Source organism: Panicum virgatum, chromosome 4N, assembly GCF_016808335.1.
Source record: "Panicum virgatum strain AP13 chromosome 4N, P.virgatum_v5, whole genome shotgun sequence".
NCBI lineage: Eukaryota > Viridiplantae > Streptophyta > Magnoliopsida > Poales > Poaceae > Panicum > Panicum virgatum.
In genome coordinates, this window is record NC_053148.1 from 20,730,311 (window position 1) to 20,802,399 (window position 72,089).

General features: G+C 45.7%; 1 protein-coding gene and 2 pseudogenes across 1 annotated transcript; all 3 read left to right on the forward strand.

Annotated features, from left to right (window-relative positions):
* Positions 1 to 14,219: 14,219 nt before the first annotated feature.
* LOC120669224 lies at positions 14,220 to 15,461 on the forward strand (annotated as a pseudogene).
* An 8,042-nt stretch (positions 15,462 to 23,503) lies between these two features.
* Positions 23,504 to 25,144, forward strand: LOC120669225 (tyrosine N-monooxygenase-like). Its single transcript, XM_039949010.1, has one exon. The coding sequence runs from the start codon at positions 23,504 to 23,506 to the stop codon at positions 25,142 to 25,144; it is 1,641 nt and encodes a 546-aa protein (XP_039804944.1).
* A 14,185-nt stretch (positions 25,145 to 39,329) lies between these two features.
* Positions 39,330 to 53,986, forward strand: LOC120669226 (annotated as a pseudogene).
* Positions 53,987 to 72,089: the final 18,103 nt, after the last annotated feature.

Genomic DNA, 72,089 nt, shown 5'->3' on the forward strand with positions numbered 1-72,089 from the left:
TGGCCATAAGTATTTGCCTAGTAAGTCTCAACCCCCACTACCAGACTTGGCCTCTTTGCTAAGTGCCCAGAACACTCGGCAAATGCCCAATTGCACTTGGAAAAATGTTTGCTGAGTGCTACACTCGGCAAAGTGTATTCGGCGAAAAAAATGACGGCTCTTTGCAAACGAAGTTTGAATGTTTACCGAGTGCCGGCGCCGAAGCGAATGTTTGCCGAGTACTAGCACCAATACACTTGGCAAATTGGCTCCCTGGGGACCTAGGAAACACCGTTTTGCCGAGTGCTATTGCAATTGCATTCGGCAAACTTGTCAAAAAACAATTGCATGTTTTCTCTCGTTTATGGTACCATTTAATCATCAAATATTAATGTACAGCACAAATACATTACAGGCATTTATTGTAACACATATATAGCACAAATACGATACCGAAATCACAAATATCACTAGGTACGCATGACAAGTCCACAAATTCAACAAGTAGTTCAACACCGATACAAATACGACAAGTAGTTCAACACCGATACAAATACGACAAGTCCGACAAGTCACATAATAACATGTCTAACCAACCAGTTTTCAATACCGCTACAAGTCCGACAAGTCACCGATCAGATCCGGATCTGGATCCAAAAGCTAGCCACTGCCCCGTTGGCCAGTGCTCGTCCGAGGGCTCATTCGATGCCGCCCCCGATTGATTATGCAAATAGGAGAAGATACAAGATTATATTTCCAAGTCAATATTTATTGTATACGCATGCAAGAAAAAAAATTCATACTCACAGGAGTGACTCCAGGTCCCGGAGAAAAATAAGCGATCAGTTGAAAGCTCATCTGTGGCATTGGCGGTCGATAGTTTATCGACGCGCCAAGACCTTGCATCCAAGAAACCATGCTCTGGATCCTCATCTCCTGCTCCTCCCTCAGCTTCTGCTCCAGCTCCAACCTCGCCTCGATCTCCAGTCTCCTCCTCCTCTCTTCCTCCAACTGAGCCTCCAGCTGGGCCTACAAGATTTGAACCCCAATGTTACAATGCGAAGCAAAGGTGCCTAAAAAGCATAGACCGACAACTGAAATAGAACTAACCTGTTTTTCGTGCACACTGGCCACTAAAGTCTCAGGCCGTGGGCGTATGGGCAGGGTCGAGTTGGTAGTCCATGCCCGATGCTGCGAGAGGTTGGGCGTACTCACCGTGTCAACTAAGCTGTTGGCCATCCAGTACCGGTCGTGCTTCTTCCCGCCTCCCGCCCTCATGATGGCTTCTCCAGAAAGTGGCAAGGTGGCCGAATCCCAAGTCTCCCCGTGGAGCACCCTTCCCATCTCCGTGTACCCAGTGATGCGGGTGTGGACGCTGGGGTTGGTGTAGGCCTCTGGTGGGTCCGCCGAGTTGTAGCAGACGTCGGACGTCGCCCTGCCCTTGTGGACCATGGCGTATGCGCTGAACTCGTTGCAAGGCTGGCCTTCATGTGATGCCGACTACCAAGAAAACAACAAGATGATTAGTAAGAATGCAGAATTTAGCTTTACAAAGAATGAAGAAATGAGTTCACTTATGCAAACCTCCTTGTACTCGGCGAGGCTACGGCTGCCTTGATGATGGGGTGGACCCGACATCATCAAACGACGCTCTCGGCATAAGCTATGCTTCTGGGCCCACTCCTCGCTGATCCACTTGTCCACCATCATTGACCAGCACGCGCCCTTGCCGGCGCACCAGTTTGGAGGCGCCTAAACATAATGAAGTGTATGACCTATTGTAATATCAAATTCAAGAGAAATGAGTAGAGATAGTATTTATTTACCTTCAAGTACTGCTCCCGCGTGAGAAAGAGTTTCCTTGCGACTTCTTTCTTGACTTCTTTCTTGACCGACATTTTTTCATATTCGGAACAGTACAAAATGACAGCCTGAACACGCACCTTGTAGTGCATGTCCTTCACCAGTTTGTAGCAAGCTGTGTGAGCCAGCTCATTCACCCGGGCCTCTTTCCCTTCCACGCACCTGTAGAAATCCTGCATGTAGACTTGATAATTGCAATCATTAATATTCCAAAATTTGAAACAGAATGCGATATATTGACCATTTTAGTGCAAGGATGACTTACCCACAATTTCCCGACCACCCGCCTCGCTTTGGTGCCGAAATTCCTACCTTCTCGATCTGTTGTGTCCGGGATGGCGATGTAGTGGTCCCATGTGTAGGCCAGCTCCAGGACCCCGCCATGCATCACGAGCCTGGGGAAGTGCAACCTGCACAGAAGACCCAAGATACCATTGGGCTTCCGTTTGCGGTCACCTGGCTGCACAAAAATCCAACCCGAACAAAAATCATCGGCCTTCTCACTGGAGGTATCGGCCACTGCGGGAGTTGCGACGGTCCACTGTGACACCTCTGGTGTCAGTTTAACCAAAGACAGGCAATTAACATAACTTCACACGCAAATGAGCTAAGAAAACTTAAATAAGAACCCCATATCTAGTTTTTGCAAACTTGTGTATAAATGTATGTGTGCATGTGTTTGAGTGCAAAGTGCTTGAAAACCAATATTTCGTACACTTTTAAACATGACTTGACATGAGTGGGAATAAAGCACTAAAATACACCTTTCATAATGATCTATAAACGTTCTATGCAAATCAAATTCAAACTAGGAAACCATCACATAAAATGATTAATGAAACCATTCTTTGATTTGTTAAGAGCCACTAGTACAAACAAAATAATAAAATAAGGCCATAAATATTCAACAAACAAATAGTTTTGAAATAGGAAAATCTTTTCAAAGAAAAGAAGGCATAAAACATACTTACCTCGAAAGTCCAGTAAGAAAATATTTGGTTATTCTTTTCTTCCTTAAATGACAACTTGGAAGTATGAAACAAAATAATAATTCAAACAAAGGACTAAACATTTCTGTAGCACATAGTAACCAATACTTATAAGAAAATAATAATGCATCCTTGTATAGGAGTATGTCTAGGTATAAACTTGTTCCTTTAATATGCCTAAAACATTCATGCTTAACTTGTCACAAAAGTATAGTATGATTACACACTCATATTTTGTGACACATAGTTTAATTTAAAAAGACTTGTTGCAAATTCAAAATGTAAACAAATTAAACAAACATAAGTTCAATTTCTATTGGTAAGGAAATTAAAATAACTTTCAAACAAATGCAAACAGGCATATGAAATATATAGTCATGTCCACCATGGCATGTTAAACAAAAGACTAGTTGAAGCCTAGGAGTAAAAGTGTCAAAATTCACATGGAATGATAAGTACTTCAAATGGCAGTTTTTGAAATAAATAAATAACTCTCAAACCATTGCTCTAATGAAAAAGTTCATAACACGAAAGTTGTATATCTCAAAAAACTGAACAAAAATGGTATTCACAAGCTTTTCATTTGAGGCCAGGAAATAGGAGATAATTTTGATTTACAATACTATCCCTGGAAAATTTAGAAATCACGAACAAGTCCCTGTCTTCATCCCCTTCCTCCCTCCTTCCCTGCACCGCGGCTACGGCCGGAGCCGTACGCCGGTGCCGCCACCTGGCCGGCCACACGCCGAGCCCAGCCCTGGCCAGCTGCCTTGCTCCGCCACCTGCCCAGACCGTCGCTTCCCTTAAACCCGAAGCAAACCCACAGCCCTGCTCTAGCTCGCCACGCTCGCCTCCCCTCCCCTATGTGCAGGCCACGAGGATGGCCGCCAGCGCCACCTGTCCAGGCCACTTGGCCGCGCCTCAGCTCAAATCGCTACCGCGCCCCCTTTATGCATGAACCCGCCCTCCCTGGCACCATGAGCCACTGCCACGCACCCCCCCACACTCCCCTGCTCGCCATGGCGACTGCCATGGCCATGTGCGCCTCCCCCAGCACCCGTCCTCCCCACCAAACTCGCCCCCAGCTCAACCTCCCCCTCCTCCCTTGCCTATATAAGGCAATGCAGGCCGCCACGCGTGCGCCGGAGCCCCTGCCCGCCTAGAACGCCGCTGCCATCCCCTCCAACCCCGGCGAGCAGCAACTCATCTTGGAGCCACTTCCCCACTCCCCCATTGCCCAATCCGAGCACGCCATCACCTTCCCCTCCACCTCCTGAAGCTCACGCACCCCTCCATATCCACTCTTCCTCACCGGAGTGCCGCCTCCGCCATACAGAGCCACCTCCGGCCATCCTCCACCATAGCCGAGCCACGAAACAGATATACCTCGCCCCAGTGAAGCTCCTCAGCCCCTTCTCCACCCGACCCGGCCACCGGGGCTCACCGGAGCTGAGCTCCCATGGCCGTTGGCCGCCTGCTCTCGCCGGCGAGCCGCCGCAGACCGCCCCCGCCCCCAACCCAGACCTCTACAGGTTCGCCTCGTTCTCCTCCACCACTCAAACTTCACCGCCGGTGATCACCGGCGCCGGAAACCTCGCCGACGTCCCTCCTCTGTTTTATCCCCAACCAGCCAGGGACCTATGCATAAATAAACAAAAGAATCCAGGGGCTAGAGTGAAAAATGGCATGAACACTATAGAACTCTAAATAGCAAACTTTGAAAATGTGTAGAAATTCGTAGAAAAACCATAAAAATGCAAACTCAACTGTCCTGGAATCCTAGAAACAAAATCTACAAGTTTCATTACATGGACATGATCAGATTTTGCTTACATTTTAATCTAGGAAAAAGATTAGGATAAATGGCACATAAATGTTCTAGGAGTTTGGCTTAGTAACTATGCATGATTGTTGGGTATGTTGAACTTAGTATTGTTAGAAGCACCTGGTAAAAATATGAGCTCTATTTGAAATCATTTACTTGCTCCAATGAACAAGATTCCTAGATCTACTAGATAACTTCATGTATTAATACTGGTAGTTGTAGACATGGGTTAACCCTGAAATATTTCTTAGATGAACATGATACTGAAATATTTCTGATATATAAGTTTGAGAAATTGTAGATTTAGTTTACTATATATTATGTTTAATGATTGTTTGATGAACATAATTCATGGTATATAGTTTCTTTGCTTAGAAAAATCTAGGTTTATTTCTAGAACTCTGTTTTAGTCATGTACCCATGCCTACAAAGGTTGAGCTCCATTTACTGAGTTTTTCTTCAGTTATAAATCATGCTTAGTATATCATGGCTAGGTTTGCTATTTTTGTTCTGGGCAAAATAGACCATAATTGATCAAGTTTTTGGAACATGTTCTCAATTGGAGTATACACTTTCTAGGGTAAAAGTTTCACATGCAGTACTGATCATCTCGAACCTTTAATTAATATGCAAGCTCATATAAGGTTAAATGCATAATTTATTTAACTGGTAGAAATGATGCTTGATAATTTTTCTGGAATATTTTTAGACCATTTCTAGGTTCTGGTAAAAATTTTACATCCATATTTCTAGTATACCTCTCTGTGGAAATTATCTTGTTTAATAGCTTAGTGATTTTGTTAATTTTATAACCCCTGATTACTAAGGAAATAAAATCTGGAAAATTTACAGTACTGAGTAGATGATAACTAGATGCTCCTGTAAATTTGTAGCATCAGAAACCATGTCAACCATTCTGTGCAAATTGGTGAAGTCATTATAGTGATCTGTTTGCATGAATTTTCATGATTAAATGCATTATGGTTAGATGCTGAAATTTATACAATAGATGCTAAATTATTCTGAGCTGTTCTACATTAAATTTTGATCACTAGATCATGAGTAGATTTTCTGTTATAAAATTGTGAAAACATGCTATGTTTTAATGCTAAAAATGACAACCAACCCACCCACTCACTCATGAAGAAACATAGTGGCAAATACTACTCCATAAATGACTGCCAAATAAACTTACTCACAAAGATCATCTTTAAGTTATTTTATTGGACTACAACTTTATCGTGAAAGAAAGAAATCATTTATCTTATTGTAACCATGAGAATCTTGCATTGCATATAGACGCGATAAATCTCGCCGACGGAGATTACAAGCTGGCTCCCGCAGACTCTCTTACTTCGGAGGTTAATTTTAATTGCACTAACTTAGCTCAAGACCTGGGCCAATCCCCAGAAGACTCTCTGCCTGACAGTGCCCAAGAAGGCAAGCCCCGGTGCATAATCCCATTATTTTCAGTTATTATTCAACTAACTATTCATAATGTGTTATAATAATTTTTATTTGTGCATTTAAGTTTTCTAGGCGTTGATCGAAAACCTTAGATGCATGATCCCTATGTACCTATGTTTGATATCCGGATTTTTTATCGACTAGTTGCCCCGCTAATTAGGAACGGTAGAAGTCGAGTGGTTTCCTGCCTCTCGCGGGAAAATAGGATTTCACTGACTTTAATTCATGTTGAAATATAAGGACAACGGGCGGGGTTGTGTAGTTGTGATACCCCGTTGGTATAGTCAAAAATGGCTAAGGATGCGGTGTGTGGCTCATTTCGTTAAGCGTTTGAAAGTACTAGTCACATACCGAGAAATATGGTAATCGGTAAGCTTAAGTACCTGATTGGACCAGCGAGTGGAACGATATGGCACCCTCTTGGTAGAAGTATGTTTTATTTTTGTCCGGACGTACGGGTGCAGAGTGGTCGGACTCTGTAGTCGGGGAGGGTGTCCCGGATCCACAGACTGGAAAGAAAGGGGAACAGTAGCGTGGGCGGGAGCGAAGTCGATCCCCATGTGTGTGGTTTAGGTTCCCCTAGCCAGGTTGAAATTCGATTCAGAATCGTCTGCCTCTCACGGCATGAGACTGCTTAACATTTTCGGTCACATAGAGTAATAAGTGGAACATGATGACAATAATATTGCTGTATGTTTAAATGATTGCTCTACCATAATTGTGTAGAGTTAGATGCAAACATAGAACGGTTAATCCAACTAGAATATGGCAAAGTTAAAATCTAAAAATAAGGATCAACTCTTAGTGGCATTTTTGGCAAAACAAACCTCACAAAAAAAAGCCTTGCATGTCTAGTTATCGGACTATGGTATATCCGGTGACGGGTAAGTCTTGCTGAGTATTAGTATACTCAGCCTTGCTTGTGGCACTGTTTTTCAGGTACTAACTTTGAGGATTCGATAGCTGGTTTGACTTGGCCTGGTGTGCTGCTTCCGAGTTGGTCTGTGGGATGGGTCGTTTCCCCTGGCCAACACTAACTTTCCATATTGATGTCTCGTACGGGCTTCATCGTGACATTATTATATTGTAGTTAACGTATTTTCTTCCTTCCGCTGCAATAATGAACTCTGATGAACTGTATTAGTTAAGACTTATGTAGTACTTTACTACTCTGAACTTGTTTTGTAATAAATTTACTTTCCACTGCAAATTCTGAGATGTATGAGATGATCTGTGTTGTAATCTCTGGGCTCACCTTCATGTGGCTGTTGTCTGTGTGATCTTGGAATAGCGTGGCTTTTATCGAGACTTCACTCGAGGAACTACCGGTGCGTGCCGATTTGGGTCCGAGTTGCTTAGCAACGAAGATCAGTGCACCCGGGCCCAGTCTTTTGGGTGGTTCTGCCACAGCTGGTATCAGAGCTCACAGAAAGCCTACCAGAGATGGCAACCTCTGTTTCTAAACAACAAATTAAAACTTGACTTCAAAACTACTAAGTTTTTGAAAAGTCTAAGATCTCCAAGGACAAGTCTAGAATGTAAAGCTCTAGGGGATCTTATGGGTATAATCAGGTGGCTTATATTGTATGGCTAACTTCCAGCACATTATATTTCATTATTTAAATTCCGCAATTTAAATTCTACTACTACATCATCGCCGCGAAGGTATGCTTGCTCAGTCAGCTGAGGGAGTCTGACCTTCCCGTTGGTGATGCGAGCCGAACGCTGGAGCTCAAGCAGTGGCCTACTTAAGCTGCTGCCCATATACCAACCATCGGTTGAATATATGGGGAGTAATGGTTCAAAATTGAAATTCAATTCCCCGTTTACGACGGTACTCAGTCAATACGCTATTCTGATGGCGTATGCTTAACGTTGTCCATACGCCGGTAATTGTATGGTTGCCGGTTCTATAGTGATCGGTAATGTATGGAAATGCTTTCGTGAGTGCTGGCATGAAAGGTTCATTTTATATACTATCAATTTTCTGCAGGTACGCTAACTCGAAACCGAATCCTAGAATAGTTAGCTATATCGACTAGTTATATATAGCGAGAGACGTATTATATATGCCACCGAAGTTAACAGCGTAAGACTAAGATTACTTGGAAATTCTTTTCTTTGGTGAGGATGATTAGGATCTGCTTTCATTCATAAACCTTCAGCAAAGAAATGTTTAAAAGAAATCGCAATCGAAAAATTTAAAAATCCATCCTTAAGAACTATCTAGGTAATCTGTAAAATCTGGAATTCTGGTTTTCTCAAATTTTTAAAATATGAAGATCACCTCAAATCAAGTTCGTTCTGTAAGATTAAATGTAACTACCTAAATTACCAATCTGTTGTAAAAATTTGAGAATTTTTTAAGCTTCTTATCTTAGTGTTTTCAAATTTATAGTAACTTTCTGCAAATCTGTCAAATTGGAGCAATCTGTCTAAAGTGATTTTTTCGACAATATTATGTTGCTCATTTGAAAAATTGTTCAACACAAAAGTTGTAGGTAACTTAATTAAGAACTTACTGTAAAATTTTGAATTATCTTTATCAAGTGGTTTGGTAGCTATGGTCAAATTACTGACTCCCTGGACCACCTGTTTTTCTGGTTTAACATCACTTCAAAATCTTGAGAATATCACCTTGATAGGATCTGAACTGGCCTTAGAAATGACTAGATGAAATGTTCCTCACTACCCTAGGCATCTTCGGTAAAAAATTTGAAATTTTTTGGATTGCTATACATTAGAGAACACTAGAGAATTTGTTTCCTCTGTTTTTCTATCTAACCATAGCAGTTCTTCCATTTGAATTTTTACACCAACATAAAAACCTATAACGCATAAAAGTTCAACATGAAACTTGTAGAAAACTTAACAATAAAGCTTCTGTTAAAATTTGAGAATTTTTAGCCAAGTAGATTGTCCATGGTGAACAAAACACTAGCCTGCTGGTTGCTGAGTTTTCCAGGTAGACAGCAAGATGAGAACTTGAGAACATGACCACCTTAAAATCTGATTTGGACCTAGAATTGATTAAACAAAACTGTGCACCAATCATATTAGGAATTCCCTAGAAGTATTTGAAAATTTTTGGGCTCCTCCATTTCGTTATGAAATTCTAAAGTTGCTTCCGGAACAATTGAACTCTCATTGTCTAGTTTATACCCTACAGTATATTGCTGAAATTTTCGCTCTTGTAGATGACTTTTCTTGGCTATGAGTTGAATACCAAAGTGGTCACAAATTTCGCGGTCTAGGTTCTCACAAATTTTCAAATCCATGAAGCTAGTATACTCCGAGCTATAGGCAAAACACTATCGCCCGGCCTGCTGAAAAATAGCCAGAACAGAGAAGCAAAGACTGAATATTTGAACCATCTTAACCATTGTTTTAGCCTTGGGGTTGAATACCAAAGTTGTTCCCAATTTCCTAAGCTACATGTATACAAAAGTTCAGCTTCATTGAATATATATAACAGAAGTTATGCCCTAAATATATAGACTCTGTTCAGAAAACCAGAAGTGTAGTAATAGAATTTTTCGACCATCTTACTCTTGGAATTGGCCTCTAAGTTGACTACCAAAGTTTTAGCACATAAAATTATCTAGATCCTATCAAAATTTCAAGGCATTTCGATGAACGGAACATGAGTTATGAATTTTATCGTAACCTACAGCTTCCTGCACGTTCGGTTAACCATGCCTTTCGAGTTCTACTCCTCTGCACATCTATCCTTTGAATCATACAAATGTTAGGGACCGTTTTTGCTGGTGTTAAGCCTTCCATATCCTTGAAGCACATTGTCCAACAACCTCTGGATGTTGGTTATCAAGAGCTCAACAAAAAGACCAAAGAAATAATGGATGACTAAAAGTGTTTTTACTTGGATGAGTTGAAGAAATTCTCTTTGCCCTTCTAGCTCATATGGTTCTTTTGAAAACTAAAATGGTGCACCAAAAATGCTAGAATATCATGCATAATCTTGACTGCAACATTCATGCATTACATATAGCTAAAGTACTACCGATGCATTGTTAATGCATTTCCATGGTTAAAGCACATATACATCTGGGAAGGAATTGTGAATATAATCTGGCTCTTCATCTTCCTTTCTTGCCACGAGCATTAATTGGGTTGCTATGTTTTTACTTCGTCGTGGTGTTCCTCACTGACCTATGGTGTCGCGACGGAACCTAGGGCCTCGTGTGTGCGACCGCAACACGATTGTGCTACTAGGTGCACGCTGGTATCTTGGTCTGTGATAGCGACTGTGGCCATGCATTTTCTCGCAACCTGAATAATGTGTTGATTGTTTGAGTTCTATTTTGGTTCAACAAAAATTAAGAGTACTTGCCTGACCTTCCAGTAGCTACCCTGCATTGCAACCTGAGCACCGCATGACCACATGCATACCAAATAGATATTCCCCATCATGCTTGTAAACCATGTGCATCAGTAGTTATACACCAGGAAATGCACATCATTCAATAATATCATGATGAATGCATCACGCCATGTGCATCATGTTATTAATGCATAGATCATTTTATCTGTGTAGTGCATCCCCGCACACATATGTTACCTAGGTGCGTTGCCTCATTACAACAAAACACATGCACCCTAAATTATCAATGTGTATCATCAATCTCATGACATGTTGGCATCTCCACAAAGCATCATGGCATTGAACTAGTGTGCATTTTTCTCAAAAAAGTTCCAACTATTAAATAAAAGCATCTTGAGCAAGAATGTCTTGAGAAAAGTTTGTTTCTACCAAAGAATAAGATCTCCATCCTAGAAAGCAATCAGATGTAAGCAGACCGGCAGGTACAGAAGAGAAACCACAATTTTTTAGACCTCAAAATATGTTGAGACTGTGGAACAAAATGTAGTAAAACAAATCTCCTTACTGCTGTAAAATTCTGAAATTTTTTAAAGAAGTGTAACCCACGAAATTCAGTCTTTTGGTAAACCCCTATAATTCTGTCAACTTGTAGCAGCCTGGCCACATGAATTTTTCGACCCACTTAAAAGCTTTTCATGAGAAAACATTAAACATGAAAGTTGTGGGTAACTCAGTCCAGAAGCTACTGTAAAATTTGGAGAATTTTTAGTCATGATTTTTGGTACTTACAATCAAAATAATAGCCCTCTGTTCAGTCTGAAATCTGGGTCAACCTTTAGGCAAACACTTAAGGATTTGATTATCTTAAGCTCTGTTTCGGAGTTGGAGTTGACTAGGTAAAATGATCAAAATTATCTTAGGCACCCCCAGTAAAAATTTGAGAATTTTTCGACATTGGTTTCATCAGTTATGCTCAATTCTATCAACTGCCCAGAATCTGTCCTGCAAAAATCGTCAAGCACAAGCTCATTTAAAGAATGGAGAAGCCTAAATGTTTTACTGCGACAAGGATAGAGTTTTATTGTTCGAATCTCCATAGTGGATCAAATGAATCGTGATCTCTGAAAACCAATTCTTGATAGGTCACCTCTTTCCAAAGCTTCCCAATCACTTGTGTATTAACGAAATATATCAAGACCCTAGGCAAAATTTCTCTCTAAGTATATCTCATAATGCTATACCTAGACCACTTATAAATACCCGTTACACTCCAACTTTTGCCGATTATGGATTTCATGATTGGTTAGCCAAGCACCTCTCAAAGGCCTCATTCCATATGGATCATTATCGACAACCGACACCTTTTGTTCAATTACACACTATTCCTACTACCAAGAAGTGTGCCGGTATTCATCTTGATTACATTGTGGTCTACATATCATACCACATACAATTAATTCCAATAGTGGCGCTTAATCCCTAGCACATTTTTGGAGAACCAATTGCAATCTTCTCTGTGTAACCCAATCGAATCCAAGACCAGCTTATCATCTTTCAACCGACGGTGAAGCCAAAAAGTGACCCGAATCTTGAAGACATGTGGAAAGTTTGCGTCACTCATTGCGACCAGAATTGAGACAAATGCTAGTTTTTAGCAGAGTTGTCATATAGCCATCAAGCAAGTCTAAAAATAGAACTATTCGAGGCCTTGTATAATCAAAGGCATCAACTCCTTTGACTTGATCACAAACCAAAGACCACCACATTTTGGACCAGACTTGGTGATTCGGTAGAGTAACTAGCAAAGATAATACAAGAAAAAAAAAATCTTAAAGCTACCTACTCTAGCCAAATGTGTTATTTTGATAAAAGGAGAAAACCCTTGGAACTAGAAGTTGGTAATCTTGTCGACCTTTGGGTTTCACTCACCAAAGATACACACACCTTCCACACTTAGCTTATTCACCTGAATCTCGGGACGAGATTCTTTTTAAGTGGGGTAGGCCGTGACACCTTAGGTGTCAGTTTAACCAAAGACAGGCAATTAACATAACTTCACACACAAATGAGATAAGAAAACTTAAATAAGAACCATATATATAGTTTTTGCAAACTTGTGTATAAATGTATGTGTGCATGTGTTTGAGTGCAAAGTGCTTGAAAAACAATATTTGGTACACTTTTAAACTTGACTTGACATGAGTGGAAATAAGGCACTAAAATACACCTTTCATAATGATCTATAAACATTTTATGGAAATCAAATTCAAACTAGGAAACCATCACATGAAATGATTAATGGAACCATTTTTTGATTTGTGAAGATCCACTAGTACAAACAAAATAATAAAATAAGGCCACAAATATTCAACAAACAAATAGTTTTGAAATAGGAAAATCTTTTCAAAGAAAAGAAGGCATAAATCATACTTACCTTGAAAGTCCAGTAAGAAAATATTTGGTTATTCTTTTCTTCCTTAAATGACAACTTGGAAGTATGAAACAAAATAATAATTCAAACAAAGGACTAAACATTTCTGTAGCACATAGTAACCAATACTTATAAGAAAATAATAATGCATCCTTGTATAGGAGTATGTCAAGGTATAAACTTGTTCCTTTAATATTCCTGAAACATTCATGCTTAACTTGTCACAAAAGCGTAGTATGATTACACACTCATATTTTGTGACACATAGTTTAATTTAAAAAGACTTGTTGCAAATTCAAAATGTAAGCAAATTAAACAAACATGAGTTCAATTTCTATTGGTAAGGAAATTAAAATGACTTTCAAACAAATGCAAACAGGCATATGAAAATAAATAGTCATATCCACCATGTCATATTAAACAAAAGACTAGTTGAAGCCTAGGAGTAAAAGTGTCAAAATTCACATGGAATGATAAGTACTTCAAATGGTTGTTTTTGAAATAATTAAATAACTCTCAAACCATTGCTCTAATGAAAAAGTGCATAACAAGAAAGTTGTATATCTCAAAAAAACTGAACAAAAATGGTATTCACAAGTGTTTCATATGAGGCTGGGAAATAGGAGATAATTTTGATTTACAGTACTATCCCTGGAAAATTTAGAAATCGCGAACAAGTCCCTATCTTCATCCCCTTCCTCCCTCCTTCCCTGCACCGCGCCTACGGTCGGAGCCGTACGCCGGCGCTGCCACCTGGCTGGCCACACGCTGAGCCCAGCCCTGGCCAGCTGCCTTTCTCCGCCACCTGCCCAGACCGTCGCTTCCCTTAACCCCGAAGCAAACCCACAGCCCTGCTCCTGCTCGCCACGCTCGCCTCCCCTCCCCTGTGCGCAGGCCACGAGGAAGGCCGCCGGCGCCACCTGTCCAGGCAACTTGGCCGTGCCTCAGTTCAAACCACTACCGTGCCCCCTGTATGCATGAACCCGCCCTCCCTGGCACCACGAGCCACTGCCAAGCGCCCCCGCACACTCCCCTGCTCACCACAGCGACTGCCATGGCCGACCGAGCTGCCACGGCCGTGCGCGCCTCCCCCAGCACTCGTCCTCCCCACCAAACTCGCCACCAGCTCGACCTCACCCTCCTCCCTTGCTTATATAAGGCAAAGCATGCCGCCACGCGCGCGCCTGAGCCCCTGCCCTCCTAGAACGCCGCCGCCATCCCCTCCAACCCCGGCGAGCAGCAGCTCACTGTGGAGCCACTTCCCCACTCCCCCATTGCCCAATCCGAGCACGCCATCACCTCCCCCTCCACCTCTTGAAGCTCATGGACCCCTCCATCGCCACTCTTCCTCACCGGAGTGCCGCCTCCGCCGTACAGAACTGCCGCCGGCTGCCGGCCGCCGGCCACCGTGGACCGGCAACCTCCGGCCACAAGTGGCTCCACGACAAGCGCATCGACGAGGCCAACAACCTCACCAGCTACGTCTACAACCTCGCCGGAGCGGGGTCCGGCGGCGCCGCCGTCGACGTCAGGCACGTGGCACGACACTATTGAACAAACGTCGTCTGCCGCCTCGTCTTCGGCACGCGCTACTTCGGCGAGCCGCAGCCCGACGGCGGGCTTGGCCCGCTGGAGGTGCAGCACGTGGACGCAGTCTTCGCCTGCCTGGGGCTCCTCTACGCCTTCTGCGTCTCCGACTACCTGCCATGGCTGCTGGGCCTCGACCTCGACGGCCACGAGAAGATGGTCAGGGAGGCCATCGAGATGATGACCAGGCTGCCCGACGTGTTGATCGACGAGCGTTGGAGGCAGTGGAAGAGCGGAGGGAAGCAGGGGCTCGAGGACTTCCTCGACGTGCTCATAACCCTTGAGGATGCCGAGGCCAAGCCGGTGCTCACCATCGAGGAGGTCAAAGCTCTGTCGCAGGACATCACGTTCGCGGCTATAGACAACCCGTCCAATGCGGTGGAGTGGGCTCTAGCCGAAATGGTGAACAGCCCGGACATGCTGAAGAAGGCGGTGGAGGAGATCGACGGCGTCATCGGCCGGGACCGGCTAGTGCAGGAGTCCGACATCCCGCGGCTCAACTACCTCAAGGCCTGCATCCGCGAGGCGTTCCGCCTCCACCCCGTCGTGCCGTTCAACGTACCCCACGTTGCGCTCGTCGACGCCACCGTTGCCGGCTACCACATCCCCAAGGGAAGCCACGTCATCCTTAGCCGCATTGGCCTCGGCCGCAACCCTGCCGTCTGGGACGACCCACTCCGCTTCAATCCCGACCGCCACATCCCGGTGGATCCGGCGAATGTCACGCTCACTGAGAACGACCTGCAGATCATCTCTTTCAGCACCGGTCGCCGCGGTTGCATCGCCACCTCGCTCGGAACAGCTATGACCGTCATGCTCTTTGCCAGGCTCTTGCAGGGGTTCTCCTGGAGAAAGCCGGCCGGGATGGCGGCCGTCGATCTCAGCGAGGGGAGACATGACATTTTCATGGCAAAGCCGCTGGTGCTGCACGCCGAGCCACGGCTGCCGGCGCACCTCTACTCGGCTACCTCTATCTAATTCATCCCTAGCTAGCTCAATGCTGATCAAGTTATCACTGGTGAGCCCGGCCTACCGCCATAGTTTGTGTTGTTAGTAATCCTGCGCTTATTTGGGTATTAGTTTGGTGTTGAATAAGCCAGCCCAGTGTCTTCAGGCTGAGCGCGTTTGTATATATCTCTGTATTGTAAACATAATTGGATGGAGTAATTACATACTGCAGTTGGGTACATGTATATAGGAGAGAGGAGAAGCTATATATAGAGCCATGCGTTGCACAAGTACAAAATATAATACACGCTATCACTCCCCTGCAGTCTGAGGGGCAACATCACAAGTACAAAATATAATACAAGCTATCACTCCCCGCAGTCTGAGTGGCAGCATCGCAGATGTTCAGGCTGGATCCGAAGCTCCTGGAAGATAGAGGTCGGGAGGCCCTTGGTGAAGATATCAGCATACTAGGATATTGTCGGTACAAGGAGTACACAGACTTGATCGAGAGCAACACGATCTCAAACAAAGTGCAGGTCAACCTCCACACGCTTGGTATGCGGGTGCTAAACTGGATTGTTGGAGAGGTAGACAACACTTATGTTGTCACAGTAAACTATAATGCATAGCACGGCGAAGAGTGTGTACTGCCGCTAAGAGAGAAAAAGACCATCATCACCGCAGGTAACAGAGACTTCGCAGGAAGTGATGAAGCGACCCATATGTCATAGAGAACACTTGTTGAAGTGTTGCAATATTACGTTGGAGAAGACCACCAAGAGACAATGCAGTAAGAACAATATCATCAACATATAGTAGGAGACAAGACCACATCAGAACCCCAATGATAGGCGAACAACAACAATATAATATGTATGACTTTGTCGCGATAAATCCAAGTGAGAGGAGGTTGGAGGCAAACAACAGTTTTGCCATGCTCGTGGAGCATGCTTCAATCCATAGAGAGACTTATTCAATGGACAGACATAATCCGGATGAGAGGGATCTGCAAAACCAGAGGCTGCACACTGTGGACAGTTTCTATGAGAGTGCCATGTACTAGTGCAATTTTGACGTCCAATTGATGAATAGGCTAATCATGAGAGTGTGCCACTGAAAGTACAGCCCGAACTATAGCCGGTTTGATAACTTGACAGAGAATCTCATCAAAATCGATGCGTTGATGATGTTGAGTGAAACCCCGTAGAACCCATCCGGCCTTATAACGATCAAGAGAGCCATCAGCAAGAACCTTGTGTCGAAAAATCCACATGTTGGGATAGCACACGCAACCGAACATGCGAAGGTGTGCATAGGTCAGTTGGGCAGAGTGTAGAGGGTATAGTGCAGGAGCTGATTAAGAAGATATAGTGCAGTATGAACGGGCGGCCGAGATTAACTGAGGTGGGCCGCCGGCCTGCCCGCCTCCGAGGTGATTTTTAAAGGTCCTGATAAATCATATTTTGTAGTAGTGCCATTAAACTAGAGTAAGGCTTGCTTGAAATAAAAGGGTGTGCAAGATATTGTTCATGGTGCCGATGCAGCGCTCAGCCTGCCGTTTTGCTGGGAGGCATAGGGGCACAACATGTGTATGATAACACCATGAGTAAGAAAGAATGTGCGGGCCAAGGAGTTGTCAAACTCGTGGCCATTGTCGCACTGGACGCTCTTAATGGTGGTACCAAATTGTGTGTGAACATAACAAATGAATAGAAATTTTGAAAAACGTCTCTGATTTAAGGCGAACAGGAAAGGTCCATGTATAATGTGAACAATCATCAAGTAACATCTTTCTTTCAGCCCTTTAATTGCTTTACCGTAAATATTTTAAACATGTGCAGCTCCAATACTGAGTCATGTCGCCGTCCCGTGATTTATTCTTTGCCATATTGATCGACTTTCCTCGTCAATACTCCACCAGGGTACAGTGTACACCCATTACATCGAATGTCTCCATGGATAGCTATAACTAGCCGATGTGTACATTTTGAGCAATGTTTATCACCAGATGTCTTGGATAAATGCAACCAATCGTGCTCTTTCTCCTTTAACCAACCGATTAAAAGAACAAAATTTGTTTCACATTGTTATTACATCGGCTTCGCAATGTTTAAATAATCACATCGGCTTCACATTGTTTAAATAATCACAGCCAATGTACTAATATTTCACAATCAGCTGATGCGTCAATCAACCAATGTAATAAAGTAGCCAATTAATCTTTCAAACATCCGATCGGCCAAGAGGCCGATGTAGCAATATGCACTACGTGATTCCAATTGTTTGCCGTGTGCCAGGGTAACGCAGCAAAGGTAGGAATACACACGGCAAAATGTTTACCGTGCGCAACACATGGCAAACCATGCACGGCATAGATCGGCAGGCAAAGGGAACATTTTACCGTGTGTATTTTTGCGCCCACGGCAAACAAATTTCAGAAAAGAAACCTAGCCACACCTTTCGCCACCAATGTCTACCGCCGCCTTGCCCGCGGCCGCGACACCTGGAGCTCGCACCGCGCCGGAGGTCGCGCCGCCACTGCCGGAGCTCGCGCAGCGCCTTCTGCTGCCGCCTCGCCAGTGGCCCCTCCGCCTAGAGCTCGAGCCGCGCCGGAGGTCGCGCCGCCTCTGCCGAACCTCGCGCCACCACTGCTGAAGCTCACGCCGTGCCGTCCACCGCCACCTCGCCCGCGACCCTGCCGCCTGGAGCTTGCGTCGGAGCTCGCATCGTGCCTGGAGCTCGCTGCTGGTGGAGGGGCGGTTCCAGTACACCACCGCTTGCTTCTTGCCCCGCCGCTACTCCTCACTACCAGTGAGGGGCGAGTAGAGGGCGGAGGGGAGAGGAGACAGAGGAGGGGCTGCCCGTCCTGGCGTGAGGAGGCAAGACAGGAGGTAGGGGAGGGAGGCGGCGAGGAGGCACGAGAGGAGGGGACGGTTGCGGATCTGAGGGAGGAGGGTGCCGGCATGGAGGGGGGAGGGAGGGAGGCGGCAAGGAGATAGGAGAGGAGGCGGCGTATCTGATGGAGGAGGGTGCTGGTTAAGTTTTTTAGGTGGTTGTTTATGTGCTGCGTGCTTTAGATCTGGGCACACGGCAAACCTTCGTTGTGTGCCTCAGATCTGGGGCGCACGGCAAACGTCCCCTTTTGTCATGTGCTCATGTTTTGCCGTGTGCTTCTTGCCTAGGCACACGGCAAATGTCGTCTTTACTGCATGTTATGTTTTTACCGTGCGTTCTTGGTTCGACAACACGGCAAAAAATAAGTTTGCCGCGTGCCCGAAAATTTGCACACGGCAAAAGTTTGGACACATGGCAAACAGACCGTTTCCGGTACTGATGAGCCGATATCGAGGATTAAACAATCGGCTATATATCCAATGTCCTGATAGATAAATGGTGATACGAACCAATCGGTAGTGATGCAAAATATTTAATCCAGACTCGATTGATTAAAGTATACATCAATGGAGTTCCGATCTCTACTTATCGGCTAACACTCCAATAAAACATTAGCATGAACTTATCGACTTGACAAGCTTCAATCACAAAAACAATATAGAAGATCGGACCAAACCGAGCCAGTACCAGATTGCTCTTAATAATCTGATCTCAATAAGTTGATAAATCTGTCTAATATGATGGATACAAAAAATCTATCTAAAACATCATTGCGATTGTAGAGATATATAAATTAAGATAAGATCAGACCTAACCGAGATAGTCCCAACTAAACCGATGCGTCTCTAAACACAATGCAAATAAAGATAGATCTGAAATATCAGATAGGCAAGAACATCAACCGAACCGAAGCAATCCAAGAGATTGAAGCAATGCAGCCTTGAATCATACCAATGTAGCCGATACAACTGCTCGAGCCAGTGAAACTTAGGTCTTACCGCTTCGCCAAATATCTAAGCGATGCAGCACCGCGGTAGATGCCAAGTTTCATTGGTGATAAAAACCTCGGGAAAGAGAACGGTGAAGCGCTGAAAGTTGTAAATTGATTGAAAGATGGTTTTTACAATAGCCGGGGTTTATTTCTACCCTAGGCTGACACAAAACTTGCCTAACAAGAAATATCTAAACAAAACTCGCCTAATAAGAAAAATATAAAAAGTAGTATTACAATACACGGACTCCAATTACCCTTTTTTGCAGAGTCACGTCCCATGAAAATTCCTTGCTGACATTGGTTTCCTTCCATATATTCCATGGGCCCCGAAATTACAAAATTTTGATGCAAACAATATGCATCCATTTATGCATTTCAGTGGCCGAAACACCAGACAGTTGAGCCCGAGTCCATGGTCAAATTTGTGCTTGAGCCAGAAGAAAACCAAGGCAAGCAGCTACGCATAATTCCTTGTGCCTACTTAATTTGATTTAGTTTAGTTATCTCACTTATTGGGTATTTATTTATATGTATTATGATTATTTATTGCATTGTTGTACCTAGCTACTTTCTTACATTATCCTTCCTTGATTTGTTTATCTGGATCCTTCATCCTTGTCACACGATAGTTTGATGAACTACTTAATTGACTAGATGCTTAGCCATTCTTCGATTTGTTTTATAACTTGAAAGGAAAGTATGGAGTAGGGTCACACTACACTCACTTGACAATTCTTTTTTTTTTTTTGAGCGAATGACTGTGGGGGAGTTTCTCACAAAAAAATTTATAAAATAAACAAGAAAAGAATGTTACTTACAGAGAGGAAAAAAGGAACAAAGCAAGATGAAGAATATACATAGGAAGGTTACAACATCGACTCTAGCCACTGAATAATACAAGCACCCTGATCCTCTCTAACTCTCACAAGCTGGAGATACACCTGATCTTTAAATGGCCAAGTCCAAAGATGCACGGTAGGATAGCCATGATCAAAGATTTTTGAATTGCGTAGATTCCAGATTTCCCAAGCGGCAATAATGAAAATCTCCATAAAAAAGGGGATGCCAGAGGTTGCCATCATGTTAATGACTCGGTGTTGTCGGTCAAAACCCACCGGCGAGTAGCGACAGACAACACGAAGAGCCGGGAGGCTGCCGGGACGCTGGCTGGCACCGGTCCCTCGGTCAACGGCCCAGATCCTGGCACACGCCGATGCTTCCGGAGATGCAGGGCGTGCCACCTGACCTATACCCGATCAGGAAGGTGCAAACATGCTTTCGACAATTTGCCTACATGCACAAACACGTGTAAACATTAGTCCGAGCCGTGGTCGGCTCCCCGGGACGACTCTTGCATCGGCTTTAAAGAGCCGATCGAGTCCCGGTGTCAGATCAGATCCGCATACCTGGATATTAATAGATAAAGCAAATAACTGCAAAAACTACTTCAATTAGATCTAGTTAATCCAATCCACGACGGTAAAAGCTTCACTGCTAGATCAGAACATCTTACACGTAATTAGGCCTAACGAGCGTAATAGATAACCAAACCTTAACCAGTAAAGAGGCCTAAGAATAAGCGAAAGCCGATTCCCGGATCAATCCCTATTAAGATCAAATCAAAATTCACATGGAATCATAAGTACTTCAAATGGTTGTTTTTTAAATAATTAAATAACTCTCAAACCATTGCTCTAATGAAAAAGTGCATAACAAGAAAGTTGTATATCTCAAAAAACTGAACAAAAATGGTATTCACAAGTGTTTCATATGAGGCTGGGAAATAGGAGATAATTTTGATTTACAGTACTATCCCTGGAAAAATTAGAAATCGCGAACAAGTCCCTATCTTCATCCCCTTCCTCCCTCCTTCCCTGCACCGCGCCTACGGCCGGAGCCGTACGCCGGCGCTGCCACCTGGCTGGCCACACACTGAGCCCAACCCTGGCCAGCTGCCTTTCTCCGCCATCTTCCCAGACCGTCGCTTCCCTTAACCCCGAAGCAAACCCACAGCCCTGCTCCTGCTCGCCACGCTCGCCTCCCCTCCCCTGTGCGCAGGCCATGAGGATGGCCGCCGGCGCCACCTGTCCAGGCCACTTGGCCGTGCCTCAGTTCAAACCGCTACCGCGACCCCTATATGCATGAACCCGCCCTCCCTGGCACCACGAGCCACTGCCAAGCGCCCCCGCACACTCCCCTGCTCGCCACGGCGACTGCCATGGCCGACCGAGCTGCCACGGCCGTGCGCGCCTCCCCCAGCACCCGTCCTCCCCACCAAACTCGCCACCAGCTCGACCTCACCCTCCTCCCTTGCTTATATAAGGCAAAGCATGACGCCACGAGCGCGCCTAAGCCCCTGCCCGCCTAGAACGCTGCCGCCATCCCCTCCAACCCCGGCGAGCAGCAGCTCACTGTGGAGCCACTTCCCCACTCCCCCATTGCCCAATCCGAGCACGCCATCACCTCCCCCTCCACCTCTTGAAGCTCATGCACCCCTCCATCGCCACTCTTCCTCACCGGAGTGCCGCCTCCGCCGTACAGAACTGCCGCCGGCCGCCGGCCACCGTGGACCAGCCACCTCCGGCCATCCTCCTCCACAGTCGAGCCACGGAACATATGTACCTCACCCCAGTGAAGCTCCTCAGCCCCTTCTCCACCTGACCCGGCCACCGGAGCTCGCCGGAGCCGAGCTCCCATGGCCGCCAGCCACCTGCTCTCGCCGGCGAGCCGCCGCAGACAGCCCCCGCCCCCAACCCAGACATCTACAGGTTCGCCTCGTTCTCGTTCTCCTCCACCACTCAAACCTCGCCGCCGGCGATCACCAGCGCCGGAAACCCAGACCAAATTTGAACATGGAGTACCACATGTTGTATGTATTGGGTACAAAATTTTTTGAGGTCTACAATGGACAAAAATTAAATATTTGCCGATTGCCAGCGAAATGCACTCGGCAAAACAAACTTTGCCGAGTGCCTGCAAAAAACACTCGGTGAAGAGTCGGGTTTGCTGAGTGCCTGACGGCCGGCACTCGGCAAAAAGTTACAGCCGTCAGCCGGTTTGACGGCTGGCGCGTGCGGCGGCCACGCGCGTAAATTTTGCCAAGTGCCTGCCCCGCGGCACTCGGCAATGGTATTGTATGCCTAGTGTTGGACTTTTCCTGAGTGCCAGCACTCGTCAAAAATGAAATGTACCATGTGCCGAAGCTTTGCCGAGTGCCTGGGGCTCGGCACTCGGCAAAGATGTTGTTTGCCGAGTGCCCGTGGTTTGGCACTCGGCAAAGCACCGAGCGCTCGGCATATATGCCGTTTCCGGTTGTGCCCAAACGCATGTAGAAAATATCCTAGAAAATCTTTTAAAGACGTCGTCATTCTCTTCAAGAACAAATCCATATGCTGTTCACTAGTAGCAACACATTCCTGCTCTGTGAATTAATTTCACAGCTCTCTAATAAGTTTTATGTGGAAAATAGTCTAATCCGTGCATACCACAAATTCCAACAAAAAACATATCCATTACAGCTGGTAACTCGTGGCGCTGAAAACTTTGCCTCCAAAAAAACACTTGAAAACCTGAGGGTTATATATATATATATATATATATATATATATATATATATATATATATATATATATATATATATATATATATATATAAAAGATACCAAAAAAATAAAAGAAAATGATAACCACCGTTTAGGGCTTTAGGCCGAGACAATGTTATGTATTTAACCCAGACTTGCTATTGAGCTTTGTTTCCATACCATGTCAAGTCCTGCTACCGATGGATTAAAAGCCGGGCATGCATGCAGTTGCTACGGCGGACGAACTGCAGCAGTTGTTTGTTAAGCTATATATATTTCCAGACGAGATTGCAAGGCCACGCCCTAGGTGCCCAACTATTGCCAGCGAGGGCGCGAGCATGATTCACGAGGTTGAGGTCCCGTTTCTGCGATCCCCATCAACGTCTCATGAGTTGCTTGCTAGAGATAAGCACATGCATACGGTTCCCTTTTATTAATATTTACATGTGTCTCACGTGCGATCATATGCACGCTGCTCAGCCCCGGCTCAAGTGCCCTGCTTAAGGTCCCAACAGATAAGCAGCTGGTCTATTTATTGTAACTGAGAGTAGGCCGCAGCCGAATCAAGAGCTCATCATCGATCGAGCAGTAGCCAGTAACATGGTCATGGAGGCGGTGGCTGCTGCCTCCCCGTCGCTTGGACTTGGAGCCTCCTTGCCCAGCTCCTCCTCCATTGTCCTCCAACTTATACTGCTCATGGTGGTGCTAGTGTTCCTCGTTGTCCAAACCCTCGTGCCGCAGCGAAAGAGCACGTGCACCGCGCCGCTCCCGCCAGGGCCCACGCCGTGGCCCGTCGTCGGCAACCTCCCGGAGATGTTGCTCAGCGGCAAGCCTGCGTTCCAGTGGATCCACCACGTTCTAGAGAGGACGGGCAGCGGCATCGCATGTGTGAAGCTAGGCGGCGTCCATGTCATCCCCATCACCTGCCCCAATATCGCATGCGAGGTGCTCAAGAGGCAGGACACCAACTTCGCCTCCCGGCCGCTGACCTTCGCCTCTGAGACATTCAGCAGAGGCTACATGGGCGCCATAATGTCCCCCTACGGCGACCAGTGGAGGAAGATGCGACGCGTGCTCACCTCCGAGATCGTCTGCCCCTCCCGTCACAAGTGGCTCCACGACAAGCGCGCCGACGAGGCCAACAACCTCACCAGCTACGTCTACAACCTCGCCGGAGCGGGGTCCGGCGGCGCCGCCGTCGACGTCAGGCACGTGGCACGACACTACTGCGCAAACGTCGTCCGCCGCCTCGTCTTCGGCACGCGCTACTTCGGCGAGCCGCAGCCCGACGGCGGGCCTGGCCCGCTGGAGGTGCAGCACGTGGACGCAGTCTTCGCCTGCCTGGGGCTCCTCTACGCCTTCTGCGTCTCCGACTACCTGCCATGGCTGCTGGGCCTCGACCTCGACGGCCACGAGAAGATGGTCAGGGAGGCCATCGAGATGATGACCAGGCTGCCCGACGTGTTGATCGACGAGCGTTGGAGGCAGTGGAAGAGCGGAGGGAAGCAGGGGCTCGAGGACTTCCTCGACGTGCTCATAACCCTTGAGGATGCCGAGGCCAAGCCGGTGCTCACCATCGAGGAGGTCAAAGCTCTGTCGCAGGACATCACGTTCGCGGCTATGGACAACCCGTCCAATGCGGTGGAGTGGGCTCTAGCCGAAATGGTGAACAGCCCGGACATGCTGAAGAAGGCGGTGGAGGAGATCGACGGCGTCGTCGGCCGGGACCGGCTAGTGCAGGAGTCCGACATCCCGCGGCTCAACTACCTCAAGGCCTGCATCCGCGAGGCGTTCCGCCTCCACCCCGTCGTGCCGTTCAACGTACCCCACGTTGCGCTCGTCGACGCCACCGTTGCCGGCTACCACATCCCCAAGGGAAGCCACGTCATCCTTAGCCGCATTGGCCTCGGCCGCAACCCTGCCGTCTGGGACGACCCACTCCGCTTCAATCCCGACCGCCACATCCCGGTGGATCCGGCGAATGTCACGCTCACTGAGAACGACCTGCGGATCATCTCTTTCAGCACCGGTCGCCGCGGCTGCATCGCCACCTCGCTCGGTACAGCTATGACCGTCATGCTCTTTGCCAGGCTCTTGCAGGGGTTCTCCTGGAGAAAGCCGGCCGGGATGGCGGCCGTCGATCTCAGCGAGGGGAGACATGACATTTTCATGGCAAAGCCGCTGGTGCTGCACGCCGAGCCACGGCTGCCGGCGCACCTCTACTCGGCTACCTCTATGTAATTCATCCCTAGCTAGCTCAATGCTGATCAAGTTATCACTGGTGAGCCCGGCCTACCGCCATAGTTTGTGTTGTTAGTAATCCTGCGCTTATTTGGGTATTAGTTTGGTGTTGAATAAGCCAGCCCAGTGTCTTCAGGCTGAGCGTGTTTGTATATATCTCTGTATTGTAAACGTAATTGGATGGAGTAATTACATACTGCAGTTGGGTACATGTATATAGGAGAGAGGAGAAGCTATATATAGAGCCATGCGTTGCACAAGTACAAAATATAATACACGCTATCACTCCCCTGCAGTCTGAGGGGCAACATCACAAGTACAAAATATAATACAAGCTATCACTCCCCGCAGTCTGAGTGGCAGCATCGCAGATGTTCAGGCTGGATCCGAAGCTCCTGGAAGATAGAGGTCGGGAGGCCCTTGGTGAAGATATCAGCATACTAGGATATTGTCGGTACAAGGAGTACACAGACTTGATCGAGAGCAACACGATCTCGAACAAAGTGCAGGTCAACCTCCACACACTTGGTATGCGGGTGCTAAACCGGATTATTGGAGAGGTAGACAACACTTATGTTGTCACAGTAAACTATAATGCATAGCACGGCGAAGAGTGTGTACTGCCGCTAAGAGAGAAAAAGACCATCATCACCGCAGGTAACAGAGACTTCGCAGGAAGTGATGAAGCGACCCATATGTCATAGAGAACACTTGTTGAAGTGTTGCAATATTACGTTGGAGAAGACCACCAAGAGACAATGCAGTAAGAACAATATCATCAACATATAGTAGGAGACAAGACCACATCAGAACCCCAATGATAGGCGAACAACAACAATATAATATGTATGACTTTGTCGCGATAAATCCAAGTGAGAGGAGGTTGGAGGCAAACAACAGTTTTGCCATGCTCGTGGAGCATGCTTCAATCCATAGAGAGACTTATTCAATGGACAGACATAATCCGGATGAGAGGGATCTGCAAAACCAGAGGCTGCACACTGTGGACAGTTTCTATGAGAGTGCCATGTACTAGTGCAATTTTGACGTCCAATTGATGAATAGGCTAATCATGAGAGTGTGCCACTGAAAGTACAGCCCGAACTATAGCCGGTTTGATAACTTGACAGAGAATCTCATCAAAATCGATGCGTTGATGATGTTGAGTGAAACCCCGTAGAACCCATCCGGCCTTATAACGATCAAGAGAGCCATCAGCAAGAACCTTGTGTCGAAAAATCCACATGTTGGGATAGCACACGCAACCGAACATGCGAAGGTGTGCATAGGTCAGTTGGGCAGAGTGTAGAGGGTATAGTGCAGGAGCTGATTAAGAAGATATAGTGCAGTATGAACGGGCGGCCACGATTAACTGAGGTGGGCCGCCGGCCTGCCCGCCTCCGAGGTGATTTTTAAAGGTCCTGATAAATCATATTTTGTAGTAGTGCCATTAAACTAGAGTAAGGCTTGCTTGAAATAAAAGGGTGCGCAAGATATTGTTCACGGTGCCGATGCAGCGCTCAGCCTGCCGTTTTGCTGGGAGGCATAGGGGCACAACATGTGTATGATAACACCATGAGTAAGAAAGAATGTGCGGGCCAAGGAGTTGTCAAACTCGTGGCCATTGTCGCACTGGACGCTCTTAATGGTGGTACCAAACTGTGTGTGAACATAACAAATGAATAGAAATTTTGAAAAACGTCTCGGATTTAAGGCGAACAGGAAAGGTCCATGTATAATGTGAACAATCATCAAGTATCACGAGATAATACTTGTATCCCGAAACATTAGCAATAAGTGATGTCCATATGTCACAATATATTAAATCAAACTTATGAAGACCTCGTCAACACCAGTCATCACCATTGATATACTAACAATTGGCTCATTATTGAAACCATCGGCTAACTGCCTGCACCGGCCTTCTAAGTATAGTACTGCCGGTTTCAAAAAATGAAATCCTCCAAGTTTCTTCTGCAGTCCAATCAGTGGCAGCCGATGAAAGTATTCTCACGGCCGATGCAGTCAGCTGGCTTGCTGATCAACTTTTTTCAATACATTTCAATAGCCGATATGCTCTCAACAGCCGATGTACTAATACATTTCACCAGCCGATGACATAATAATGCTTTAAAATAGCTGATACACTTTCCACTACCGATAGATATCGGCTGTCTTCATGTGCGAATCGGTCCTTTTTTTAATAGACTCCATTGGAACATCTTTCTTCTTTCAGCCCTTTAATTGCTTTACCGTAAATATTTTAAACATGTGCAGCTCCAATACTGAGTCATGTCGCCGTCCCGTGATTTATTCTTCGCCATATTGATCGACTTTCCTCGTCAATACTCCACCAGGGTACAGTGTACACCCATTACATCGAATGTCTCCATGGATAGCTATAACTAGCCGATGTGTACATTCTGAGCAATGTTTATCACCAGATGTCTTGGATAAATGCAACCAATCGTGCTCTTTCTCCTTTGACCAACCGATTAAAAGAACAAAATGTGTTTCACATTGTTATTACATCGGCTTCGCAATGTTTAAATAATCACATCGGCTTCACATTGTTTAAATAATCACAGCCAATGTACTAATATTTCACTATCAGCTGATGCGTCAATCAACCAATGTAATAAAGTAGCCAATTAATCTTTCAAACATCCGATCGGCCAAGAGGCCGATGTAGCAATATGCACTACGTGATTCCAATTGTTTGCCGTGTGCCAGCGGAACACGGCAAAGGTAGGAATACACACGGCAAAATGTTTACCGTGCGCAACACATGGCAAACCACGCACGGCATAGATCGGCAGGCAAAGGGAACATTTTACTGTGTGTATTTTTACGCCCACGGCAAACAAATTTCAGAAAAGAAACCTAGCCACACCTTTCGCCACCACTGTCTACCGCCGCCTTGCCCGCGGCCGCGCCGCCTGGAGCTCGCACCGCCGGAGGTCGCACCGCCGCTGCCGGAGCTCGCGCAGCGCCATCTGCTGCTGCCTCGCCCGTGGCCCCTCCGCCTAGAGCTCAAGCTGCGCCGGAGCTCGCGCCGCCGCTGCCGAACCTCGCGCCACCACTGCTGAAGCTCACGCCGTGCCGTCCACCGCCACCTCACCCGCGACCCTGCCGCCTGGAGCTTGTGCCAGAGTCGCATCGTGCCTGGAGCTCGCTGCCGGTGGAGGGGCGGTCCCAGTACATCGCCGCCTTGCCCGCGGCCGCGCCGCCTGGAGCTCGCACCGCCGGAGGTCTCACCGCCGCTGCCGGAGCTCGCGCAGCGCCATCTGCTGCCGCCTCGCCCGTGGCCCCTCCGCCTAGAGCTCAAGCTGCGCCGGAGCTCGCGCCGCCGCTGCCGAACCTCGCGCCACCACTGCTGAAGCTCACGCCGTGCCGTCCACCGCCACCTCACCCGCGACCCTGCCACCTGGAGCTTGCGCCGGAGTCGCATCGTGCCTGGAGCTCGCTGCCGGTGGAGGGGCGGTCCCAGTACACCGCCGCTTGCTTCTTGCCCCGCCGCTACTCCTCACTACCAGTGAGGGGCGAGCAGCGGGCGGAGGGGAGAGGAGGCAGAGGAGGGGCTGCCCGTCCTGGCCTGAGGAGGCAAGAGAGGAGGTAGGGGAGGGAGGTGGCGAGGAGGCACGAGAGGAGGGGGCGGTTGCAGAACTGAGGGAGGAGGGTGCCGGCATGGAGGGGGGAGGGAGGGAGGCGGCAAGGAGATAGGAGAGGAGGCGGCGTATCTGAGGGAGGAGGGTGCCAGTTAAGTTTTTTAGGTGGTTGTTTATGTGCCGCGTGCTTTAGATCTGGGCACACGGCAAACCTTCGTTGTGTGCCTCAGATCTGGGGCGCACGGCAAACGTCCCCTTTTGTCATGTGCTCATGTTTTGTCGTGTGCTTCTTGCCTAGGAACACGGCAAATGTCGTCTTTGCTGCATGTTATGTTTTTACCGTGCATTCTTGGTTCAACAACACGGCAAAAAATAAGTTTGCCGCATGCCCGAAAATTTGCACACGGCAAAAGTTTGGACACACGGCAAACAGACCGTTTCCGATAGTGATGAGTCGATATCGAGGATTAAATAATTGGCTATATATCCAATGTCCTGATAGATAAATGGTTGTACGAACCAATCGGTAGTGATGCAAAATATTTAATCCAGACTCGATTGATTAAAGTATACATCAATGGAGTTCCGATCTCTACTTATCGGCTAACACTCCAATAAAACATTAGCATGAACTTATCCACTTGACAAGACTTCAATCACAAAAAACAATATAGAAAATCGGACCAAACCAAGCCAGTACCAGATTGCTCTTAATAATCTGATCTCAATAAGTTGATAAATCTGTCTAATATGATGGATACAAAAAATCTATCTAAAACATCATTGCGATTGTAGAGATATATAAATTAAGATAAGATCAGACCTAACCGAGATAGTCCCAACTAAACTGATGCGTCTCTAAACACAATGCAAATAAAGATAAATCTGAAATATCAGATAGGCAAGAACATCAACCGAACCGAAGCAATCCAAGAGATTGAAGCAATGCAGCCTTGAATCATACCAATGTAGCCGATACAACTGCTCGAGCCAGTGAAACTTAGGTCTTACCGCTTCGCCAAATATCTAAGCGATGCAGCACCGCGGCAGATGCCAAGTTTCATCGGTGATAAAAACCTCGGGAAAGAGAATGGTGAAGCGCTGAAAGTTGTAATTGATTGAAAGATGGTTTTTACAATAGCCGGGGTTTATTTCTACCCTAGGCTGACACAAAACTTGCCTAAGAAGAAATATCTAAACAAAACACGCCTAAAAAGAAAAATATAAAAAGTAGTATTACAATACACGGACTCAAATTTCCCTTTTTTGCAGAGTCACGTCCCATGAAAATTCCTTGCTGACATTGGTTTCCTTCCATATATTCCAAGGGCCCTGAAATTACAAAATTTTGATGCAAACAATATGCATCCATTTATGCATTTCAGTGGCCGAAACACCAGACAGTTGAGCCCGAGCCCATGGTCAAATTTATGCTTGAGCCAGAAGAAAACCAAGGCAAGCAGCTACGCATAATTCCTTGTGCCTACTTAATTTGATTTAGTTTAGTTATCTCACTTATTGGGTATTTATTGATATGTATTATGATTATTTATTGCATTGTTGTACCTACTTTCTTACATTATCCTTCCTTGATTTGTTTATCTGGATCCTTCATCCTTGTCACACGATAGTTTGATGAACTACTTAATTGACTAGATGCTTAGCCATTCTTCGATTTGTTTTATAACTTGAAAGGAAAGTATGGAGTAGGGTCACACTACACTCACTTGACTATTCTTTTTTTTTTGAGCGAATGACTGTGGGGGAGTTTCTCACAAAAAAATTTATAAAATAAACAAGAAAAGAAAGTTACTTACAGAGAGGAAAAAAGGAACAAAGCAAGATGAAGAATATACAGAGGAAGGTTACAACATCGACTGTAGCCACTGAATAATACAAGCACCCATATCCTCTCTAACTCTCACAAGCTGGAGATACACCTGATCTTTAAATGGCCAAGTCCAAAGATGCACGGTAGGAGAGCCATGATCAAAGATTTTTGAATTGCGTAGATTCCAGATTTCCCAAGCGGCAATAATGAAAATCTCCATGAAAAAGGGGATGCCAGAGGTTGCCATCTTGTTAATGACTCGGTGTTGTCGGCCAAAACCCACCGGCGAGTAGCGACAGGCAACACGAAGAGCCGGGAGGCTGACGGGGCGCTGGCTGGCACCGGTCCCTTGGTCAACGGCCCAGATCCTGGCACACACCGAAGCTTCCGGAGATGCAGGGCGTGCCACCTAACCTATACTCGATCAGGAAGGTGCAAACGTGCTTTCGACGATTTGCCTACATGCACAAACACGTGTAAACATTAGTCCGAGCCGTGGTCGGCTCCCCGGGACGACTCTTGCATCGGCTTTAAAGAGCCGATCAAGTCCCGGTGTCAGATCAGATCTGCATATCTGGATATTAATAGATAAAGCAAATAACTGCAAAAACTACTTCAATTAGATCTAGTTAATCCAATCCACGACGGTAAAAGCTTCGCTGTTAGATCGGAACATCCTACACGTAATTAGGCCTAACGAGCGTAATAGATAACCAAACCTTAACCAGAAAAGAGGCCTAAGAATAAGCGAAAGTCGATTCCCGGATCAATCCCTATTAAGATCAAAGCAAAGCATCTAATACGTCGCCGGATCATCCAACCCGTTTGCAAGGCCTAACCTAGCAGATATTAAGCTGATTCTTAAGTATAAGAACAAACCATAACAGATTAGATCTACTAGATAGAAAAGAAGCAGGGTGTTATCTCTACGCGACTAACTCTATGCAACGAGAATTAGCGAAAGATTAATACGTGGTCACGCAGAGATAACATGATATTCGTAGATGATAAACAACAAGAGCATGATAGATCTACTAAAGGTCATGCTACGAACATCAGGATAACTAGCACTATTCGCCATAAAAATGCTTCAGTACGAGTAATACCAAGGTAAAAGCAAGAACAATGCCGCCCTGATCACAAGAAGTGATCAGGGCAGCATGGCGCTTACTTGGATGAAACTCTAGAATTAGGGGTGGCGGTGCGCCGAGAATTGTTGTTGCGAGACGTGATGTCGTTCTTTTTCTACGAATGTCATAGGGTACATATTTATAGTCTTGTAGACTTGACGACCAAGTTAAACAAAACCTAGTCCAATACGAAAACTAATCTATCTCTAATGATTACAGATAAAGAGAGCCCATCGGCTCCCGACGCACACAGATAAGAAGAGCCCATCGGCTCTTGGCATGGACCACAATCGCCTCTTCCCTGGACAATCTGTATAGGCCCATCGGCAGCTTCGGCCCATATCCTTCTCGACCAAATTCTGGTGGTAACACAGCCGATTCACAAGCCTTCTTTAATTTTCGCACTAAGCCCAACTTGCTCTCGGCCTATTAATTAACCCTGTTAATTTATGGCGATAACACATGCCCCCCAAGTTTCAAAGTATGAATGCTTTGAAACTTTGTATACTCAACGCCTCAATCTGCATGATAGACTCAGCGCCTCGGCTCTTCTGATGCTGCTCTTCTGATAGCTGATGCTTTACTGATAGCCAACGCAAAGAGACGAATCGACTTTACTCCTCCTGCTAAATAACTTGGATCTTTTGAATAGAAAATAACTTGGATCTTTTGAACAGAAAATAACTTCACTCCTCAAATGATTCTCTCAAATCGCTCAATATGTATGATTCCTTACCAAAGCATTATATTGCCTCCTTTCTCCCTATCTCTAGTATGACTTTTTGTGGAGTTCAGGGTAGGGAATGAAGAGGTAGCATACTCGGGCCGCACATGTTGCAAAGTCAAAAACTGGATCCAATAGAGAATGCAAGTCATACAATCAGATCAAGATGTGCATGTGTGTGGAATTTTTGTGGCTAGAACTCTCATCCCCCTTTTGCAAAACTCTCCCTTTTATCTTTTGCTGAGATATGAGATGTCTTTCATTTTTCTTTCTTCTCTTTTTTTTTCTTCTCATGCTTTTTGGGGCACGCACATTTATATTTTTTTCTTTTTTTTTACATAGCCCAAATCTTTCTACATGATGAATATAAAGAGTTCTGTCAAAAAAAGAATGGAGCATTTTTTATGGATGGAAGGCATATACTTGTGTAACTTCCAGTGTAGAAGTCAGCATATGAGTGGTTGAGTACATGGAGTGTACGTGATCTTGATCTTAAAAATATGAAGCGAATCTCACAAGGATCACAAAGAATTTGACAATGCTCAATGCAAACACAAGCAGCATATGTATAAAGGTTTTAAATGTTTATATATGGCTCTGGTAGGAATTTAGCATATCACTGAGGAGCTAAGCTATTTAAATTCAAAATTCCCAAATATTTTGCAGTAAGAAATAAATTTTGCTCGTCATACTGGTATCAGTAGTGTTGGCGGCATCGGCAATTTGTTGGTGATCTCCTATAGCTTCCCGATACTCTCAACAATTGGTCAATAGAATAGATCCCGCTCTTTTTTTATATGCTGGAGGTGATGCAACGCATCGGCTTTCCTTAATGTTACTATTCCCGGAGGTGATGGCAACGCATCGGCTTTCCTCACTATCCCTTGAGGTGATGGATTTCAACTCAACGTGTTGACATTTTATAATACAGCCAGATGGATTTCATCGGCTCTTGTTATTCACCTTCCCACACGCTCGTGAAATATTTCTTGAGGTGCTGGCCATTGACGGCTACAGGAAACTTGACACTGTCTAATTCTTCAAGCATGTACACATTTCCAGGCAGGACTTGATCAACCTTGTACGGCCCATGCCAAGTTGGAGACCATTTACCATACTTCCTATCTTTAGTTCGCAATGCTAGCATTAAATTTGTCAACCAATGTGGGGTTATTATTCGGGCGAGAATTCCGATCACCACAAGACTATGGAAATCGAGCAAACCAGAAGAACAACAACACGCCGTGCCTCCACATCAGAAGGAAATGCTATGGACAGAACTCATGGATATGTTCACTCTTCCTGAAGGAGTTGACGAAGAACTTGTGAAGAAATGTGCCTTTAAAAAGATGGCCCTTGCCTTGCAGGTTTCAAGAAGAAGTTGTACACCAATTACATCAAGAAGGATAAGGAGCCGAACTGGGACGATCTTCCTCAAGTTAAACCACACTGGGAGGAGTTCAAACAATACAAACTTTCAGAGGAAACCCAAGAAAAATCCCAACAGGCCAAGGAGAATGCAGCAAATAAGAAGTACAGCCACCACCTTGGGGCTGGAGGGTACAAGAAGGCAATAAAGAAATGGCAGAAGATGGAGCAGGACCTTATGGACAGAGGCATCAGACCGACAACTTGGGATTGGCTGGATAGATCCAAGTCGTGGTTATTTGCTAATGGCGTGACACTAAACCAGTTGGATGGAACTTTGGTCGTGCCCAAGCATATGCAAGAAGTGTCCCGCGATCTGGTCGCTGCAATAGATGAGGCCCAACAATGAACATTCCAGCCTCAAATGGAGAATGATGAGCTGATAAGGGCATTAAAGAATCCGGAACACCCTGGACGAGCCCGCGTGATGAGGACATGACTAATACGCATATGACCAAGGCCCAAGCGAAGATAGAGTTCAAAGCCCAATCCACATTGAAGTCCGATTTATTCGCGAGTCCGGTTCGGACTGTAGGAGCAGGCCTCACGAAAACGGACGCCCAGGCCACATACGGGCTCCGTTTTGGGTGTTCTATATATCGTTGGAAAGCTATGGAGATAAGCTTTCCAACCCAACTCATCCCATATCAAAATACGCTCGGAGTCAATGGGAATCGTCGAAACAACATGACGACCAGAATCTGCCTGGATGCAGCGACGCCAGTTTTTGGGCCCGAAGGCCTTGTACTCCCTAGGGTTGCCCGGCCACCCCCTTGGCCGCCCCCCTAGCCTCTCTCTTCTATATACATAGCAGCCGTCATTAGGTTACTTGGGTTTTGCTTAGATTATTCTGTCGAGAACAGTTTCGCCGCCGTGTCGGTTTGTGAGACCCCAACTTGAGATTAATCTTTCATCTACAGAGTCACTTCAATTGAGCTGCGTTCTTTCGAGTTCTTGCTTGTGTTCTTCGTTGCGCTTGCAGGGATTAGCCTTCTTGGCGAGGTCAACCGGGTTGTGACACGGTTGATAACCAGAGGAGTTGTGGTGCTAAGATTGCTGGATTCGGGTCTTAGGATCTGAAGCCGGATCGGTGTGTCTCACTCCGCCTACAACGAGAGTTATCCAGAACCTGACGGAAGATCGGGAACCCACGTCCCCATTATTTGGTATTCAGAGACTCAGGTTTACTGTCAGGTTTCACATCTATCTTTAGTTTCATCAATTTCGCCATTGTCCCACAGTCCACCAAAAAGCCCTGGAAAATTTTGTGTTCGTGCTGTTTTCCCATCCCATTAGCCCTTTTAAGCCATCATATTTTGATATCGGAGTCTGCATCATTGAGTTTGTGTCCATAGTCGTAGTCTTGTTGCTGGTTTAGATCGAGTTCTTAAATTGGTTTGAGTTTTGCATCGTGTCACCGTGTCCTTTTCCATCCCGTCAGCACGTCCGGTTCGGACTTGTCTCTGTCCAGTTCGGTATTTTTTTGATATCTCTCGCATACGAACTCGGATTTTTGTGTTCTAGTACTTTCTGGAAAGCTTATGAAATTATCAACAACTTTATCAATTGTGAGAATTCCAGAAAATGTAGTTATCTGCGCCTAATCTGTATTGGAAGTCAATCTGTTAGTGACCAAGAAATTTCTGAGTAGCCTGTATTTCGGGGTGAATATCTTCTACTTCCTTTATCCAAAAGAGACTTTCCATATATTGCAAAGAAAGAGAAAAGGAGGATCTACAACTTTTGTGTTGTAAGTTTTCGTGTTTGAGATCTCTAAATTTGTCAAACAGCCTGTATAAGTTGTGTAGCAAATCTGTAATTTACAGACAACAATTTTGTGATAGTGTGGAGTTGTCTCTTGCTCTTGTGCCACTTTTGAATAGAAAAAGAAAGAAAGAAAAAGGCAAGTGCATAAAAAATGCCGCACAAAAAAAAAGAAAAAAAATCAGAAGTGCTTGCATCCTTTTGTGTCCTTTGTGCTTGGTATATGTCGCTTGCTTGCTTGAACTAGTTCTAGGAACACGTTGAGGCCAGCAACATTGATAAGTACTTTGGATATTTATTCAATTTTTGCTATCTAATTTTCAATTGTGCTAATCCTTGCTACTAAATAAAGCCCCCCGAAGCTCCACATATTACTTCAGATCAGTACACCCAGAGGATCTTGCAATCTTGGTACCACTTCCTCACAGGTATCATGAACCAGCCACCGGTTGTACCATCCTCTGCTTTGCATTGGTAAGAACACTTGTAAGAGCTTGGTAAGACGTGCGAGATTGTGTTTCCACCATCCACATCCACATATAGTAGTTGATAGGGATAACCTTTTGTGTTTTCTCTTGTCTACTTACTAACAATGTCAGGAAACACTGAGATTGCTCAACGAGTGTTGAGTTCTCAAATGGAGAAAGTGGAGCAAAATCAATTCAACAATTTGTTCCAGACTTTCTTTGCCGTGATGGAACGACGTTGCCGAGTCATCATTGATGGTGAGACTTGCAACAACCTTGCAAGCTTAGCGCTGGTCGAGAAGCTTGGTCTGACCACAAAGCCACATCCACATCCATACTACATGCAATGGGTAAATTCTTACGATAAGATTAAGGTAACTGAAATTGCACATATTGAATTTAGCATTGGTTTTTACAAGAGTAGTGCTGATTTTGATATAGTACCCATGCAAGCATGTCAATTATTGCTAGGAACGCCATGGATTAATATAAATGATGTGGTACATAAAAAGGTTGCTAATAGATATTCTTTCAACTACAATGGAAGAAAAATTACACTTAAATCTATGACCGCAACTGAAATTTTAGAAGCCGATCTTGAAAGAGCAGAGAGAAGAAAGAATGAGCCTTTTAGAAAAGAATAGATTATTTCAGATGTTACAGTGCTTTCCTCTAAATATGATTTTGTACAAATTAAAGATATCGCTTTGTCTTCTGTTGGACCTAATATTTTGCAGCATGTATCTAAAATAGAAGACAAGGTGATAGAGAAGGAACAGGTAATTGTCTCAGGTAAGAGCTCTCTTGATGTGCTGAAATTGTCCACCACTCATGTTATAATAGAGCAACATTTAGTGGACACCAAATCTGAATTGACTTTGTCACATGATAAATATTCTACTAAATTTTGTGATAAAGAAGAGTTGTGTGATAGTTCTATCTTTATCCCTGTGCCACAACTTGTGAAGGAAACTGATCCTTTTATTTTGGAACCAAAGACTTATGCTAAAAATAAACATTTGATTCCAATTGCTACAGAAAAGGATGAAAGGACATTGTTGTCTTCTTTAAATACTTTGGATTATATAGAGTTTGATACTTTGTGTGCACTTAGTAGTTTGGAGGAGAAATTTAAATGTGTTGGATTGCCATGGTTATCTCGATGTACATATCACTTTATTGGCAATTATAATTGTAAAGGAGAGTACATGGTGCATCGTGTTTATATATGTTCAAATCTGAAATCTCCTTTTGCTGTGCTACAATTTGATGAAAAAGTGGGCTATTTTAAGATTAATCCTATCACGCAGAGTTCCTCTTGTTCTTCTTTGTTTATTTTGTCACAACAGGTTCAATTTCAAGAAGGGGAGCAACGCAGGATCATGTCAAGAATGAGAACAACTACTTCCGCAAGCATCAGCGACTTTGAGTCGAGGACGACTCAAAACCAAGAAGGGGAGAATGATGAGGACATGACCAATACGTATATGACCAAGGCCCAAGCGAAGATAGAGTTCAAAGCCCAATCCACATTGAAATCTGATTTATTCGCGAGTCCAGTTCGGACTGCAGGAGCAGGCCTCACGAAAATGGACGCCTAGGCCACATACGGGCTCCGTTTTGGGTGTTCTATATATCGTTGGAAAGCTAAGGAGATAAGCTTTCCAACCCAACTGATCCCATATCAAAATACGCTCGGAGTCGATGGGAATCGTAGAAACAACATGACGACCAGAATCTGTCTGGATGCAGCGACGCCAGTTTTTGGGCCCGAAGGCCTTGTACTCCCTAGGGTTGCCCGGCCACCCCCTTGGCCGCCCCCCTAGCCTCTCTCTTCTATATACACAGCAGTCGTCATTAGGTTACTTGGGTTTTGCTTAGATTATTCTGTCGAGAACAGTTTCGCCGCCGTGTCGGTTTGTGAGACCCCAACTTGAGATTAATCTTTCATCTACAGAGTCACTTCAATTGAGCTGCGTTCTTTCGAGTTCTTGCTTGTGTTCTTCGTTGCGCTTGCAGGGATTAGCCTTCTTGGCGAGGTCAACCGGGTTGTGACACGGTTGATAACCAGAGGAGTTGTGGTGCTAAGATTGCTGGATTCGGGTCTTAGGATCTGAAGCCGGATCGGTGTGTCTCACTCCGCCTACAACGAGAGTTATCCAGAACCTGACGGAAGATCGGGAACCCACGTCCTCATTACCGCGGCATCGGCGTGGTCCCATGGAAAGTTGCTTGGGCCGGAGATTCCTCTTACAAGACTCACCGAAAGAGCAAAGCCGAACAAGAAGAGAAACTCCGTGCCATACAAGAAGAGATGAACAGGAAGGTTGCATCCCTGGAATCTCAGATGGACGCCAGGGTCAATGAGGCAATTGTGCTAGCTCTGAGCCAAAGGGGCACTGCTGGTTTCACCCGGATGTTGTGATAAGCCCGGCCTCTCAGCGACGCAGCAGCTGTGCATCCACGGCTGCGCCCGACGTACAAGCTGAACAGCAACCCCAGATTGAGCCAACGGCGGTAGATGACCAGAGGTATCCAGTGGATGATGTCACCATACCGACATCGTACGAGCTTCATGTGTGAGCAAAGAATATATCCATTCATGTCGCATACGGGTCAGCCCTGCCCCTGAATCCTTGTACTACAATTCATGGAAGGCCGATCCCCCCTGGCTACACCTCCGTCTCAGTCGAGCAGATTGTTGGAAACAATGAGGATCTTGAGCTCGACTTCGTTGGAGGGGATGGAGAGAAGACATTGGGAGACGCAATGCACGGGATCGTTCTATGGTGCAAGGCAGACATCAAACTTACTGCAAGCACAACTGTTCCCGTGTAGACCGATCGCCCGTCTCCGCGGCCTCCCTCACCGCCGTCCCCACAACCAGCTCCCTCACCACCGTCTCCGCCGGCGCAAAGGGCCACGAGTACTCCAACTCCTCCTACACCAGAAAAAGGAAAGAAAAAGGCAGCATCCCTCCCAGCGGCTGGACCCTCAAAGAAGAAGAAGAAAACGGTCGAAAGAAAATTGACCTACGAGAAGACCGCTGAGAAGTTGGAAGAGGAGATAGCTCAATATATAAAAGAACAGTTGAAGCCTAAAGTCCCCCCGCCGAGGGAAAAGGTACCTCTAGAATTAGGGAAAAAGCTTCTCGCGAGACTAGACAACCCACCACAACCGAAAAGCTTACCCTCGGACTATGAACATACTCTGACAAAGGCACACAAGGTGAGATGGTGCTCAGCGGCAAGCCTGCGTTCCGGTGGATCCACCACGTTCTGGAGAGGACGGGCAGCGGCATCGCATGCGTGAAGCTAGGCGGCGTCCACGTCATCGCCATCACCTGCCCCAATATCGCATGTGAGGTGCTCAAGAGGCATGACACCAACTTCATCTTCCGGCCGCTGACCTTCGCCTCCGAGACATTCAGCAGAGGCTACATGGGCGCCATAATGTCCCCCTACAGCGACCACCGGCCAGTGGAGGAAGATGCGATGCGTGCTCACCTCCGAGATCGTCTGCCCCTCCCGTCACAAGTGGCTCCACGACAAGCGCGCCGACGAGGCCAACAACCTCACCTGCTACGTCTACAACCTCGCCGGAGCGGGGTCCGGCGGCGCCACCGTTGACGTTAGGCACGTGGCACGACACTACTGTGCAAATGTCGTCCGCCGCCTCGTCTTCGGCACGCGCTACTTCGGCGAGCCACAGCCCGACGGCGGGCCTAGCCCGCTGGAGGTGCAGCACGTGGACGCAGTCTTCGCCTACCTAGGGCTCGTCTATGCCTTCTGCGTCTCCGACTACCTGCCATGGCTGCTGGGCCTCGACCTCGACGGCCACGAGAAGATGGTCAGGGAGGCCATCGAGATGATGACCAGGCTGCCCGATGTGTTGATCGACGAGCAGTGGAGGCAGTGGAAGAGCAGAGAGAAGCAGGGGCTCGAGGACTTCCTCGACGTGCTCATAACCCTTGAGGATGCCGAGGCCAAACTGGTGCTCACCATCGAGGTGGTCAAAGTTCTGTCGCAGGACATCACGTTCGCGGCTATGGACAGCCTGTCCAACGCGGTGGAGTGGGCTCTAGCCGAAATGGTGAACATCCCAGACATGCTGAAGAAGGCGGTGGAGGAGATCGACGGCGTCGTCGGCCGGGACCGGCTAGTGCAGGAGTCCGACATCCCGCGGCTCAACTACGTAAAGTCCTGCATCCGAAAGGCATTCCGCCTCCACCCCGTCGTGCCATTCAATGTACCCCACATTGCGCTCACTGATGCCACGTCGCCGGCTACCACATCCCCAAGGGAAGCCACGTCATCCTTAACCGCATTGGCCTCGGCCGCAACCCTGACGTCTGGGATGACCCACTCCACTTCAATCCCGACCGCCATATCCCGGCGGATCCGGCGAGTGTCACGCTCACTGAGAACGACCTGCGGATCATCTCTTTCCACTACGTGAAAACCTCAAATAGGTAACACGGCTTTAGTAACGGGCTCTAGAAGCCCATTACAAAGAAGTAAAACTGTAACAGACCATAAACAACGCGTGTTACCAATAATCCTGGTAGGGCCCAGCCCGACCACGCCACCACAATGCCCGTTACTAATAATCAACAATAGTAACAGTCATAAGTAAAGACTGTTACTGGATTCTAGGCCGTAACGGTATCTGCACGCAACCGTTACGAATGGGGACATTATTAGTAACGGTTTGTTAAAGACCGTTACTAAAAATACCAAAATGCGTAACGGTTGGTTTAACCCCCGTTACGAATGGCACTGACATGAGTAACAGTCTGCTATGACCGTTACCGATATCTTGTTTTCGTAATGTGGGAGAGCACCCATTTCATATGTTGCTCAACGCCCGTTACGAATGGCTCAGACATGAGTAACAGTCTGCTATGGCCGGTACCGATGTCTTATTTTCGTAACATGGGAGAGAACCCGTTACGTAAGTTTCTCAACGCCCGTTACAAATTGTCTAGCAATGATTGAGGTGGAGCAATTTAGCAATGATTGACGTGCGGCATCATTCTAGCACTGTAGTCTCTCGATCGCCGGCGTCGTCCACCCGGCACCGGTGGTCCTTCGCTGCTATGCCCACCGGCGGTGTCTCTGCTGCGACTGGTCGTACTCCGGCTCCACCACCACCAGCGCCCGCCGCGCTACTCCTCTGCTGCGCCCACCGGCGCCTCTGCTCTGCTCTGCGACCGCCGGCGGTGCCTCTGCTCGCCCGGACCATCGACTGCCGCTACTCTGCTCTGCGACCGCCGCCGGCGCCTCTGCTGTGACCTCGGGCCGCCTCTACTGCGAGTTGGCTCCACTTGGCTCTACCGGCGACCCTGCCGGTGCCTCTGCTCCACTTGGCTCCACCGGTGACCCCTACGGCAGCTTGGCTCCACCACGTGGCTCCGTCGCGCCACCGTGTTCCCTCCCAGACGCTCCTACAGCAGCACATTGAGAGGGTATGTAATTTGAGCCTCCTAATCCTCCCAAGTAGTTGGCAAACCTCTAGTAGAATAAATATTTATCAAATACAACCAAAATACTCTTGTTGATCCATGTTTTCAAGTTTTTGCTAAAGCCTTTGTAACACTTTGTTTCATAGTACAAATTTGACCAATATGAAATGAACAAAACATCTTGTAGATGGCGGTTGATCAGACTTGGATGTACAGTCAGCCCCGAGTTTGGGAGACCTTCCTAAGTGGGGTTAATGGTTTCCTTGCTCAAGCAGAGGCGGACATGAGAAATCGGAGTGTGCCTTCAATGCATTGCCCCTGTGTTGACTGTCTGAACCAGAAGAAGTTTGGACAACGGGACAACATTTTCCATCATTTGATCACATGTGGATTCAAAAAGAATTACATGTGTTGGAACAAGCATGGTGAGGAAGGCCTTAATGAAGACGAAGATGGATGCCTTAATGAAGATGTAGCGCGACGCCATGCTGAAGTCCATAATGAAGGTGAAACGAGTAACTATTGACTTTACTCATTGATTTCTCATTGTTACAGGGTAGAGCATAATGGATTAACTCTTTGATTTGTCATTATTATAGGAGAAGAAGAATGTGGCAATTATGACTTTGAGGAAGATGAAGCATTCCCACCGGGCGTGATGCAGCCTGAGGAAATGACTGACCAAGAAGTTATTGGTTTCAACTATGATGATTTACTGCCTCGTGTGAACAATGTTGATCAAATGTTGAGAGATGTTGAGTTTCAGGGCGTGTACACATCTTCAAAATTATCGAGGCTGAAGCAATTTGTCGAAGATTCAAAGAAACCTCTGTACCCTGGTTGTCACAAGTACTCTCGGCTTTCTGGTGATCTTAATCTTCTGCAGCTTAAGGCAAGTCATGGTTGGACGGACAAAAGTTTCAAACAACTATTGGATCTGCTAAAAGACATGCTACCAGAGGGAAACCAAGTGGCCGGGTCAGTCTATGAGGCTAAGAAGATAATCTGTCCTTTGGGTTTAGAGGTGGAAAGAATACATGCATGTTAAGAATAGCTGTGTGTTGTTCCGTGGAGAGTATGAGGACCTTGACAATTGCCCTAAGTGTGGGTTCGGTCGTTTCAAGAGGACAAAAGATGGCAGAGATAATAATGCTGAGGACGGGAACAAGCCCATGGAGATCAGAGGTAGGAAGGGTAACAGAGGGGTCCTGTGAGGGTGGCATGGTATTTTTCACTCATTCCCCGCTTGAAACGCATGTTTGCCACACGAAAGGAGGCCCAACTCTTGCGTTGGCATAAGGAAGGTCGTAACAAGACCGGGGATGGCAAGCTTAGGCACCCAACAGATGCAGCACAGTGGGGTAACATTGATGCCCACTTTCCTTGGTTTGAAGAAGATTGCAGGAACATTCGGTTCGCTATGAGCACAGATGGGGTGAACACATTCGGTAATCAGAGTTCAACGCATAGCACCTGGCCTGTCGTGTTGTCAGTGTTGAACCTTCCACCGTGGCTCTGCAAGAAACGTAAATACTTGATGTTGTCAATCTTGGTCTCGGGGCCAAAGCAACCCGGTGACCGTATTGATTTGTACTTGAGGCCCTTGGTTGATGACCTGCAGACACTTTGTAAGCCTGGTGTGAAGGATGTTTGGGATGAGTTTGAGCGTAAGGACTTTATGTTACACGCCATGTTGTTCACCACCATCAACGACAACCCGGCTCATCGCAACCTCTTTGGGCAGAGTAAAAGGGAAGGTGAAGCTTGCCCCCACTGCTTAGATGAAACCTACTCATTGTGGTTGAGAAAGTCGAAGAAATTCGTCTTTTTGGGGCACCGTCGTTTCCTCCATAAGAAACATCCATACAGGAACATGGATTGTCAGTTTGATGGGGAAAAGGAGAATCGAATGGCGCCTCAGCATGTGTCTGGAATGGAGGTCCACTTGCAAGTCAAAGGCATCAAAACTATTGAGGAATTACCTAAGGATGCTATCTTTGGCAAAAGAAAGAAGCGAGATGGTGAAGAAGAAGAGGAGCAGGGGATGTGGAACAAAAAATCAATATTATGGGAGCTAGAATATTGGCAACTGTTGGATGTGCGTCATTCGATTGACACCATGCACATCAAGAAGAATGTGTGTGAGAGCATGTGTGGAACATTGTTACAACAGAGGGGCAAAGGAAAAGATCATGAAAATGCAAGGGAGGATATGAAAGATATGGGCATTAAGCCAGAGCTCTATGCAGAGGAAACAGACACGGGGACGGTCCTTCCTGTAGCTGCAACCACATTGTCAATGACGGAGAGAAAAGAATTCTATGAGTTTTTGCATGGTTTGAAAGTACCTTCAGGTTACTCATCGAACTTCAAGAGGCTAGTGTCGGTGAAGGACATGAAAATGAATTTCCACTTGATGAAATCTCATGATTGCCATGTGTTGATGACAACTCTTCTGCCTGTTGCACTTAGAGGTATCAAGACAGTACTGGTTCGTGAGGCTGTCATGAGCTTGTGCTTTTTCTTCAATGCAATAGAATAGAAGGTGATTGACATGGATGCACTATCGAGGTTACAGAAAAGGCATTTTGAGACCCTATGCTTGCTTGAGACTACTTTTCCACCAACATTCTTTGATCTCATGGTCCATTTAACAGCACATCTTGCGAAGGAGATCTTCTACCTTGGCCCATCTTACCTTCATCAAATGTTTCCTTATGAGAGGTTCTATGGCTTCCTCAAATCTTTGGTACATAACCGGTCTTTTCCTGAGGGAGCCATGGTTCGTGGCTATGGTACCATCGAAGTAGTGGAGTGGGCCATGGGTTATATGGACCCCCAAAACCCCATTGGTGTGCCTCATTCACGGCATGAAGGTAGGATTGCAGGTGTTGGGACCTTGGGCAAAAAGTCAATCACTCCAGGTCGAGATTCCTTCAACAAGGCTCATTTCATCGTGCTACAACAGACCGACATAGTTACACCGTATGTCAACGAGCATTTGCGACACCTACGTGAAGGTAATCCTAATCGAAATGAGGCTTGGGTTGCAAAGAAGCACATGCAAGGCTTTAACACTTGGTTTCGAGATTATGTCCAGAAAGGCAGCACTGCTATAACCGATCATGAGATAAGAAAACTAGCAGCGGGGCCATTATTCACTATTACAACATACCAAGCATATGATATCAATGGATTCGCTTTCTACACCATGGCCCAGGATGCCAAGAGCATCTATCAAAATAGTGGTGTGCGTGTTGATACCGTCGACAACAACATGGAGACAGACACATATTATGGTCAGATAGAGGAGATATGGGAACTTGACTATGTTGGATTGAAGGTAGCCCTATTTCGGTGCCGATGGGTCAATGGTAAGAAAGGTGTGACCTAGGACAAATATGGGTTTGTTAGTGTTGATCTACGTGTTTTTGGTTACAAAGATGAACCATTTGTCCTAGCCAAGGATGTGCAGCAGGTGTTCTATGTACCCGCCCTTGCAAAGAAAAACTGGTATGTGGTTATGCCTGGGAAAAAAAGGATTGTTGGGGTTGAAAATGTTGTTGAGGAGGAGGAATACAACCAATTTGATGAAATACGTGCCCCGACTCTTGGCAGATGAAAAAACACCATACTTGCGACGCGACCATCGAGAAACCATCAAAGTCCGTAAAGCAAGGAAAAAGCAAGCTTGATGTATGTATTGTGGAAATTGAGCCTTTTTTGTTGACTTTGTATGTGGATTGGTGATTTTTGAATCCATTTGTAATATATGATGTGGATTGGTGATTTTTGAATCCATTTGTAATATATGATGTGGATTGGTGATTTTTGAATCCATTTGTAATATATGATGTGGTAAATTCAGACATGGTGATTGGTGATTGGTAATATTCAGACATGCTTGACTTGGTAATATTCAGATCACATGCTTGACTTGGTAATATCCAGTCTGTTACATTCTGTCTGTTGCATTGTATAGTTGGTCATTGGTAACGGGCATTACGAATGTGCCTGTTACAAATTAGTCATTCGTAACGGGCCTTACGAATGTGCCCGTTACGTATGACACAATTCCCAGTATGGCTTTTAGAGATCAGATCACAGAACACAGATTACAGAGCACAGAACACATGACACATGACACAGCTCTTTTTTAGAGATCACATAACATATATATATATATATATATATATATATATATATATATATATATATATATATATATATATATATATATATATATACACAGACCCTTCAGTTTTTCACATGTACATATATATATATTAGCAGGAGCACATGACTAATTGGGCACACACAGAAATGGACAAAATCGGTGTGCCTTAGAACATGGGCAATTAGAAAGTATATGAGGCACACACAGGCATGGACCAGTTCAGTGTGCCTTGGTCAACCTCTAGCCTAAGAACATGGCCATTACACAGTCTACCAAAATCAGACATGGCCATTGGAATCCAAACAAAAATGAAAACAGGCCTGGTGGATTAGATGTTTATGCCACCTCTCTGAGCCTTGATCGCTGCTTTCAGTGCACTCTCAATGGCCTTCTTCCTTCCTCTCTCCCCAGCAAGCTCATCTTGAAGTGCCACCACCCTCTCATGTGAGTCTGCTAAGGTGTTGTGCAACTGCATGATGGTCATCTGATCAAAAGGTACCTGCATGACAAAGTTTATCAAACAGAAACTAAATACCATGAATTAAATCTAGATATATGGCAAACAAGATCTAAAAATTCTCTAACTTATATATCAGCAAGATCTCAGTAACATGTTCATCCAGTAAAAATTTCAGAGCTAAACTATGACTAGGTCTACCAGCATTAATATATGAAGTTCACTAGTAGATTTAAGAATCTTTACCATTTAAGTAAGTAAACGAGTTCAAATAGAGTTCATATTTTTACCAGGTGTTTCTAACAACACTAAGCTTAACATACCCAAAAATCAAGCCTAGTCACTAAACTAAACTACCAGAACATTTATGGGCTATTTATTCTATTCTTTTTCATAGATTAAAATGTGGACAGATTCTGATGTTTTGCATCTAACAAAACTTGTAGATTTCGTTGCAAGGATTACCTGAGACGCATTGGAAGGGCCCTTCCCCGCAGTCAGCAGCAGCGGCGGCGGGGTGGAGTGGGAAGCGTCGCCGTCCTCCATCTTGGGCCCGAAGCCCGGCAGGTAGGGCTGGAGGGGTCCCGGCGCCGGCTCCTCTTCGGTCACTTCCACCTTGGGGGTAAGGGCAGGAGTGGTCCCCGCGGCCACCGTCCCGCCGTGGCCGCTGTAGCCGTGACCGCTTTCCCCACGCGGGTCTTCGTCCCCGCGCCCGCCGTCCCCGCGGCCGACTTCGTAGCCGCCGGCGCCTTCCCTGCGCGGGCCTTCTTCCCCGCACGGGCCTTCTTCCCCGCACGGGCCTTCATCCCCGCGGCCGCCTTCTTCCTCGTGCTCGAGTATGCCGCGCCTAGCTTCTTCCCCGGGATCCAACGGCCGTCCTCCCGGAGTTGCAGGGAGACCAAAGCATGCCGCTTGCGTGGAGACATCGCCACCGGAGACGAAGAGGGAGACGACGAGTAGAGGAAGAGGAAGAGGAAGAGGCGGAGGGATCGAGGGAGATGAAGAGGAGAGGAAGACAAAGAGGCGGAGGGATCCAGAGGCTGCGGGGTGTGGGTTATAGAGTCTGGCCTGGAGCATTGGTAACGGGCATTAATGTGACCGTTACCAATACAGTTACTATTTGTATAGATACATTTCAAACTGCTGACTAAATGAACTTACCCGCATAGCGCAGCAGAAAGGCTTTTCAGTGTGGATCAGGTCGGCCGCGGTTTGAATCAGGGCAGCGCGCCCAAAATTTTTTGATGTTTTGTCGACCGAAAAAAAACCTCCAAAAAAGAGTGTCAGTGGTGGGATTCGAACCCGAGACCAGCACTTCATGAGGTTCAAGCACTACCACTCCGCCACTTCGTTGTTTGTTGCACTCTACTGAGTTTTCTATTTTTTTACTTAGTTCTACGCTACGGGCCAGGTGGCAGCACGCGGTAGCCTCGGGGCCCGGTGGCAGCGCACGATTGGCCTAGTTCTATTGCCCAGGTTGCCATTTGTCCTTTTAATCTACAATTAAAATTTGTAACTGGTATTACTCGGTCATACGGAATCCAAATTCAATGTTTTTTCCTGAATTTTTCTAAAATCACCCTCCTTCCTTTAATGATGATTTCAAGTACATATTCAATTTATCAGATTCTATTTCTATACCTGACCTTGTTTGACCTAAATAGATATTAGAAAACACATTTGTTTGACACTACCATTGCCTTGTACTTCATCGTATTTTGCAATATTAAGGTGAGGAAAAGGTTATGTTGAAATTTGACATGCATACGAGTTCGAACATGTGGTAAAGTATGGAAGACTTCAATCTTGGCGTAACATTGCATGGAACTATGTGGAAGATGTAGGCATTTGTACACAATGCATATTCTTCCTTCATCGAATCCATTTGAAATTTTTATGTAAAGCTTAGGGACCCAAATTATGTTGCCACATCAATTTGTAGAACTTTTAGACCAAGTTAAGATGTTATTAAAATTGTTATATCATATTAATTTATACAAGATGCATCATATTGTAAAGTAAGTTACATTCTTAGTACAGAACTATAAATTATGTTATTTTATTCAAATACTATATGTCAAATGATGAATTGTTGACATTTTTAATGAATTTTTAGGGGCTGTTTTCTGAACTCTAAAATTAATGGAACATTCAATTTGGGCTGTTTTTGTTTTTGAGTTGTGAACAAAACATAGCAGATCCAAGGGTGATCCATATTTTCGATTGTTACCTCTATTTTTATCTTTCCAGAAACATTTTTTGTTGAATTTTTGAACTAAAGTAGCTTAGTCATTTGAAGGTTCAAATTTTAGTTTGAAAAAAATGATTTCGGGCCCACGCGTCAGCGTCACAGGCCAAATCAAACCAGAGGCACCAGCCGGCTGAAATTTTGGAACCGCCTTGCGTGCCTTGGCCACGAGCCCACGCGTCAGCGTCTGTAGCCCAAAACAAACTGCTTCTCCGCCGCCGAACCAAATCAAATCCTCTTCTCTTCTCCTCCTCCGCCGCCCTCCTCTCCTCCTCCTCCGGCGCCCCTGCTCTCCTCCTCTGGCCCTGCGCTCCTCCTCCGCGCGACTCGCCTCCTGCCCTACTCCTCCGCGCCACTCGCCTTCTCCTCCCGGCGCCTCTCCTCTACTTTGTTCCTCCTCGCGTCGTCGCAGCTAGGGTTTGAAACCCTAACCCAACCCGACGCCGGTGAGGCGGCGCCTAGCATGACGACGGCGAGCCGGCTCCTGCCTTGACGACGGCGAGACGGCTCCTGCCATGACGATGGCGAGGTGGCTCCTGCCGACGACGACGTATCCCAGCGACGGCGACCCGGCCACCTCAGGCAACGACGCGACACAGCCACCTCGCGACAGAGGTAAGGGCTCCTTCCTCCAATTTTAGAGTCTAGAATGATCCAATTTGGCCAATTAATGAGCGGTGACTTCATGAGGAGTGAAAGTGTCCTACTGCATCATTAGGGATGATGCATTAGTGAACGTATTCACAGTTTTTGCTCTCACATGCTACTTTGCTATGGTTTTGGGTAGGAATTGCCTATATTAGTTACACGAACTAGTTAGACATTTTTGTGCTACTAGGGAGAAATGCCACTTTGATGTGGTTTTGGGTAGAAATTGCCTATATTAGTTACAGAACCTAGAAATTGCCTATATTAGAGTGAAATGCCACTTCAATTTTTATGCTATTAGGGAGACATGCTATTTTGTTGTTGTTTAGGGTCATTTCACATAGGATTAGCAGTCCTCATCTGCAATTGAAAAGAACAACAAATTTTTTTAGCTGTGGTTTAGTTGTTTAGGGGTGTCTCTTTATTTCATATCTCGCCACCTTTTTGCTATTGTCTTGATGTATAGTTTTTTTCCTGTCATAATTATACTAACTGATTGCTCTATCCTATTCTTGCCAAAAGACCATAGAATCTACACTTCATTGCTTTGATATATAAGCACTGCTTGCCACTGTCAAAATGGTTAGTACCTATCCCCAACTATTATATAATTATTGATGCTTTGCAGCCTTACTTATGTTGCTCTACTGACACACTTGTATATAATCTATGCAGTCGGCCTCATCAGCAAGTTCCACTGGTGATAGTGAACCTGGTACACAGGGCAACAATGCACCTGAGTCAAATGATGCAAATTTCAACAGTGCAGCTGCTTCACAGGCTCACTCCTCACAAACTGCTGGGAATAGCACTCGAGCACGCAAGTCACGAACACAAACTAAATGGCCAGAGGACAAAGTGACTGCAACTGGACTTGATGATGATTGTTGGTCTACCCCAGATGCTGCGAGGAAAAGATTCGTTACGGTCTGTGGCCTCATTGCCCGAGAGAGGGTGTCAATCAACACAAATGCTGAGGATCACACACCAGAACAGAGGAGAGATCTGTTCACTATTTTGGAGGAAAAACTAGAGTACCAAGCTGATCTGTCCACAACTGCTCGCGATAAAGCATTTAAGGCAGCTATGAAAGAGATTGCAAGTTTGCAGCGGCGATTCAAGTCGCATTTAAGAGTAGATTTTGTTCGGCAAGACGAGCTTCCCTATGAGAAGCACCCCTTTTTAAAGCAGGAAGACTGGGAGGAGTTTGTGGATTCAACTAATTCTCCATTGTTTGACCATGTGAGCCAGGAGATGAAAGAGAAGAGAGCCAAGCACAATAAGCCACACAAGATGGACAGAAAAGGTTATCATGGTAAAAGGAAAGAGTGGGAGGAGGAGGATACAAAGCTAGCTGCAGAAGGAAAGGAGAACCCTTGGGAGCAATTTCCTAGACGTTCGAGGCCATATCTGCGGGCAAGGTCAGGGAAGGCCACTAGTGAAAGTGGGAACATAACATTCAGTTCCCCTCTGGTGGCGGAAGTAGCAGATAAGGTGAAAAGAATTGCAGCTCAAGCTAGCGATGGTTCTTTCACCGGGGTTAGGGAGAATGATGTTCTTACTGAGGCACTTGAGAATCCAGAGCATAGCGGTCGGGTGCGAGGCGTGTCAAGTTCACTTGGCTAGGGTAAAGGGTTTGGCGAAGAGTGTGCTGGAATGTACAGGAAGAAAAAGAGGAGGAGGTCTGATGTGGACAAGGAAGAGATCGTTGGTGAAGCAATCACCAGAGTTATGGAGTTGCTGAGAGTTGCAGGCGTGCACATACTGGATGGTCTATGCCTCACCCAAACTGGAAACAATAGTAGGTGCGAGGAGGATTTGCACATTGACGAGGAACAAAATGATGGTCCACCACCTGATGAGCCGGACACAATAGAGTAGCTGACAGAGCCAACTAAGTGCAATCTTGTGGATTGCGGCGGATGTGACATGGAGCTCGCATTAGCCACTGTCTATCCAAATCAACAGACTTGCCATACAGTACCGGTGCAGAGTGGGTATGCAGTGGTGCAACCTACTTATGTGTGGCCCAATGCAAGGCACATCAAACTTCCTATCCCAGTAGGGGATGAAATCATAACCATAGGTGATTCTCTCTTGCAACGCATATAGTGGCCAAGGCAGAGAATTCTTGTACCACCCAGGTCTAGAGATCCAAACTCTGCAGCAACATCAACAGAGAATGCTTGTACAGGTTCAGATGGAGCTACTTTAGCTCCGCGTCAGCAAAAGGAGGCTCAGCAGATGCTGCACCTCAGCCAGCAGCCTGAAAATAAAATGGGGCCACATCAGCCTGAAAATAAGTCGGAGCCGCTAATAGAAAGCCAAACTCTAACCAATCAGCAGCAGCTTAGCCAAACTCCAACCCAGCAGCTCAACCAAACAACGCAGCTGCACAAGCCACAACAACAGCAGCAGATGGACCAACATCAGACTAGAAAAATAGACGTTGGCGCTGCTTGGACTATGGCTAATCCAAAATACAAGCCTGGTGAGCCTATGTTGTCAGAAGAGGCTTTAAAGATTGCTGGGGAAAGTTGTGAAGGCTTGCATGCTTTTGTCATGCAAAAAGGTCTGCATGGTACTACTGAAATTTCTGCAAAGGTGCCTGCATCCTGCTTTGATACTAACGGTGAATTGCAATTGATACTAGGATTCAATGACTTGTATGACCTTTTAAACTTGGACAGTCTGGATGTTGGCTTGTTGAGGTGCTGGACATTGTAAGTCCCTTCAATCTAAAAAAAATTCTTTAATTCTTTACAAACAAGCTCATGCTAATAAATTGTTTATTTGTAGGAAAATGATGAAACTGGCTGAGGATATGAAATGCAATGTTGGCTTTTTGGACCCACAAATTTTCTCGGCTACAGTGGTTCAATTCAAGAGCAATGATGTGATTCAAGCAATTAAAAAGGCTATGAATCACGACTACGTGGTCGGTGCCTTCAACTCCAGTAGCCACTGGGTACTGGTCATCATTGCGATGAAGTGGAATGTGGTCTGGTATTTGGATTCTTCTAAAGGTTTTCCAATGTGAAAGTTCAAGGATGTAGTAACTGTTGTCAACTGGTAAGTATATTGTAGGTTTTGTTCACAAAAATTCCAACTCTTAATGTTTCTAATCAATATCGCTGATCATGCAGGGCCTATTCTGAGTACATTGATCCTAAGATGAAAAAAAATCAAAAAACAAACCTAAACTCACACACAAGACAAATATCCCGGTAACAGCCTGGTTTTTCTTTAAAAGTGCCTTCATATGTGTTTTGTACCGCCTTAACTTTGTCATTTTTGTACCTTCTTCATGCAGTGCTCTCAGCAGCCGTCGGGGAGCACGGCGTGTGGATTCTATGTTGCATTTAACATGTACGAGCTACTATGTGACATGTGCAATGTGAAAAAGGCTTCTGTAAGTATATATACTGATCAGCCTTGTCTCTACTCACATTCTGCATTTTAATTCAGAAACAGATATTTAATTGTATTCTCAATAATTGTATTATGCAGGATTTCAAACCAAGCAAACAGGCAGATCAAAATGCACTAAAGATGGTCCATGGGATGTTGGCTGAATTCATTCTTAAGGAGATCATCGACCCAAAGGGCTGCTTCTATGATCCTACAGCAGATGCTGCCGCATGAGTTCATTCTAGATGCTCAGAATCTGTGTCCTTTAAACTTGATACTTGTAACTTGTAACCAGCAGTGTACATGTGTACATGTGTAACTTGATGATGTGTACATGTGTATCTATATATGTGCTTGATGTGTATATACATGTGTATGTGCTTGTTGTGTGATCTCTGATGTCTGCTGATGGCTGCCAAATCCTGACTGGTTTCAGGATGCAGCCAGAAAAGCGGCAAATGCTGGGGTGGCAGATATATGTGTAACGGGCATTAACTAAAGTGAGTTACAAACACCACCGAGCTTGAAACAGGCATCAAATAAAACCCGTTACCTAAAACATAATAGGTAACAGGCACCAAAACGACGCGTTACCTATATAATATTATGGTAACGGGTGTTAAACATAAACCGTTACAGAAACTGACAAGTGGGACTAGATAGAGACGCATGGTCAATTGTAACATCTATTTGTAACGGGTATTACAAAACAATGGTTACCTATATTCTATTTCAGTAATGGGCCTATGTTAACAACTGTTACCATATCTGACCAGTGGGACCAGAAAAAGACGCTTTGGTTATGGGTAACACCTGTTTGTAATGGGCTTTCCTAAATGCGCGTTACCTATATAAATCTATGGTTATGGGTTTCACAAGTTGACCGTTACCAAATATGACAAGTGGGACCATGTAAGACACGCTTTGGTCATGGGTAACCACATATTGTAACGGGCTCCGTACAACTACCGTCACCTATATTATAAAAGGTAACAGTCTTTGTTAGCATGGTGTTACAAAATATAAGTACTTGTAACGGTGTTTGATAGACACCCCTTACAATTTTGCTTTGTGGGCCCACAGAAAACTCAAGTTTGTGTTACGGGTCATAGCTTTTTGTAACAGGCCAGGTTTAGAGCACGTTACGATTATGTGCTCTGTGTAACGGGCATGCGCCCGTTACCTTTATACTGTCATTTGTAACCCGATAACAGTAACGGTTGCTAGGCCCGTTACGGAAGGGCCATCCGTGCCCGTTACAAATCTGTGTTTTCTCACGTAGTGTTCAGCATCGGTCGCCGTGGCTGCATCGCCACCTCGCTCGGTACAGCTATGACCCTCATGCTCTTTGCCAGGCTCTTGCAGGGCTTCTCCTGGAGGAAGCCGGCCGGGATGGCGGCCGTCGATCTCAGCGAGGGGAGACACAACATTTTCATGGCAAAGCCGCTGGTGCTGCATGCCGAGCCACGGTTAATAAGCACGTAGGTAGAACATGGCACATCTGGCTCAATGCTGATCAAGTTATTTCGGTGAGCCCGATCTACCGCCGTCGTCTGTGTTGTTAGCAATGCTGCGCTTATTTCGGTGTTAGCTTGGTGTTGAATAAGCCAGCCTAGTGTCTTTAGGCTGAGCGCGTATGTATATATCTCTGTATTGTAAACGTAATTGGATGGAATAATTACATACTGCAGTTGGGTACATGTATATAGGACAGAGGACAAGCTACAGAGCCATGCGTTGCACAAGTACAAATTATAATACAAGCTATCACTCCCCTAGTGGCAACATCGCATATGTTCAGGCTGGATCGAAACTCCTGGAAGACATAGGTCGGGAGGCCCTTGGTGAATAATTACATACTGCAGTTGGGTACTATATAGGAGAAAGGAGAAGCTACAGATCCATGTGTTGCACAAGTACGAAATATAATACATGCTATCACTCCCCCGCAGTCTGAGCGGCAGCATCGCGAGTACAAAATATAATAGAAGCTATCACTCCCCGTAGTCTGAGTGGCAGCATCGCATACGTTCAGGAAATTAGGAGGACATGATCAAGAGCAACATGATCTTGAACAGAGTGCAGGTCAACCTCAACACGCTTGGTATGTTGGTGCTATATAGGAGAGAGAAAAAGCTACAAAGCCATGCGTTGCACAAGTACGAAATATAATACATGCTATCACTCCTCCGCAGTCTGAGTGGCAGCATCACAAGTACAAAATATAATACAAGCTATCACTCCCAGCAGCCTGAGTGGCAGCATCATAGACGTTCAGGCTAGATCGAAAACTCCAGGAAGAATTTCTAGAGGTCGTGATGCCCAAGGTGAAGATATCGGCATACAAGGATGTCGTCGGTACAAGGAGTATGTGGATATGATCGAGAGAAACATGAACTCAAACAAAGTGCAGGTCAACCTCCACATGCTTGGTACGTTAGTGCTAAACCGGATTGTTGGAGAGGTAGACGGCACGTATGTTGTCACAATAAACTATAATGCATGGCATGGCGAAGAGTGTGTGCTGCCGCTAAGAGTGAAAAAGACCATCATCTCGGCAGCTAACAAAGACTCCTAGGAAGTGATGAAGCTGACCCATATCAGTCATAGAGAACACTTGTTGAAGTGTTGCAATATTACATTGGAGAAGACCACCAGGAGACAATGCAGTAAGAACAATATCATCAACATATAGCAGGAGACAAGACCATATAAGAACGCCGATGATAGGTGAACAACAACAACATGTATGACTTTGCCTCGACAAATCCAAGTGAGAGGAGGTTGGAGGCAAACCAGTTTTGCCATGCTCGTGGCGCATACTTCAATCCATAGAGGGACTTATTCAATGGACAGACATAATCCAGATGAGAGGGATCTGCAAAACCAGAGGGCTGCACAATGTGGACAGTTTCTATGAGAGTGCCATGTAGTAGTGCCATTTTGACGTCCAATTGATGAATAGGCTAATCATGAGTGCCTGCCTATGGCCCGAACTATAGTTGGTTTGATAACTTGACAGAAAATCTCATCAAAATCGATGCGTCGACGTTGAGTGAATTCCCGTTGAACCCATCTGGCCTTATAACGATCAAGAGAGCCATCAGCAAGAAGCTTGTGTCCAAAGATCCACATGTTGGGATGGCACGCGCAACCAAACACGCAAAGGTGTGCATAGGATGGTTGCGCAGAGTGTAGAGAATGATATGGTGTCCAGTAGCCAATATTTTTAGTGAGGAGCAGATTAAGAAGATATATTGCAGTATGAACGACCCGGCCACGATTAACTGAGGTGGACCGCCAGCCTGCCCGCCTCTGAGGCGATTTTTAAAGGTCGTGGTAAATCATATTTTGTAGTAGTGCCATTAAACTGGAGGAAGGCTTGCTTGAAATAAAAGGGTGCGCAAGATATTGTTCACGGTGCGGATGGAGCAATCAGCCTGCCGTTTTGCTGGGAGGCATAGGGGCACGACATGTGTATGATAACACCGAGTAAGAAAAAATGTGCAGGCCAAGGAGTTGTCAAACTTGCAGCCATTGTCGCACTAGGCGCCCTTAATGGTGGTACCAAACTGTGTGTGAACATAACAAAAAAATAGAAATTATGAAAAACGTCTCGGATTTAAGGCGAACAGGAAAGGTCCATGTATAATCACTACTACAGAACTGTCACACCCGGTTTTAAGGACAAAACCGAATGCATAGCTATATGTATGCCAGGATCAAGTTCTATACATGTAGAGACATTATAAGTGAATAATCAGTAACATTATCACGAAAAAGAGAATTACAACAATTAAAAGACTATCAGAGTTATACAGCTTATCCTGGAAACGAAGGCTTCAACTTCACAGGCAAACGACTGGGGGTTGCGTACGCCTAGAACTCAGCATCATCTTCAAAAGACTTCACAACAACTTTCTCTTCTGAGCAGCAGTAAGTAATGGTGAGTACACTTATGGTTGGTACTCAGCAAGGCCATAAGAAATAACCAGAATATGATTTCAATCCATCTTTAAGTTTATTAATCATGTGAGGGTCCAAGCCACTCTTGACCGTGCGCACGGCTGATATATCAGTTTTACACTCTGCAGAGGTTGTACACTTTCACCACAATTTGCGTAAAAGTTCCGACGAACTTTGAACCCAACCACGCATGTGCTAGGTAGACACAATACCACACTTCCGAGGTGTAATTGCATAGGGATGCTACGAGGCTTTTCCAAAGAATTCCTATATGTAAGTGTTGGTCCCTACTTTTGCAGTACCTCAGAAGACACAGCTTCCTTCACCGCTCCACCACACAAACCCAAACACCACCAAGCAAGTCACCCCAACACCACATATAGTTCATCTAATTACTTAGCCAAGACCAGAGCCCATTTAGTATTGTGGTTGTACTGTTTTCTTGGGTGGTTCTCCATGTTCCAATTAAATCATATAATCTTGTAAATAAGCATAGATAGAAGTATGGTTAGGGTCACTTGCCTTTTTTTCAATGATAAGTTACTCTTACTGCTCTTCAGCTCTTGCTCATACAAAGCTTCTTGATTCTTCAAACGATCCTTATACTCGAAGCAATCATGGGGCAATATACAAAGCAAACAATGGGTAAAACTAAGAACAAAATATACCAAAACAAAAGAAAGGCTTAACAAGAACACACTAAAGGATATGGCTCATTGCTATGGTTACGAAAGCACAAGAAACACGGAAGACGGAGCTATGGTTGAAAAGAAACAGCTATTGGAAGATTTGTGTTATTAAACAAAAGAACTATAAGCTTCATTTATTTTAATTAGAAACCACATGTGAAGGACATTCAAAAGAATTATCCTTGATTTTAGTTAACTCACATTATATTAGCATTTTATAAAAATAGAGTAAAACTTAGTCAAATTTTATATATAATTGTCTATGTACAAATTATACTAATTAAACAATTAATTGGAGAACAGATATGTAAGAGCGTCTAAACATATAACTTTGTGATTCATGTTGAACTAAGCAAATTCTAAACATATTTAAGTTTGTTATTAATCAAATCATCATTAATTATAAAAAACCGGAATAAAGACATAACTATCTTTTAATTAGAAAAGCTTGATGAAAGAATATTAATCAAATTAAATTTATATTTAATTTTAAAACAAGAACTACGGCAAAACGACACTACTAAATGATAGCTTAGCCTTTTAGAAGACTAAGGCAACAAGAACGGGTTGAAACGGAGCTAAAACAGAGAAGTTATGACTAAAACAAGATTCCAGGGGGCTTATTTGTTAGAAGATTTGAACTTCCAGGGGCTAGATCTAAAGAAAACAGAGACTAAAACATAATTAAACCTTAGATCCAGGGGTTAGCTTGCAAAACGGGGCATCTGGACCATGAGTTCAATTTTACAAAAGGTCAGGGGTTAAAACAGAAAATGTAAGGGCTGTTTTACAATTATTTTAGAACAACGGTGGACTGCAGGTTTGTTTTAAGAAAACCGAGGGGGTCTTATACAAAAGGGCTAGGGTTGACCGGTATCAGATCTGTTGTCTTGGGTTTAGATCTTATCTGGGCCGTCAGATTGGGATCGAACGGCTCACGGGCGTTGGCGATTTGGGCGGCGGTACTGAGTCGGCCGGCGGCGAAGTCTACGGCAGCGGGCGGTGGCGAGGCTGCCGGACTTGGACGAACTTGGCCGTCCGGGGCTCGTTTCGAGCGCGTCTAAGACGAGGAGGACGAGCGCGGCTTGACGAACTCACCAGCAGGGTTAGCGCAAGCACGCAAGGTCGGGACGAGGCGCGCCACGGCGAGCGGCGGAGCACTGGCGACGGCGAGAGATTGCCACGGCAAGGAGGTGCAAGAGAGAGGCAAAAGAGGCCGACGAAGGTTTGTTGGGGGAATGGCCCAGCCCATGTTTAAAATGGGCCAAATATGGTGGCCCAAGGACTTATATTGTAAATATTGTACCCACCAAGAGGCCGGGGATAAATTGCCGCCCCCTCCCCTCCTATATATAGATGACCTCAGGGGTCAACGGGGGCTCTCTCTCCTCCCGAATGAGCATTTTCACTCTCTTGAGTTGAGCTCACTTTGGTGCCTTCTCCCTCTCTGTTGGCGAAGTCTTGTCCCCAACAGTTCGTTCCACCAGGATTCGTTCCACCAGGATTCGTCAGTTAAAGGCGATTCTCTCTTCGATCAGCTGAGGCTTCGGCTCGCTGACTTCGCCTCTCTTCGGTCATCTGAGGCGTCGGCTCCTACATCAACAGCCTTCGGCTCGCTGGCTTCGGCGCCGGTGTCAGGTGGCTTCGTTTCCGGCCTCAGCTGGAACGTCGGCCCAGCACAGCGAGCAACTGGTTTCGGCCCGCGCGGCTGGCTTCGGCGCTGGGGTGTCAGGTGGCTTCGTTTCCAGCCTCAGCTGGAATGTCGGCCCAGCACAGCGAGCAACTGGTTTCGACCCGCGCGGCTGGCTTCGGCACCGGTGTGTCAGGTGGCTTCGCTTCCGCGGCCTCAGCTGGAACGTCGGCTCAGCACAGTGAGCAACTGGTTTTGGCCCGCGCGGGCGTAGCAGCCCCGACCAAACGCCGCGCGCCGCCATCTTCGGCCCAAGCGTAGTCCAGCTTCGGTAAGAGTAAACATCATTTTTTGCAAAAATGACAGTGAAGGGCTTCACCAGGATTCGAACCTGGCTCTCCACCTCGGCTGCAGCCGCTTGCCAGGAGCAAACAACGGACACCTTCGGCAGCTCGACCTGCTGCTTCGACAGCCGCAGAGCTCTATTTATTGGTTTTGACAATTAATACCTGCATCATTCAACTAGCTTCTTGCATACAGGTCTCTGCACGTCGATCATCATGCCGTCGGCACTTGTGCTTCGGTTTCTATAGCTACAAGGCCTTCGGTCTTTTCTAATTCGATGGCATGTTTTGGATTTTAGTTCCCACATCCGCTGTTAAATTATGTTTCATATAACCGAATTTTGGTGTTTTTGGACATTTCTCACCCTTCGGCTGGCACACCGAAGCCGCATTTATTTTCGAGATGTGCAGATATCAAGTTTTGACCGAAGGAACGCACCAAAATGGCCCAGCGAACAGTGTGGCTCCGACCGAACTGGCCCAGCGATCATCGCGCTCAAGGCAAAGCTTCGGCCCAGCTCCCCAAACTCCCGGGACTTTTTTCTTTTTTATATTTAAAAAAAATCAAAATTTCAAAAATATATGTCCGTTTTGAAAAATTTCAAAACTACCCCCGGTCGCCCTATGGGGGGCGACAGGCCCTAGATGTAATTTTTTTCTTCAAATTTGCAACAAGGTCCATGGCCGAAAAAAAAATAAAAAGGGGGCCTGTCGCCCCCCACACGGGCACAGGGGTCTGTCGCCCATCCCAGGGGCGACAGGGTCCTCCCTCCCTATATAAGCCTGGCCGCCATTCCCATGTCATTTGAGCCTAAAAATTCAGAACAAAAGATAGGGGTGAGGAGAAGAAAAGCGGCGAAGCTCTGCCGAATTCCGCACTTGTGATCTACCGGTAACTCCCGTATGAATCCGTTGATATTGTATAACAATTTAATTTAATTAGCGGATTAGCTGAATTAGATTTGGTGCTTTAGAACACTCGTTTAGTATTACAATTTGAGTATTATTACAGACATGTTTTTAAATTAATTATGCATTCGAATAGAATTATGATAGTACCTTATTGATATTGCAGCATAAGACAATAGAATTATGACAATACCTATATTTTCACGCATCGATTTGGTATACGATATGTGTATTATTTAAATCATTGTTCGTCAATTGGCGCACCACACTATAGCGCCAATGTCTTCGTCAGGATCAACCTACATTCCGTGGAGCAAGTGTGTAGTCACCGTACCTGAAGGAATTGATGTGCCAATGTGCTTCTACGGTTCGTTATGCAAGTTCATGCGATCTGAGGTTTTAGGAGATTACTACGGCATGAGGTTCTTTATGTGCGAGAACTACGAATATGATCCACCTAAGCGATACGGCAAAGACCGGGCCAAGGTAGCAGGACAATATACGCTATTTTTCTTTGTGACCTAACATTGAGTTATGATTCTAACTTTTGTTGGACAAAGTCTCCTCCGTCTCTTTGTGATTTTATGCAGTGGTTCGACACCGTGCAGTCACAGCAGGCAAAGGACTTTGTGGAACAACAAGTAAGGTGGGCTGCAGAACGTTGGCGCCGAATGAAGCACGAGGAACGGCAAGAGTAGAAGCGCAAGAAAGAGCAAGAAGAGATCCGCAAGAGGATGGAGGAGGTGGATCGTAAGGCGGCGGCCGAACGTGAAGCTGACAGAGAGAGAAAGCGAGAGAGGGCACGCCGTGCGAAAGAAGCCGGGCCCGAAGCAATTAGGAAGGGCAAATATCCTCGGTGCACTCAGTAGAATAGTACCATGTAATCCCGGCATTTTACATTCCATAAGGTATGGTAGGTTTAGATGCAACAAGAAATTACCTTGTCGCGTGCACATGCCACTGTAATTAATTGTTTATGTTTTCAGTTGAGAGCTTGACTCTGTGTGTTGTAACTTTTACCATTAATTTGCAGTTGTACCCGGGAGTCTATGAAATGTTTGAACTTGTCCTTAATATTTTCGGAGCTTTTCATGTCACTAGAATATTAAAAAGCACACATTTAATTAATATAACGATAAGAAATAAGAACTAAGAAATGCATTACATAATGTGAACCATCAAATTTTACATCATAATACAACAATAATGAAACACACATCACACATGCAGTGGCATGGCAGAACCCATTGCAAACTACGGTAAATAGATTCTGGACTAATCTAACATGCCTTAGGTAATTTAAAAAAACACAACAAACACAACAATGCAGCATGTCACTAGCACTAGGGTAGTCCTAGTAGCCGTACCCCCACGTAACAAACTGCGTTGAGCCTTCTCCGCAGTATCCACCCATTGTAGGTGGTGCAGGCGGTGGTGCCGGAGGCGCAGGGCCCTTCTTCTTGTGACAAGGGCAGTTGCAGTAAGGAATAGTGCATGGTTCATCTTGTGAACCGGCAGCATTGCTGGTATCATCATCTTCGTCGTCTTTGTTACCCTCGCTCACTTCCTCATAATGGTTCACCTTGCATTCCAGATCAAAGAACTTTATCTGGAGGTACTCGATGAACTCCTGAACAGAATCAATTGGTGCAGGATCGACCCACCTAGTAAAACCACAGTTTTCTGGAGCATCGGAAGACTGCAAAACAAATTTCATGTAAGGTGTCTCATTGAAGATAAAGAAATAAAACAACCGAGTATTACCCATGCGTGTGGACATTTAAAGAAACGCCGACCGCCATCCATCCCGTCGGTGCACTCTGCACTAAGCAGTCCTCACCATGTCTGCATTTTGGCCACGGTTCTCTACGGTTATCATTTTGTCGAAGAGGAGTTTCATTGGTAAATTCACTCTGGTGCTGTGGCGGAAACTCAAACACTGGTTCCGGAAAGGAATCAGGTCCAAGAGGCCCCTCCCATATTATGGGGTCTCCCTTTCTTCCCCCTTTTCCTTTCCCAAAACCGTAGTAATTCTTTCCACTAGACCCACCTCCAGACATTGGGTATACAATGAGCTTTGATGTTTGAGTGCTGCTGGGAGTTCACAAACTTTGGAGTATTTATAGGCGCACAAAGGTTTGATACCCGGAGTGTGGAGTGTAAATGCACCTAAAAAGCCTACATGACAACACAGTGAAGAGGCTAGCTGACCTAACACTGAAAAGGCTAGATTCGATTCTCAAAATGACTACTCGATGCATCTCTGTGCATGTAGAGCATCTAAGTGCATGCAGACTCACAGCACTGCATTGCTGCCGCTCGGTCGATTGCGCCTAGATGCCGCCTTCCCCACTACACGCCACAGACCTTCGCTGTAGAATGACAGGTCCGTCGTCCTCGCCAGAGAGACTGCTTTGAAGGTGAGCTGGTGTGGTTGCCGTGTTGTCACATCTTTTTGAAATGGTGGAAGGGCACTGCTATTGGGTTGTCATCTTTTGTCATGTATGTCTAGTGTGGCTGTAGCAGTAGTGGGCACCCTGCCAGGATAGCGTTCCCATGTGTCTTCATGCAGCCGTCGCAGAGTCCACGGTGAGTGGCCGCAAGTACCGCCTCACCCCAGCTGTAGGCCGGTACGTCATCATCTCCATCCGCAATCTCCCGTTTATACAAAAAGAGAATCCTATCGACCGAGTTGCCATGAGTGTTGTTGAACATGATGAACCAAACAACCAAAGTAGGTACGCCTCCAGCGATCTGGTCACATTGTACTTGTCGGTTTCAACAATTAAGATTAATGGTTTCAACTAACAATGCAACATGTGAATTGTAACAATTAAATTTAAATATGCAATGAATACGTACTGTAAACTGTAGGAACCAGGCCTTCGAAGGACCTACTGCTCGCGGGTGCGGGTTGATCGGACCTGCTTCTTCCACGTTGTCAACCAAGGCAAAACGGGCCTCTAGGTCATCCTTCCACGAGGCCGCCACCACACGCGGACCTACAGCCTCCCTGACGATAGGGAGGCCGAGGAGGTAGGCCACGTCCTGCAGTGTAGGAGTCGTCTCCCCACACGGGAGGTGGAACGTGTGTGTCTCCAGCCTCCATCTGTCAACGAGCACCTCTAGGGCTCGGTGCTCAACTGCTGCAAAGTAAGACCTGTGCTCGAGTCGATAACTAGATCTAGCAAGGAGTCCATCTCCATACCTGCATTCAAAAATATATGAGAACACATAGGTACATATATGTTTCATACAAACTGGACACGTAATATTTATACATTACAGATAGGTTCGATACAAACTTCACGCACGATTATGGCATATTACAGATAGGTTCGATACAAACTCCACGCACGATATTTATACATTACAGATATGTTCCATACAAACTGGACGCACGATTACTACATATTACAGATATGTTCGATACAATTGTGGATCATGACACCGAATGCCTTCCACGAGCAATTCTCGCCGATGGTCGTCTGAACGTAGGAGGTGCCCCATCTCTGGGATTTCCGGTAGGACCGATGTCAGCAGCATCGTGAAGTGCATTCTGAGGACACTTCTTGTAGTTGTGACCCAATGCTCCACATTGGCTGCAACGCTTTTCTACCTTGCTTGATTCGGACTCGTCCATACCATTCCGAATACGACGTGTCTGACGGCGGCCTTTGCCTTTTTTAGTGGCTGGACCAGGAATAAACATCTTATTCTCATTATCCTGAATGAAAGGCCCCACTATTCCAATCCCGTATACCTCATGTCCCTAGGTGGATACAACTGCTTCCTTGCTGAAGTAAGGTGAAACAAATACTCCTGGCTGCAACCCAGACTCTGCACATGCCGCAATGAGATGCGAGCATGTCAAATGCAATAACTTAGGCTTCATGCAGGAGCAGAAGGCTTTGCCATCTACTGTAATCAAACTCTCTTGTACCACCCTATCTCTACGGATACCACGACCAGTTCTATCCTTGCATAGAACCTCAAATCTATGCTCCATTGTACCTGTCGATATGACGCGGTGCAGTTTGTCCTTTTCAATCTTTTCTTGCATATAGTGTGTCACTCTTTTGCAAAATTAAATTTGGGAGTTGCTGATGTTTTTTGCTTGCAGCCATGTAACGCTCTCTGAAATAGTTCATGCACCCATACATGATGAACTCAACAATTCCCACAAGAGGAAAGGCACGACGAGAACGCATAACCATATTGAAACACTATGCATGGTTCGTTGTCTGAATACCATACCGTATTCCGTTGGTATCATAAAGCAATGACCATTTCTTCTTAGGTGCACCTCGAATCCAGTGTGAAAATGGCTTCTCAATTGAATCCCTAGCCTCTACAGCCTGACTCGTGCCTGTTCCTGATGCCCTTACCTTCACTAGCTCTGCAGTCAATTGATCAAGCATCTGCCATAATGCATTGAATTTTCTCTGTTAATTTTGGGTGCACAACCTCTTAAACATGTTCTTAAGATCCTTGTTCTTGAAGTGGTCATAGAAGTTTGCACCCATATGCCTAATGCACCACCTATTTTGGACATCGGGCCACAATGGAGGCGTTGTCGCAGTTCCACGTTGCAATTTCAGTATTGATTGCAGCAGACCTGCATGCCTATCACTAATAAGGCACACATCTAGACGTGCAGCAACAACATGAACCTTCACTCATTCAAGGAACCAATACCAACTGTCTAAGTTCTCATTCTGAACAAATGCAAATGCGAGCGGAACTATTTGGTTGTTGCAATCTACCCCGATTGCGGTGAGAATCTGACCTTTATACCTTCCAGTCAGAAATGTGCCATCAATACAGATCACTGGAAGACAACACTGAAATGCTCTAACATAAGCACCTATGCAAAAGAAGGCTCGTTGCATAGTTCTTTGCCCCCTAGTCACGGCTGTTACGAGGTATGTGTCATAAAAGCTTCCAGGATTTCTAGCAGCAACCTGAGATAACATACGAGGTAGGTTATCATATGATGCCTCGTATGTGCCAAACCGCATCTCGAACACCCTTTGTTTAGCCTGCCATGCCTTCAAATAACTAATGGTGTACTAGTAAGTCTGCTCAATGTGTCGGACAATCATTTTTGGCTCATAATGTAGGTTGTCCATAATCAACCTATATATTTGCTTTGCAACAAAGTCGCATGATATATTGCGATGCGAGGGATGAACTTCTGACAGCAAACAAGTGTGCTCTGTCACAATGGAACATTTCCAGTTCGACTTCCATTTTCCCTTGAATGCATGTACTCGCCATGGACATCCATCATTCACTCACTTCACCTCATATTCTTTACTGCCAGACTTTATGACTCTAAATTCTCGTTTCAATGATATTGCCCATAGTCTCACAACATCTTTTACGGCTTCAATGTTTGGATATGTTGCACCTTGCACTACCTCATTCCCTCTGTACTCCCACTCCTGATTTCGTACGTCTTTTGCGACATGACTGCCAAAACCATGCTCCTTCCACTCTTTTGGCAATGAGTACTGCTCGTCATCAGATGAGCCCTCATATTCTTCCATCTCTATTGCGGTTTGGTCTTCTGCCTCCATCTCGTCCACAATGCTATGTATCCTCTCTCCCTCATCAGCAAGGCACTGTGGTCCCATGTTTTGGTTCTCTATCTTTTCTGACTCATCTTGCTCAACATAATTAGTCTCTCTTCGAATACTCAGAGTTGCTTGATCTGCAACATGTTGGATTTCATTTTGTATCTTCTCCCGGATTTGAACAAGAATGGCCAGAGGCCACCCACGCTCTAGAGCTGCTTGCATGTACTTCTGCCAGTCATCAGTGCTGTGTATCATCATCAATTCCCATAAATCACTTTCTACCTCCCAATTAACAAGAGACTGGACGGTCATCACATGTGTCAACGGATCAACACGGAACCCACGTTGCAGCCACTTACATATGGTACCAAAACTCCTTTCCAGATGTTTATCTATGGCGCTAGATGTTCACTTAAAGGCAGAAAGGTCTACTCCATTTGGCCCATAGAAAACATTGTAGTAACCATAAAATACTTGAAACTGCATCTTGCTCGACATATTTGTATATCACAGAATACTTATCGAGTTATACTCTTTACTTCACTACCTTATTCAATAATCCGTAAAAACTAAGTATAGAATTCAACTACAACGTATAAGTATTCATAACTACGTGATGACACTCAAATTCTATACTGCATATGTCAAATTCTATTCTAAATCGTAATTAATTTATAAACACGTCTCTAATAGTACTGCAATTGTAATAATAAATGCATAGTACTAATTTTCTAAACTAATTTACTACTACGTAACAAAAAACTAAAGTATCATTAAACTCCTACTTAAATGGTTCTACTATAGCACTAATTAAATTAAATTACTCTACAATACCAATGGAAAAATACATAAATTAAATGTACTAACCTGCAGATCACAAGTGCTGAATCCGGCAGGGCTTCGCTGCTTCCCTTCTCCTCACCCCTCTCTTTTTTCAGGATTTTTGGTGGAATTTCTGGGCTCAAATGAGTAGAGAATGGGGATAGAATGCTTATATAGGGGAGCAAGCCCCGGTCGCGTTGGGGGGGGGGGGCGACAGGCCCCCCTTCATTTTTTTTTGGCCATGGACCTCGTTGCAAATTTCAAGAAAAAAAATTATATCTAGGGCCTGTCGCCCCCCCATAGGGCGACCGGGGGTTAGTTTTGAAATTTTTCAAAACGGACATATATTTTTGAATTTTTGATTTTTTTTAAATATAAAAAAAGAAAAAAACTCAAACTTCCGCCCAAGCCACTGGCTTCGGATCCCTACGGCCCATCGCGCAAGCCTTTGGCCCATGGCGAAGGCGGCGCCCCTTTCGGCCCACCTCTGTGCGTCCCAGTTTCGGCCCAACCCGAAGACAACCCCGCATGCTCCGGCGCCCGGCTCGCGAAGAGCAGGCCGCGCTCCAGCTAGCATCATTTTTGGGGCTTCGGTTCTTAGCCAGCGCTGCTTTACAGAAGCACACGTAGCACCCCTTCGCTGAATTTCACCCTCTTCGCAAGCAAAGATAACCCTTCGCAAGCAAGGAACGAGCGCCGATGGGTTTATGTCATCGAAGAAGCCAAGCAGATATGGTCTTCGGAATATTACTCACCATCATCCATTTTTGGGCTTCGGCATATACATTTTCATGGGTTTCAATTCTCAGCAAATAGTGCCTTCGTTGCTGGCGCTTCTGGCGTTTGGGCTTCGCTTTTCAATGCCAGAGTTTTTTCTTGACTATAAGCTCACTGCCACGGCTTCGGTCCACATCCCATACTCCCCTTCGGCCAGGAAAAAAAAAGGAAAAAACCCACAATAATGAGCAGCCTTACACTGTTATATAAAACCAATGGCTTGCCAAGTTTAATTTTTGTGCTATGCACTCCTTCGTTTCACACGGAAGCTTCTTTGATTATTAAATTATTTAATTGCACATAATCTTTTCATTACTACCTTTGTGCCCTTCGGTTCTCACCGAAGCTACAAAAATCAGACTTTAACATTACTCGCGTTTATTTATCAATATATATTCATCTCTAACAAAAATTGCTGGAGATATGAACATTGCATCCCCTTCAATCTATCATATTGGGCTTCGGAATTCATCACATTCATAATGGGGCTTCGGTTACCTTTATATATAATTCTTTTGGAGAATGAAAGATACACCTTCGGGTTATTGGTTCTCACCCCGAAGCAATTAAAATTCTATATGGAGCTTCGGTCAACTAAACCTTATCAAAGATCTCCTTCGGGTTACTGGTTTTCACCCCGAAGCGAATAACAAATTATATGGGGTATCGGCGATCTATGTTTTATACAAGAACTCTCTTCGGGCTATTGGTTTTCATCCCAAAGTGAATACCACTCTATAGGGGCTTCGGCAATCTATGTTTTATGCAAGATCCCCCTTCGGGTTATTAGTCTTCACCCCGAAGCAAAGCACGGTTATATATGGAAATGACTATGTCTTGGTCTTAAGGAAATTTTGTTTGGCCTTCGGTACTGATTGGCCTTCGGTTATTAGCGTGCTTAGTAAGGGTGCACCGAAGCATCTATCCCTCTTCGTCAAGCGAAGAGGGGAGTCATCGGCGCATTGTAAGTGAATGCCACTTGGAGAAATGAGCCCAGGGCTCGCGAAGCTGAACGGCCCGCATCACCCTTTGGTCTCAGTTCTTAATTTTTCCCAGTCGAAAAGACCTTCCACACAGAGCGCCAAAGGCATTCAAAGTCCTATCGTGCTGAATGCTGAAGGCATAGAAAGACCTTTCGTGCGAAAGCCAAAGGCTAGGGCTTACCTATGCGAGCTAAAGAGCCGAAGGTCCCCTAAGAAAAATCCTTTCGTGCGAAAAGGCGAAGGCATGGAAAGTCCTTTGGCAATTATGCCGAAGGCATCCAAATATATTTGAAAAATATTGCTTTCTCAAGCAAAAATGATGCAGGTGTTGCAGGTGTATAAATTGGCATCTTTGGAATGACGAAACCCTATCTTTGGTTTTCGCATTATTGTTGAAAAAACAAGTCATCAACAATGAACAATCTTCGTCACAAATCGACTTTGGAGGGGCCTTCGGCATACATCGGCCTGCCCTCTAACTACGACCTTCGCCCGCGCCGACACAGCTTGGCTCGAGGGGCTCGCCCTCAACTTCGGCGACGATTGCAGCGGCCTTAGCCCCCGCCGACACAGCTCGGCTCGAGGGGCTCGCCCTCCACTTTGGCGACGACTGCTACGGCCTTCACCCTCGCCGACACACCTCGGCTCGAGGGGTTCGGCCTCCACTTCCGCGGCGACTTCTACGGCCTTCGCCCTCGCCGACACACCTCGGCTCGAGGGGCTCACCCTTTACTTCGGCGATGACTGCTGCGGCCTTCTCCCTTGCCGACACACCTCGGCTCGAGGGGCTCACCCTCCACTTTGGCGACGACTGCTGCGGCCTTCGCCCTCACCGACACATCTCGGCTCGAGGGGCTCGCCCTCCACTTCGGCGACTGTTGACGGTCATTAACGACCAATTTTGACCGTTAACTCCTGCACAAAAGGAAACCACAAAGTGGAATAAATGCTAGCATAGGATTTATTTATTAACAAATTCCACATATGGTGCTTGAGAATGTGTGCAGGTGGATTTGAACTAATTTTGCAGGTTTCAAGTACACTTTGGCCCGTCATAAATAACAGAAATTATCAGAGCACCGATTCAGGCTCAAATGGACCAAGTGTAGCCCAAGAACCCAGTTCAGACCACTCAAAACAGGCCAAGCCCAACTGGGTTAAGACAAGAAGGCCCAGGACAGCCTGCTGGACGAAGCTGGGGGCGGTTGGCCCACCTGGTAGGCCGACCAACCTACTGGTCGGCCGACCAGGCCCATGGGCCCCACCGCCTCAGCTTCGACACATGGCGGCTCCCTGCTAGTTTCTTAAGTCGGTTCCAAGTGCTTCAGCCCGTGGCTCCCTCCTATAAATACAAGTGGAGGGGGTAGAGGAATGGACACACACACACATCACACCCTCTCAACTCACCTTTCTCCCTTGGAGCTTGAGGACTTCATCCTAGATGCTTAGGTAGACTAGGAGGTGTAGAAGAAGAGGAGGAGAGTGAGGAGGAGTCGGGGGAAGTGCCGGGTCTGTCGACACTCTTCTCCGCTTGTACCTCGACGGATGCTTATTCGGTTGTAACTGTTCGAGACTTTCTTTGTTTGTTTATTTGGAATTAGATTTTAGATCGCAAGTTATCATATCTGCCTTATATTAGTTGATGTGTATGCTAGCAAGTAGCATTTGATCTTAGCTTAAGACCCCGGATAGAAAAGGGTAACCATGGCCAGGGCTAAGGTTAGTAGGAAAAGGCATAGACGTGGTGTCTTGGCTGGACTATACCACTAAGTTGTCTGATAGTCCCATGGTTTGTAGAGGTAGCTGGTAGGTGGTGACAGCCCTGTTTAAGCCTTTTAGTAATCCTCCACGTTGAGATATCAGATAGAGCACATATTGGAACTACCGGTTTGCATAAGTCGGTCGATACCTTTAGCTCGAAGTATAACGGCGACGTGATCTCTTCTTCTAGGCATAGATTCTAGATATAGAAAGTCCTCTCTTCTGTCTTCTCCACACTGTTGCGTGTGTCCTTGGATGAGCCTGAACCTGTAGATAGCGTACTCACGTTCCTCAGTGCATACGATACCCTGGAATACTCTTGGGTGAAAGCTACAGCGGTATCCGTGTGCTTGCGGATTTTATTCGTGACGTTGCAAAATACCAACAAGCTTTCTGGCGCCATTGCCGGGGAACGGTAGCTACATTATCTACGGACTCAGTCGTCCTCGTATCTTTTTTCTTTTTCTTTGATTCTACCTCAACCCCCGCTACCCATGGAGCAGCTATCCCTTTTACAGCTCTCTTCACCCAAGAGCGAGTTCTACGAGCCAGCACCCTCTGCTGACCCAATTCTTTCTACTAGCTATCAACTCGACTCAGGCTACATAGCCTTTGTTCAGGATAATTCCTTTTCAGGAAGGGATTGTGAAAATCCCTACCATCATCTGCGCGAGTTCGAGCAAGTATGTTCATGCAAGATAATTTCGGGCATGACACACGAAACTCTTAAATGGAAATTGTTTCCTTTTTCCCTTTCGGGAGAAGCGAAGCAATGGTACATTCGTGTCGTAGGCGGTGTGAATGGAAGTTGGATTGAATTTCGGAACATATTCTGTTCTGCATTCTTTCCGCTTTCACGAATATGTGCCTTACGAACGGAAATTTTAACTTTTCGTCAGAATAATAAGGAATCAATCGGTGTAGCTTGGGCTAGATTTACCTTATTGGTAAAATCAGGCCTAGACTTGTCATTACCCGAGCATTTATTGTTCCAGCATTTTTATGCTAGTCTTGACAAGGAGTCTGCACACCATCTCGATCTTACCTCTGGAGGATCTTTCGCTCATCTTACCCCAACCGAAAGTAGGGAACTCCTCGACAAAATCTTAGACAGAACCTCTTTCGTTTGTATCCACGAGCTAGTCCCCACAGAGCCCGAGATGCGTCAAGTGGAGCCTTCAGAAATCGAATCGGAATCCCCTGAAAGCGAATCAGTAGATTCCATCTATGAGACCGCCCCTGAATATATTTCCGAAACATCATAGGAAGAAGACCCTCTTCTCCGAAATTTCTCCGAAGTATCGAGCCAGATGTCTTTGAAGATTTCGGCAACACCTCAAGATACTTCTGCCAGAAGCGACCACCAAGCCCTATCACTCCTACGGATCCCTTAGAGGAGAATTTTCTTCGGGAGACAGTTCAAGAGTTGACAACATTGATCAGCAACGAATGGCTGCAGGAAGGAGAGTCATCTGTATCTCCAATTTATTTAAATTCTCTCTCCACATCATTCCGTTGCCGTCTCCAAAAACAAAATGTGGACGCTCTCTATAGTCCCGCTGTCGGAGCTAATCTCATGTCAGATGAGTTTGCCTTAGCTTTTCTAGGAAATTACAAACTCACTCTGACAGACAGACAGCTCAAGAGACCTTCAGGTTCTCTTACAAGCAGCTACGGGATAATCACTGATGTGCCATTATGGCACAATGATGTTAAAATCCATCTGAACTTCCATATCTTCGAAGATCTCAACTTCGACTTCTTGATAGGACATCCCCTTAAAGCTCTCTTTTCGGATGTTCCTAAGGACGGATGTTTAAACATCAAGTTAGGGAAGGACACGTTCCACATCCCCATGGATCGAGCAAAGACATGCTCAGTGGAGGATCTCCCTATTCCAGAGCCGATCGAGGAAATAATGGCCACTTCCACCTCTGAGTTTTTCGACTTGGGCCTCGAGGAGGATATTGAGGAAATGCCGGAAGAAGTCAGTGATGCAGAAGAAGAATTCGGTGAAACTTCTGAACTGCTCGCGACTGAGAAGCCATCACGACCTCCGATTGAGCTAAAGCCTTTACCTTCAGGGCTTAGATATGCCTTTCTGAATAGCGATGTAGAGTCTCCT

Bases quoted from the DNA above. Each gene is read 5' to 3' on its own strand.
- LOC120669225 (XM_039949010.1), top strand. From the start codon at position 23,504: ATGGTCATGGAGGCGGTGGCTGCTGCCTCCCCGTCGCTTGGACTTGGA.